Consider the following 60,948-nt stretch of genomic DNA (forward strand, 5'->3'; position numbering starts at 1 on the left):
AATGAGGAACAGCACCTCATTTTCCATCTTGGACCCTTGCAGCCTAATGGCATGAACATTCAATTCTCCCACTTTAAGTAATCCCCACCCCCTTCCCCACAACCTCCCCCCCACCCCCACCATTCTTCTTCTCTTCTTCCCTTTCCAAGCCTCTCTTTCTTTTCCTACCCTTTATTTTCCTTTCTCTCCTTACCTTTGACCCATCCCCCAGTGGATCTGATCTCCCCTCCTCCCCCGCACCTGCCTCTTACCTATCTCTTACCTGCATCTACCCATCACCACCTTGCGCCCCATCACCACCTCCCCTCTTTGTCCACCTATCACTGCTCTGCTTTTCCTTCCTATATACTGGGCTTCCCCTTTTCCTATCTTCAGTCCTGAAGAAGGGTCCTAAAACGTTGACCGCCTGCTTTTCTCCACGGATGCTGCCTGGCCTGCTGAGTTCCTCCAGCATCATCATGCTTTTCATCTAGTTTCCAGCATCTACAGTCCTTTGTTTCCGTCCTCTACTGCCACCTCGAGGCCAGACGCAGGTTGGAGGACCAACACCTCATATTCCTCCGTGGTAGTCTCCAACCTGATGGCATCAACATCGATTTCTCTAACTTCTGGTAACCTCTACCCTTTTCCTCCCCACCCCCTTTGTTTTCTCTCATTCCTGCGGCCCCCTCACCCCTTCTCTTTCCCCTCCCTCACCCTCATGACCTGCCCATCACCTCCCTCTGGTGGCTCCCCACCTCCTTCCTTTTATTCCATGGTCCTCTCCTACTGGATTCCTCCTTCAGCCCTTTGTCTCTTCCACCTATCACCTCCCAGCTTCTCACATCATTCCCTTTCATCCTCCCTCCCCCACCCACCTACCTACCCCCTCTCACCTGGACTCACCTATCACCCGCCAGCCTCTGACCCTCCCCATCCTCTGACCTTTTTATTCTGGCTTCTGCTCTCTTTTTTCCAGTCCTGATGAAGGGTCTCGACCCGAATCGTCAGCTGTTTATTTTCCTCTGTGGATGCTGCCTGACCTGCTGAGTTCCTCCAGCATTTTATGTGTGTTGCTCCACATTTCCTGCACCGATGGTCAGCAGGACACTGGAAGCATCCGTAATTTCCCACTTGCACAAGAGGAGCAATAGTAGGAGAGCTTGTATAATAGTAGAAACATGGCCCCTGTAAACTGAAGACACAAGAGACAGCAGATGCTGGAATCTGGAGCAAAGGAATCTGTTGGGAGGAACTCATCGGGTCAAGCAGCACCCTTGGGAGGAAAGGAATTGTTGACGTTTCAGGTCGAAACCCTGCACGGATACAGGGTCATGACCTGAATCGTCAACTATCTCTCTGCCTCCACAGATGCTGCCTGACCGGCCCAGTTATCCAGCAGTTTTTTCTCTCCATATTTCTAGCAAATGCAGTATTTTTGTGTCTCTGGTTTGTGGTAACTTGAACATGCATGCAGGGTGTGTAACTCTCGGCTCTATATATTGGCTGCGTGTTTCACAGAGAAAGGGCAGGGTTTCACACATTGCACCGTGTGTTTGATATCCCGGGCCGAAGGCCACACAACCTATGCTTCGCATTTGATTTGCAAAGACAAGGGTTACAACGTTGCACTGCGTTTACGATGTGTAGGGGTCACTGTTCCACATTCTGGCCTGCCCACTCAACATGTTAGGGGCTGGGGCTGCAGGTTCGGGACGGCATGTTCGATATTCCGGCACCAGGATTCCGCTGGTCCGGCCTCGCGTTCGATATACAGGGGCCAGGGTTCCATACTCTGGGTCTCGCGTTCGATATACAGGGGCCAGGGTTCCATACTCTGGGTCTCGTGTTCGATATACAGGGGCCAGGGTTCCATACTCTGGGTCTCGTGTTCGATATACAGGGGCCAGGGTTCCACGTGCTTAGTCACGTGTTTGATATACCGGGGTCGGGCGGCTGCGCCTGCGCTGTTGATGAGGGTGGTAGCTGTGGCGACCAACATGGAGCCGGACACGGGGGAGCCGGTCGTGAGCGGCGAGGGGCCGGACGCGGGGGAGCCGGCCGTGAGCGGCGAGGGGCCGGACGCGGGGGAGCCGGCCGTGAGCGGCGAGGGGCCGGACGCGGGGGAGCCGGCCGTGAGCGGCGAGGGGCCGGACGCGGGGGAGCCGGCCGTGAGCGGCGAGGAGCCGGTTGGCGAGGACCAGGATACGGCCGCTGGGTCAGCCGTGCCGCGCAGGCCGGTACCCGGGGTGATCTACCTGGGGTACATCCCGCCGGGTCTGGAGCTGTGTCTCATGCGGAAAATGATGTCCGCCTTCGGGGAGGTGGGCAGAATCTTCCTGCAGCCAGCAGGTCAGTGGGAGAAGGAGCGGGTAGAGGGGGGTAGGGGTAGGGGTTGGGGGAGGTTGGTTGGTGGGTGGTAGGGTTGTTTGGAGGGAGGGTAAATGTAATGTGGGGTGAGAATTGGAGAAGGGTAGGAGGGAGTGAGGTCGGAATCAAGTATCACCGTCTTGTATGTCGTGAAATGTGTTGTTTTGCAGCAGCAGTACAGTGCAAGGACATAAAATTACTGTAAATTACAAAATAGAGTAAAAATAGGAATAATGAGGTAGTGTTCATGGATTGTTCAGAAATGTGGAGGGGAAGAAGCTGTTCCTAAATTGCTGAGTGTGGATCTTCAGGCTCCTGTACTACTTTCCTGATGGTAGTAACATGAAGAGGGCATGTCTCGGGTGATGAGGGTCATTAGTGATGCTGCCTTCTTGAAGCACTGCCTATTGAAGATCTCCTCGATGGCAGGGAGAATTGTGCCTGTGATGGAGCTGGCCAAGTCTACAACTCTGCAGCGTCTTGTAATCCTGTGCATTGGAACCTCCACACCAGGCTGTGATGCAACCAGTCAGAATGATCTCCACCGTATGCCGCCTTCATGATTGCATCAATGTGTTGAGCCCAGGATAGATTCTCCAAGATGTTGATGCCTGGGGGGGGGGGGGGGAGATAATGTCTCCTACAAGAGGCATAGATTTAAGGTGAGGAGTTAGAGGAGACCCGAGGTTAAGATCAGAAGTTAAGATCAGACAGAACGTGAGGACTATAGAGAAGCTAGAAATGAACTCAAGAAAGGAATTAGGAAAGCCAGAGGGACCATGAAAAGTCATTAGCAACTAGGATTAAGGAGAATACAAAGGCATTCTATACCTACATCAAGAATAAGAGGCTAATGAGGGAAAGAGTAGGACCATTTAAGGATAAAGAAGGCAATCTATGTTTGGATGCAGAGGATGTGGGTGAGGTTCTGAATGAGTACTTCTCTTCAGTATTTAGCCAGGAAAGGGACATGCAGGATGCAGAAATTGGAACTGAGGGTGTAAACACGTTAGAGCATTTAGAGGTCAATGAGGAGGTAGTGTTAGGTCTCCTAAAGAGTATTAAGGTGGATAAGTCCCTGGGGCCTGATGGGATATACCCCAGGTTACTCTGGGAGAGGAAATTGCTGGGGCCTTGACCAGTGTCTTTGTGTCCTCTTTGACCAGGGATGAGGTCCTGATGACTGGCGAGTGGCTAACGTTGTTCCTTTATTTAAGAAAGGAACAAGGGAAGATATGGGGAACTATAGACCGGTGAGTCTCATGTCAGTTTCAGGGAAATTGCTGGAGAAAATTCTTAGAGGTAGGATATATGAGCATCTGGCATCTAATGGGTTGATTAGGGAAAGCCAGCATGGCTTTGTGCAGGGCAAGTCATGTCTTACTAACCTGGTTGAGTTTTTTGACAGGGTGATGAGAGAGATTGATGAAGGTAGAGCTGTGGATGTCATCTATATGTACTTCAGTAAGGCATTTGACAAGGTCCCACATAATAGGTTAATCAAGGACATTTGGGTGCATGGGGTCAGTGGAGAATTGACTGTGTGGATCCAGAACTGGCTTGTCTGTAGAAGACCAAGGGTGGTGGTTGAAGCGACTTATTTGGGCTCGATGCCTGTGAGTAGTGGTGTTCCATAGGGATTTGTGCTGGGACCTTTGCTGTTTGTGATGTACATAAATGACCTGGATGAGTATGTTGATCGATAGGTTAGTAAGTATGCGGATGATACCAAGATTGGTGGAGTTGTGAGTAGTGTAGAAGACTGGTGACGGATACAGCGTGATATAAATCAGTTGCAGATGTGGGCAGAGAAATGGCAGATGGAGTTTAACCTGGATAAATGTGAGGTGTTGCAACTTGGTCGGACTAATGTCAAAAGGCAGTATGCTCTTCAGGGCAAGACCCTTAACATTGTTGAAAAGCAGAGAGACCTTGGCGTGCAAGTCTCTGACTCATTGAAAGTGGCTACACAGGTAGACAGGGTGGTTAAGAAGGCTTATGGAATGCTTGCATTTATTAATTGGGATATTGAGTATAGGAGTCAAGAAGTTGTGATGCATCTCTATAGAACTCTGGTTAGGTCGCATTTAGAGTATTGTGTGCAAGTCTGGTCACCTCACTATAGGAAGGATGTCAAGGCTTTAGAGGGTGCAGAGGAGGTTTACCAGGATGCTGCCTGGATTAGAGGTATGTGCTATCAGGAAAGGCTGGACAAACTTGGGCTCGTTTCTCTGGAGCAGTGGAGGCTGGGGGTGCTCCTACTGCTCCTACTCCTATCTTCCTGTGTTCTTGTGCCTTGCTGGCTTTTGTCAGCAACGTGCTTAACAAGTTTGTGGACTATTCAAGTGCTTTGAAACCATTACTCCTATCCTTCTCTCCGGAGATCCCCAACAGACTCTGACCTTTTAAACTCTCGTTGTACATCAATGCTAAACAGATGTCATTGACCCTGCAATTACTTAATTCCATTCCAATGCTAGGATAATTTCTGTCATCAATATTAATGACCCAGCTCCTTTATTTTCCCCGCTGGTATCATTTCTAGATATCTTATAGCCAGGGACTTGAAGTTCAGTCTTTCCTACCTTGTAGGAATTCATTGCCTGCAGTTCACCAAGATTATTTGCCATACTTAGTGCACAAAACTCAAAACTTGTCTAAATGGACCTTGCTTTTGCCCCTGAGTTCATTATTGGCAGTGGTGGAGGAGAGAAACCAAGGCATTCCATACAATGGATGGAGACTGTGCTCCCATCTCAGCACACAGTGTAAAGCAAGTCTTTCTTCATCTCAGATGAAAGGAGAACCCGGAGAAAGAAAAAGACTGGCAGCCTTGGGAAAAACTTCACTGAAGGCTGGGTGGAATTTCAGAACAAGGCTGTGGCCAAACGGGTAGCCAGAAGTCTCCACAACACACCGATTGGAACTAAGAAACGCAGCCGCTTCCATGATGACTTGTGGAACATGAAGGTAAGCTTCAGGGGTGTGTAGGGAGAGGTAAAATTATTAGGGGGTGGTGGTTGGTTTCTGGAGGTATGCAAGCTGTCTGGATAAGGTAGTGAAATATCAAGATTATCCTGGGGTAGCAGTATATTGGGTAATGGAGTGTGCAAGGCCTGACTCGTTCGTTGAAAGGAACACTTGAAAACCATGGTGATGTCCCAAATACTTGAGTCTCCCTCAGTGGATTTTCTGTTCCAGCTGGGCAGGTGTTTGCCTTTGTGTCTTCTCCCATGTTACACAGAGCATGGTGAGTTAAACCGTGTGTTCAACATCTAATGTAACCTTGCATATGTTTCTCCAATGATGAATTAATGCTGGAACGAGATGAGACTATCACATTTTGTGTCTTTCAGTTATGGATTCCTTATTGCTATCCTTGTTGTTTCCTTGTTGCTATTGTCCTCACCTTTCACTCTTAGTGAACCAAGGTTCCCTAAACTTGCCAGCCTTGCCCTTCACCCTAACAGGAACCTGCTGTCCCTGAATTCTTGATATCGCACTTTTAAAAGCCACCCACTTGCCAGTCATCCCTTTACCAGCAAACGATCTCATTCAATCAACCTCTGCAAGATCTGGCCTAATGCCTCCAAAATTGTCCCTGCCCCAGTTTAGGACCTTAACCTGTGGACCCATCCTACCTTTCTCCAAAACTCTTTTAAGACTAATAGAAATATGGTCACTGGTCACAAAATGCTCTCCCACTGACACTTCAGTCACTTGCCCTACCTTGTTCCCTAAGAGGATGTCCAGTGTTGCGGTCCCTCTTAATAGGGCCCTCTATGTATTGATTATGGAAACTTTCTTGGACACATGTAACAAATTCCACGCCGTCAAAGCCCTTCGCACTATGAGTGGTCCAGTCAATAAGTTAAAATCTCCCACTAATGCTACCCTATTATCTGTGATTTCCCTACACATCTGCTCCTCTAATTCCTGCTGACTATTGGGGGGCTTATAATATAGTCCCATCAAAGTGATTGTCCCTTGTTTCTAACTTGTACCCATATAGCCTTGCTGGACAGTTCCCCAAGAATATCCTCTCAAAGCACTGTTGTTATGTCTTCACTCATCAAAAAGGCAACTCCCCCTTCCTCTCATCTGTACCTCAGTCACACCTGTAGCATCTGCATCCTGGAACATTGAGCTGCCAGTCCTGCCCTTCTCTCAGCCACGTTTCTGTTATGGCTATAACATTCCAGTTCCAAGAACAAATCCACATCCTGAGTTTGTCTGCCCTGCCTTTTGAGCCTCTTGCATTGAAATAAATGTAGTTTAAATTAGTGGCCATTGCTCTCTCCTTGCTGTTGTCCTGGTCATCCTGTCTACTAATTTGCTCTCGGTGACTGCTCTATTTGCCCCCAATTTATTTCATCTTTCTCACTACTCAGGGTCCCACCCACCCCACCAATTTGGATTAAATCTTTCCGAGTAGCACTAGCAAATATCCTTTCCAGGATGTTGGTCCCTCTCCATAAATATGGGGCATTATCTGTGAGGGGGAAGAAAAACTTGTCCTTCAGGTCACCATTAAATCCTTCCCCTCTCACCTGGAAAAAAGACTGTAACTATTTTCCTTAATCTATGCCCCTCTTGATCTTATAAACCTCTATAACGTCACCTCAGTCTGCTTCACTCCAGGGAAAACAGTGCCAGCTTTTCTAGTCTCTAAGCCCTCCACTCCTAGCAACATCCTTGTGAATATGTTCTGCACCCACTTTAGCTTAATCACATCCTTTCTGTGGCAGTGACCAAAACAATATTCCAGATATCCTCTCACCAATGTCTTGGTAATGCGCATAACTTGTCCCCCAATTTTTAATCTCCATGTTCCTTCCAGTTCAGATGAGATTGGAGATGGCAGGGAAGGAAAATAAGCTGCCCAGCTAATACAATTTGGTTTTTGAGGTGAACAGTCAATAGCTGGCTCTGTTCATTCTGAGGTTTTTCTGTTTCTGGCAGTACTTGCACCGCTTTAAATGGATCCATCTGAGCGAGCGCCTGGCCTATGAGAAGCTGGTGAAGCGGCAGAGGCTGCGGGTGGAGGTCTCCCAGGCTAAGCGCGAGACAAACTTCTTCCTCCAGAATGTGGAGAAGAGCAGGGGCCTGGAGAAGCTGCAGGAACTGAAGCGGAAGAAAGGGGAGGAGTGGCAGGAGAAGAACTGGCACTTCCATCAGCGGGCCACTGAGGCTGAGATCCAAGCCAGCAAGACTACTGCTCGTATGCAGGCTGCAGGCAAGGCCAAGGAGCTTGAGAGGGTGGCTGAGTTCCACAGAAAATCCCAGACCAATACGTCACTGTTAGCCAGGATCTTCAACCCTTGTGTGGAACAGGAGTAGGCCTTTCCAGGGTCAGAGACTGAACCAACTCAAGCTGCAAGGTCGCCTGCTGACTTGGGACACAGGAAAAGAGATTTATTGGTTCTGGTGCAATTAATTACCCATGAGCATTTTAGGCCAAAATGGAAAAGATTGGTCAGTCTAGGAGAAATGCTGTCTTGAGGATTCAGGTGCAGGGTTTTGACCCAAAACGTCGACAATTTCCTTCTTCCCACAGATGCTGCTCGACCTGCTGAGTTCCTCCAGTGGGTTGTTCGTTGCTCTTGAGGATTTATTCAGTTCGGTGATCGGTGTTTGAAACACCTGGTATTACAAATGCACATTTGTTTGTTGCAGCCCTGGACTCTGCAACAACACCAGAGATCGTTGGCTGAGGGATGAGGACAGGTCTCCTAAAGTTGTGTGAGGAGGATGGAAGAGTATTTTCCAGAAAGGGGTTATTTAGCTGACTAACTAGCAGGTGCTGTATTTTGTATCCTTTTGATTTGTGTTCAGCAGTAAACTTGATGTTCAAACCTTCCTGTTTATGTCAACTTCATTTAATTACTTGGTGATCATCCAAACTACAGACTTTCCCCTGAGTCACTGCATTTGCTGTACTATTTACAACTATAGAATGCTACTTCACAATGCTGGATCAGTGCTAATTGCTTCTCCTTGCTACTTCCTGTAGCACAGTATTGTTCCCAATCTAATATCACTCCATAGCTTTCTTTCCTTGCCCTCCTAACCTCAAACTAATTCCACAGACTTATTTTGTCCCAGAATCTTCTAATGATTCCTGACTGCATTTGGGAGGATGATATTCCGCTACAGAGGGAAGACAAGGGAATGCTCAAGGATTGAACAAAATTAATATATTTCCTGGAATAAGCACCTTGGGTTGGTGACCTATTATCAATGTATTTTCTGGAATTTAAAAGACTCGTGATTTGAAATGTAGTGAATCTAAAGGGATTGTGCACACAGGACAGTAACAAACAGCAATTGATAACATGGTTGTTAATTCTAAAAGACAGATGTATAGATTTGGGATAAATCAACCAAAAGGCAGAATGGGACTGATGGGCTATGTGACCTTAAGCTGCTGTTTAGAGCCAGAGTATATGGAGCCAGCAGCAAGCTCTTGGGAAACTAAGGAACTGAAGGGGAATGGTGAGTAATGATGGTGCTGCCTGGCAGAGTCGTACACTATGGAAATGGGCACTTCGTGAACACTGAGCAGACCAAGACACAGAACAAACACAATGCAGTAAGTAGTTCAAAGACTTAATATGACAGAAAGAACGCCAGAATGTGACACCGAGTTATCAAAAAGAATATAAAGCTGCTGGTGGCAGTATAACAGATCATTGTGTCAGAAGGTAGTTTGAACATATTAATTTTAAGTGTGGTTTTAGTTATAATGTTGACTTATTTTTGAGAAATACTGTTTGGATTGTTTCAGGACAAAGTAAGTATATTTAAAGAGCCATGGAAATAATGGCTCTTTCAAAATTCTATAGATTATGGAACAATTGCAGCAGATTGGAGGATGAAAAATGGAACTCCTATTTTCAAAAAAAGAGTGAAAATGTGGAACTACAGTGGTTCACTTAACATCAGTAGTAGAAAAAATATTAAGAGTTGTTGGATTTGACTCTTTTAATTTTTTAGCATGTATAGTGTTTAATACACCTCAAGTGGCTGCGCAAGAAATGGCCGCTTCCTAGCTTATTGGTTTGTCCATCAGGTGAATACATGTTTTCTCATTGGTTGGTTTTGCCACAGGTATCTAATTGGTTTTCTGATTGGACTATTGTTAGCTAAGGAGTACCTCTTATCTCAGGTCTAAAAGGTGTTGATTTTTGTTAATCTCTCTCTTGTTCTCTTTACCCCCCCCCCCCCCCCCACCTGCACGGCCCTAGCTCATCTTTAGTTCCTTTTGTCTCATCTCCTAGTAGTAAAGCCAGTGCCATGTACTCTGTGACTGTTTCTTTGTTTAAAACTTTTCCAATAAAACTTTGTGAAGCACCAACTTGTTTTCAACTCATTCTTGGACTCCTGAAAGAACCTGCGGATTCGAAAATAACCGGATCCAACAGAGTATTACAAAGGATATGATTACAGGTCACTTAGAAAATATCAATGGCATCAGACAAAGCCCACATGTATATCTGTATGGGGTAGAACAGATGAGGATAACCAGTGGATGTGATGTATTTGAATTTTCAGGAAGTCCTTGATTAGTAACCTACATAGTGTGCCAAATTAAAACACATCGGTTTGGGAGTAATATAGTGGCATGGATTCAAAATGAGTTCACTGATGGGAAACAAGTCTATGAATTAATGGTACTTTCTCATGTTGGCTGGTGGTGACTCATGAGGAACCTCCAACAGCCTTTGGTCAATAGAGGAAAAGGGTATTTGATGAGTTGTACAGGTTGACCAGGCAGCAGAGATCCCCATCTTCCTACATGCAGTTGAGTCATGGACTTAAGCAGGCACTCGGGGTGCCATTTACCACCAATGCTGTTTCTGCAAAATCCTCCAAATTCACTTGAAAAATGAACAAATCAACATCAAGGTCCTCTTCCCTGACCAAAATCTCCAGCATTAAGCCCCAAGTTATACTTAGTCAGCTACGTGGGTGTATTGTGGAGGGTCATGGCTGTCACATGATAACACTGCCCCTACTTGGTTGGATGACAGCACTGCCAATCAAGGTTTAGCCCTGCCCTGCCCCACCCATCAGTGCACGTCTGACCATTGGTCTTTGTGATCGATTAGTCCTTGCTGGCACTGGGCCATTGGCCTTTTTAAATTACCTGGGCTGGACCCCCCCAGCCCTCCAGCACTATAAAGAGTGCCACATGTGTTTGGCTCTCTCTCTTTTGTCTCCGAGGGATGACCCTGCTTCGCTCCAGGCTGAGCACTGTGAAATGGCGCTGGAGAAATCGTTGGTGAGGTGTGCACTGTTAATAGGGTTGGGAGCATCTTAGTTGGTATCCCTGGTAGTACAGAGCCGTGCCTGCACTGGGTGGCGGGTATCATATTGTTTTTCCTTGACTGTACCCAGTTCGTTGTGTGTGTGTGTGTATTTTACCCCCGTTGCGATTTTCCCCATGCTCGCTATCAACTGTGTGTGTTATTCCCGTTACCCTCTCCCTGCTTTCATCTTTTGTAAATAAATCATTTATCTCTAAGACTGTGAGCAGAGTCCTCACCTTTTGAGACCCCAAACCTGTTTCACAACAATTGGCGCTGTGAGCAGGGTCTCAAAGGTCTTGGCTGAACACAGACGCGGGGAGGGGTGTTCTGGAATGGGGTAAGAAAGCCAGTGCAGGCGCCGAGGACAGGATTCCCGGGTGAACTGATGAGAGCGAGGGATTTTGGAGTTTGGCCAGCATGCTGGCAGACCATGGTAAACCAGTGGACTGGGCCGAGCAGTTAGCCCCCTGTGGTGAGAAAATGGGGCACCATGTGGTCGCCCTCCTCCAGAGGTTGGGGTTCCCCAAGGCTAAGGGGAGTCAGAGGGGTGCCTTCTGGCTGTTTGCATCCCTCTTGAGATGCCAGGTCAGGATTACTGGCCAGATACAGGATATGTGTCTCCAAAAAGACAAGGAGATAGAGGTGCTCCAGCAGGGCTGCTGTGTGCTGCAGGAGGCAGTCCAGGCTGCCCAGACCAGAGCCAACGACCTCAAGGTCAAAGGTACCTCGAAGGCTGATCCAAATGCAGAAGGTGCAGGCAGCCCACCGGTCTGGCTGGCAGCTGGACCGGCTCAAAATTCGAGCCCTGGTCCGGCGCAGCGACAAGCTGGATGCATGGCTGGGGAATGGGGATATATGGATGGATAATGATGAGGAGGGGTTGCCCAAGGAGCCTGGGTCCCATCACACCCGCCCTCCCCCCTACCCCCTACCCACCGGAACCCCTGCATGCTCGATTCATCACCATGGGGTCCTAGGTCCGCCATAGGGGAGTCAGGATGAGGCCCCTGCAGGGGAAAGTGCCCGTGGTCCCTCCGAGACTACAGAGACCTGGAATTTCTCTGCCAAGGAGCTGACCCAGCTGGTGGATCGGTACTGCCAGTGACTGGGCGAGCACCTGGCCGCATGGCTGCTCCAACTGGGATGAAGAGGCCCCCAATGTGAGCCTCTCTCACCCGGAAGCGAGCGCCTTGGGGAGCCTGTCCGACCAGCAGAGTATCAGCAATGCCCTACGGGTGCAACAGGAAGGGATCGGGGATGGCGCTACCCTGTGGTATCGGGTAGTGATCACCATGAGGGTCCGGTACCCTACCCTTCTCGAGCAGGATTTATATCAGCGACTGCAATGGAGCACAGTCAGTGAGGGCAGCAGGGTCATCAGGGAGTGGGGGCTGGTGACCAGCATTTATGAGGGAGCCCACGATTACAACTTTTTAGAAAATACCAGGGTGGCCAACGCGCTGGCGGGTTACCTGGTCACCACCGCGCGCCCCAATTTGAGGCAGTGGTCCTGCCCCTCATGGGACCGGCTAATGGGAAGACCGTGCGGGATGCCATCACCCTCCTGGAAGGGCTAGACTACTTGCAGCGGGGGGGGGGGGGGGGGCGCCCACCCAGGTCCGTAGGGCGAAGATGAGGGCTGGAGACAACCCCTTGTTTTACGCGCCAACAGTTAGACCTGGACCTGCTGTGTGCAGGGGTGGACCATGTCAGCATAGATGGGATCCCGACCTCTGCCATTTACGCGCTGTGGAAAGAGCTTTGCGGGGGAAATCTGGCCGGGGGAAATCTGGCCGGGGGAAATCCCACAACCACCCTGGGATCAACCCTTTTACCTGCGAGGGAAGTCACAAACCGCATGGCCATCAGGAACCAACCTCCTCGACCCGTAACAGTGTTGATAGTGGCTTCGCGGGAGTGCGTTCTGGGAATCAATGTTTTGGAGGGACAGTCCCTCCATACTAACAGGGGCAAGTTTATGTTCGGGGTCGCACAGGCTACAGTCGTAGTTGGGGCAGCTAACAGGAACCAGTTGTTGTCCCCCCTCCCTCCAAGGTCATCTGTAGCCAACAGTACAGAGCACTGGAGGGACACCAAGATATCACTGAGGCCTACTGTGGGAGGGTGTCATTAGACCCACAGCCTCTCCCTTCAACAGTCCTGTCTGGCCCGTCCACAAAAGGAATGGGACGTGGCGCATGATGACAGACTACAGACACCTCAACAAGTCTGCCCCCCCCTCACTGCCGCCGTGCCTGATATTGTCACCTTAGTGGAGGACATAGCGGGGCGCCCGGACAAGCCTTGGTATGCAGTGGTGGATTTACAGTAGATATTCATAGCCCCATTATCTGCCATGGTTTAATCTCCCGTAAGAAAGCCACATTCTTTTGGGGACCCGAACAACAGGCTGCTTTTGAAACAGCAAAGCAAGCTGTTGAACAAGCACTGCCACTTGCTCCTCACCAGGCAGGTGTCCCTTTTGAATTGCAGGTCTCGGCCAGTGAGACAGTCGCTGAATGGAGCCTCTGGTAGAAGATCCAAGGGCACAGAGTTGCTTATGAATTTGCCAGCACCACTAATAGATCCGACTGCTGGACTTGCGTGTGAACCCCAGCACAAGCAGATGAAGCTCTGCCACTTACGCCGATCCCACTGGATGGCTTTCAGATGAACTGTTTACATAGACTTTTTGCTCCTGGCATATCTGTTTGAGGGGCCTGAATGGTAGTCCCCCACCACTCCCCTCACCACTACATAACATCTCTTCCAGCAATCCCCGATGGGGTGGGTTTTTCAGGAACTGGTATTTCCCTCTCTACAATTTGATCTCCACCTGTGTCCCAACTCTCAGGGTCTTTCCACAGCTGGTGAGCAGACCTAAGGAATGCTGGTGCAGGCTCCTGAATGAGCACGGTTGCACCCTTTCAGTCAGTCACAACAACTGCGAGTGAAACTGGTATCCGGGTGTCCCAGTGACCATTGCTGATGGTGCCGCTAAGCTGGGGGCTCCCTGGACTTTGAATGGGACCAACTGGATTTGTGGCCACCGTGCCTGCCCGTGGCTTCCCACGAGCTGGAACGGTTGCTGCTTTCCAGCATTTGTGGTGCCGTATATCCATGCCCTAGATGACATTGGGGAGCACCCGGCATACAACGGCCACCGGGACAAGAGAACCATCACGGAGATGGAGAGGTTTTGGATGATAGCCTTTCCCACGTATGGCACGGCCTGATTGTCCCGTGAGGTCATCCAGATGGTCAGTGTGCTCGAGACGCTGGCCAACGAAACGGCAGTGGCACTGCAACACACCAAAGACGCCCTGACGCAGACGGTGGCAGAGCTGACGGCTGTCAGGATGGTCAGCCTGCAGAATCGAATGGCCCTGGATTACCTACTCGCTGCAGATGGTGGTACCTGTGCAGTGATTGTGAAGGAGTGTTGCACATTTATCCCTGATGAGTCAAAGAACATCACCCACTTGGCTGCTCACATTCAGGACTTGGTGGCTAAAATTCAAAAATCGAGGGACCAGCTCCTCCAGCACGACACCTCATGGGGAAACTGGTGGCCATTTGGGTCTCTGGGGGGATGGTGGGCAACTGTCATTCACTGGGCAACTGCTCTCACTCTCATTGTTATTGCTGACTGTATATTATGCTGTGCTTGCCAGGTTATCAAAAGCGCATCTGCCTTTCATTAGTACTGTATGCTGACATATAGTTTTAGGCTTAGAAATAGTTATTACCGTGATTGGTGAGTGGTGTGACCTCCAAGGGGTGGATTGTATTGTGGAGGGTCGTGGCTGTCACATGACAGCACTGCCCCTACCTGGTCGGAACACACACCAATGTCAATCAAGGTTTGGTCCCGCCCTACCCATCAGTGCACACCTGACCATCAGCCTTTGTGATCGATTAGTCCTTGCTGGCACTGGGCCATTGGCCTTTTTAAATTACTTGGGCTAGACCCCCCCAGCCCTCCAGCACTATAAAGAGTGCCACGTGTCTCTCTCTCTCTTTTGTCACCGAGGGACCACCCTGCTTTGCTCCAGGCCGAGCACTGTGAAATGGCGCTGGAGAAATCGTTGGTGAGATGTGCACTGTTAATAGGTTTGGGACCATCTTAGTTAGTGTCCCCGGTAGCATAGGGTCGTGCCTGCACTGAGTCAAGGGGTGGCGGGTATCACACTGTTTTTCCTTGATTGTCTGTACCCAGTTTGTTTTATGTGTGTGTGTGTGTGTGTGTGTGTGTGTGTGTGTGTGTGTGTGTGTATTTTACCCCCGTTGTGATTTTCCCTATGCTCGTTCTAAACTGTGCGCATATGTGTGTTATTCCTGTTATCCTTTCCCCGCGTTCGTCTTTTGTAAATAAATCATTTATCTCTAAGACTGTGTTCAGAGTCCTCGCCTTCTGAGACCCCGAACCTGTTTCACAACAGTGGGGCAGGCCGTATTGTTTGCCACAAACTCCTGAAGCAGATACTTCATTCAAAGCTCCCTCATGGTAGTGAGAGGAAAAGATTCAAGATGGGCTGAAAGCCTCTGGAAGAAATGCAACAGTCCTCAATGACTCTGGGTCCCTGGAATATTTCAGGTCAATGAGTGCTGAAAGTAGAGAAGGAGCATTTGGGTGCCACCTCACCAAACACCTCTTGCCCCCATTCTCATCTATATCCCCCTTCTCTGCTCTCACCCCTTCTCCAACTGGACAGAGCAAGAACAAGAGTTCTGCTGGTGACACAAGAGACTGCAGATGCTGGTGTCCCTTCAGCAGTTTGTTTTTTGCTCCAGAACTCTCCTGGTACTCATTTTCCACCTCGCCAGCCTCCGCATTCAATGGATCATCCTTTGCAATTTCTGCCAGCTCCAACAAGATTCCATCACCAGACACACATTCACCTCCTGTCCCCTCTCAACGTTTCAAAAGGATGACTCCCTTCACGACTCCCCGAGCTGCTCTTCCATCCCTGCCTACTACTTTCCCTCAGGTAGCACTTGCTCATGCAACAATAGAAGGTTCAGTACCTGTACTTTTAGCTCTTCCCCTTCCACCATCTGGTGGCCCAAACGGTCTTTACATGTGAGGCAGTAACTCACTTATCCCAGCAAGCCAGACTATACAATGTTATCCAGACTTCATAACATCAGCAATACATTACACAGGTGAAAGAGCTTAACGATCTCTCAATGGCTACATTATTTCATCCTATCACAGTCATTCCCATTCCTCCATCCGTTGCGCTCCTCCACTATGTACACTAACATGTTCATAGAGTCATACAGCATGAAAGCAGACCATTCAGCCCACCATATACACACTGACCCATGCGCACCCACCCGTATTACTCCCATCTTCCGGCACTTTGCCCATAGCCTTCTATGCTTAGGTGATTCAAGTGCTCATCTAGAGACTTAAGTGCTGTCAATGGTCCCAGGCAGTGTGCTTCAATTATTTGCCACTCTGGCTAAAAGAGGTGCCCCTCAGATCTCCTCTAAATCTCTCATCCTTTACATTAAATCTATGTCCTCTAGTTTTATCTACCTCTGATATAGAGTCATGGAGCTGTACATCACGGAAACGAGCTCATCAGCCCAACTCATCCTTGCCGATCATTTTGCCCAACTACAGTAATCCCATTTGGCTGCATTAGGCCGACACCCCTCTACTTCTTTCCTAATTGAGTATTGTCCAAATGCCTTTTAAACATTGTAACTGTATCTGCCTCTACCACCTCCTTTGGCAGCTCGCTCCATATAACCACCACCCTATGTTCGAGAAACTTTCCGCTCAGACCTCCCTCAAGTTTCTCCTCTCTCACCTTAAACCTGTGCCCTGGAAAATAGACTCTGACTATCTACCCTTTCTATGCCACTCATTGTCTTATAAACCTCTATAAAGTCACCTTTTGGTCTACTTATCAGTGAGAACAAACCCAGCCTATCCTGGCAAATCTCTTCTGCATTCTTTCTAATGCTACCACATCCTCTCTGTACTGTGGCAACCAGAACACTACACAATACTCCAGGTGAGGTCCAACCAATGTTTTGTATGGCTGCAACAGGACATCCCCACTCTTATACTCAATGCTTTGGCCATGAAGGCAAACTTGCCAGAAGCCTTCTTCAGAACACTATCCATCTGTGTCACCATTTTCAGGGAACAATGAACTTGCGCCCCAAGGTGTCTCTGTACATTCATGCTCCTTGTCCCTGCTGTTTATTGCACATATCCTGCTGGTATTTGAAGTCACAAAACGCATTAACTCACACTTACCTGGATTAAGTTCTATTTGCCACCACTCTGCCCAACTTTCCAGTTGATCTATGTCCCTTTGCACTCTTAGACAATCTTCTTCATTATCTACGACTCCACCAATTTTCATGTCATCTGCAAACATTAATCAGACCACCTACAGTCTCATCTAGAGACACAAGAAATTCTGCAGATGCTGGAATCTAGAGCAATACACAAAAAGTGCTGGAGGAACTCAGCAGGTCAGGCAGCATCTATGGAGGGAAATAAACAGTCAACGTTTCAGGCCGAGACCCTTCATCAGGACTGGAAAGGAAGAGGGCAGAAGCCAGAATAAGAAGGTGGGGGGAGAGAGAGGAGCACATGCAGGCAGGTGATTGGTGAGTTCAGGTGATAGGCGAGTCCAGGTGAGAGGGGGACGGTAGTGGGGAGGGGGAGAAGATGTAATAAGCTGAGGTAGTGACAGGTAGAAGAGGCAAAGGGCTGAAGAAGAAGGAATCCGGTAGGAGAGGGCAGTGACCATGGAATAAAGGATGGAGGAGGGGAGGAGAGGAGATGGGCAGGTCATCAAGGTGGTGGAAGGGAGCCACAGGAATAAGGGAAGACAAAGGACTGTTGGGGGGGGGGAAGAAAAATAAGGGGTGGGGGTTACCAGAAGTTAGAGAAACTGATGTTGAGGCCATCAGGTTGGAGACTCCCAAGGTGGAACATGAGGTGTTGTTCCTCCAACCTGCATCTGGCTTCAACGTGGCAGTAGTCTGTGTAGGAGTGGGATGTGGAATTGAAGTACGTAGCCACCAGGAGATCCTGGCTGTTGTGACGGACAGAGCGAAGGTGCACGACAAAGTGGACACCCAATCTGCGTCGGGTCTCACCGATGTACAGGAGGCTGCACTGGATGCATTAAATGACACCCTCAGATTCACAGGTGAAGCGCTGCCTCACCTGGAAGGATTGTCTGGGACCATGAATGGTGGTGAGGGAGGAGGTGTAGGGACAGGTGTAACACGGTGCAGTTGCAGGCATAAGTGCCGGGGGGGGGGGGGGGGGGGGTTATCAGTGGGGAGGGACGAGTGGAAAAGGGAGTTGTGGAGAGAGCAGTCCCTGCGGAAAGCAGATAGGTGGGGTGAGGGGGAGGTGTGCCTGGTGGTAGGATCCTGTTACATTCTCATCTAAATCATTTATATATGACAAATAACAAAAGTCCCGGCAACCGATCCCTGCAGTACGTCACTGGTTACAGACTTCCAGTCAGAAAAACAACTCTCCACCTGTACCCTCTGCCTCCTATCACCAAGCTAAGTTTGGATCCAGTTTGCCAACATATCTTGGATCCATTGTGCCTTAACCTTCTGAACCAGCCTAATGTGCAGGAGCTTAACAAAGGCCTTGCTAAAGTCCATGTATTATCATGCCCACTGCCCGGCCTTCATCAATCTTCTTGATGAACTCAAGTCAGATTTGTTAGACAGGATTTCCCCTGCACAAAACCATGCTGACTCACCCTAATCAGTCCTTGCCTTTCCAAATGAAAATAAATACTGTCCCTTAGAATTTTTTTTACAATAATATTCCTATTACTGATGTAAGGCTCACCAGCCTGTAATTTCCTGACATCCCCACATTATCTACTAATGCCACCACCCTAAAGGATCTTTGGACATACACCAAACTTCCTCTATTCCTTAGTGTTACCTAGTCCATGGTGTATGTCCTACCCTTACTGGCACTCCCAAAATACATCACCTCATGTTTTTCTCCCATTAAACTCCATTTGCCATTTCTCAGCCCATTTCACCAAAACATTGATATCACCCTCAGATCATGAGTAGAACTAAGCCATCCTTAATCCCTAGGGACTGCCTATGAAAGATAAAGAGAAGACCACAGGGATCAGTGATAGAGCCCCAGATATTCAGAATATACTTCTATGATTTGGATGAGGGAATCAAATATGATATTTCTAAGTTTGCAAAACTGAGTTGTGAGGAGGATACAAAGAGATTTTAAGGTGATTTAGATGAGTTGAGTGAGTGAGCAAATGCATGGCATCTGCAGTTCAATGTGTTTAAATGTGAAGTTATCTACTACAGTAGGAAACACAGAAAGGCAGCATATTATTTAAATGGAGATAGGCTGGGAAATATTGATGCACAGAGGGATTTATGTGTTCTTGTATGCCAATTGCTGAAAGCAAACATGCAGTTAAGAAGGAAGATAAACTTTAAACTTTGTTTATACAGCAAGGTAACAGACCCTTCTGGCCCAATGAGCCCGCACTGCCCAATTACACCCATGTTAACGTACTAACCCGGACGTCTTTGGAATGTGGGAGGAAACCCACGCAGTTACGGGGAGAAATTACCAACTCCTTACAGACAGTGGCAGGAATCGAACCCCGATCTCTGGTTCTGTAATAGCATTATGCTACCGTGTTGGCTTTCAGTGCAAGAAATTTTGCCTACAGGAGAAGGGATATCTTGCTACAATTATATAAAGCCTTGGTGATACCACACCTGGAGACTGAGTGCAGTTTTGGCCTCCTTAAAGGATGTAGAGGGAGTGCAGCGAAGGGTCACCAGGCCAGTCACTGTTGTAAGAGGAGATATTGAGTTGACTTGACCTGTACTTACTGGAGTTTAGAAGAATCATAGTTTTGAAACATATAAAATTGTGAAGGGGTGGACACACTGGATGCAGGGAAGATATCTCCCCTGGCTGATGTGTCTAGAATGAGTGGGTATTATCTCAGGATATGGGGTAAGACATTTAGAACAGAGATGAGGAGAAATTTCCCTTCTCAGGCTCTGAACTTGTGGAATTCTCTACACAGAAGTCAGTGAAGGCCAAGTTGCTGAATATATTTAAGATTTTTAGACAAAGAAGGCATCAAAAAGTATCGGGAGATAGTGGGAAATATGGTATTGAGATGGAGGATGGAAGATCAACGAAGATCATATTGAGTGATGAAGTTGACTCATGAGGCCAAAAGGACTCCTGCTCTTATTTTGTCATTGAGTTTGGAAACATGCCATTCAGCCCAGCGAGTCCATGCCAACCATTAAGCACCCATTTACACTATTCCCATTATATTTTTCCCATTCCCATCAACTCCCCCCTCAACTCTACACACCAGGAGCAATTCGTAGTGGCCAGTTAACCTGCACATCTTTACGATGTGTGAGGAAGTGCAAGCACCCAGGGGAAACCCATGTGGTCATAGGGAGGAGATGCAAACTCCACACAGACAGCACCCGACGTCAAGACTGGTAGTGGATCACTGGAGCTGTGAGGTAGCCACTCATAACATTTCTATATTTCTCTATTTATTTGAGGTTTCCATGAGACAGATTTTGAACTCATCTGCTGGAATAGGTTGTCAAAGGCCGTGTGATAGGATACTAAATAAATATAACCCTAGTAAGATAGAACAGGGCAGAAATGGGCTGAAAGGCCAGACTTAGTTTCCTTCCATTAGATAGCATAGCACTGACCTCCATGAAGGAGAATGGAGCAGGCAAAGCTATCACAGTAGCTGGAATTTGGGGCAAGAAATAGAAGGAGGAACTTTCTCTCTTTATCAATCTGGCATTGGGTAATAAAGAAGTAAAAACAGAAGTAAAGAAACTGTTATAGGTGGTTGGTCACGGAAGAGAGCTCTATCAAACATTCAGGCCTAACAATGAGACAAACTAGAAAATGGTGGAAGTACCCAGCAGGACAGGTCGCATTTGCGGAAACAGTCAAGTCAGTGGCCACTCATCAGCACAGAGAAGGTGAGAATATGTTTCACATTGCAGAGAAGGAGGAAGGTTGGAGGTAACAAAGGGAATGTCTAGGGTGGAGACTAAGATTGTCGAGGTGACACAAATGCTGTTGACGCCATTTAAGAGAGGGTGACGAAGGCTTGTTAATCACAGCTGATCTGTCTGGATGAGTGCAAATGAAGGGAGATGAATGAAGGTAGTATAGAGAAAATAAAACATTGCTAGAACTGTGAGATATAGAACACACCAGCTGGTGGAAATCTGAAATAAAAGAGAATGCTAGGAATATTCAGCAGATCAGGCAGCATCTGTGGAGAGGGAAAACTGAATTAATGTTACAGGTGGGTGACCTTTCATCAGAGTTGAGGAGTTGTTCCTCAAGTTTTCATTGGACTTTGTTGGAACAGTGCAAAGATCCCTTTGGTCAAAGACAGAGGGATCAGAGTGAGAGTGAGCTGGAGAATTAAAGTGACAGGCAACTGGAAGTGGATTGAACAGAACTATTGTTGCATGTGGTGCAAAATTCAAAATCTTAAACTTATTGTTACAAAGATGGAAGCTATTTAGCCCATTGGGTTCTTACCACATCTGGGAGAGCAATCCTAGAAGCCCCATTAACTCTCCGTGTCTCCCTGTAGCACTGCAACTTATTTCCTCTCACACCAGACCATCCATTCCCCTTCTAGTCATCTTGGCATTAACCTATTTTAAGGGTAATTTACAGTAGCCAATCAGCACGTCTTTGGAATGTGGAAGAAGACTAAAGCACCTGGAGAAAGCCCATGCAGTCACAGAAGGAAAATGCAAACGCTGCACATACAGCATTCCAGGTCAGGATTGAACCTGAGTCCCTGGAGCTCTGAGGCTGCAGCAGTTGCTCCTGTACCACCATGCCACGTGTTTCTAATTTGAGTTATTGAATTACATTAAAACTAACCAGGGAATTAAGAGAAAATCAGAATCAATGGGCAGCACCTTCTAGATTCTCCATGTGTTCCTGCTCTGCCTTTTAAGGGACTAAGATGTCATCCAGATAAGCTCTGATACCTGGCTGACCTTGGACCATCCGGGAAACCTTTTATTTATTCATGTTTTGGGATGTGATTGTCACTATCAAGGTCAATATTTATTGCTCATCTTTGGGAAGGTGGTGGCAGGTTGCCATCTTGAACAACTGCAGTTCTTCTGGTGAAGATGCTCCAGCAGTGGGGAGTTCCAGGCTTTAGGTGCAGTAACGATGAAAGAGCAAAAACATATTTCCAAGTCAGAAAGATGTGCACCTTGGACAGGAACCTGTAGTTGATGGTGTTCCCTTGCGGCTGCTGCCCTTGTCCTTCTTGGTGGGCTTTGGGAGGTTTTGTTGGAGTAACTCGGGAGAATAACTGAGGTGCATTTTGTAGATGGTACATACTTCAGCCACTGTGTGCTAGGGGTGGAGCGCATCTGTGTTTAAGGTGGATGCTGGCAATCACGTGGGCTCTTTGTTTTGGATGATGTTGAGCTTCTTTAAAACTATTGGTGAGTAGGGAGTATTCCACAATACTCCCGACTTGTTCATTTGCAACCATGTGCCCAGCCACTGGTCTTCTCTTGTATTTATGTGGCTGGTCCAGTTGTTTCTGGTGAATGGTGACACCCAAGATAATGATGATGGGGGACTTGATGATTGTAATAGCTTTCTTTTTGAAGATGGTTATTGCCTGAATGTTACTTGCCACTTATCAGCCCATGCCTCAATATTATCAAGGTCATACTGCATGCAGGAATGGGCTGCTTCCTTTGCTAAAGAATTGTCAGTGGAATTGACCATAGTGAAATCATTAATGAACATCCATCCCACTTCAGACTTTATGATGGAAAGAGATCATAGCTGAAGCAGTTGAATGTGGTAGGGCCTAGAACACAAGCCTGCAGTAATTCCTGGGGTTGAGATGATTGACCTCTGATAACCTCTTCCTCTGTGTGATCCATAAGCAACTACTAGATTTCCCTTTGATGTCCATTGACCAGTTTTACCAGGACAGCTTGAAGTCAAAGGCTGCCTTTGCATGAAAGGTGGTTCTGACAAGGTGTTTGACCTGAAATATTAACTCAGTTTCCCTTTCCTGAGACGCTGCCTGACTTGCTGAGTGTTTCCAGCATTTTCTGTTTTTAATTGAGATTTTCAGCCTCTTTAGTTGTTTGTTTATATTTTCACTCACACATCACCTCTGGATCAGTGCTTTGGTCTAGGTTTGGACCGAGACCATTATCAGGTCTGGAGACGAGTGTTCCTGGCAAAATTCAGTTTGTTGGTGCTGTCAATTACAGCTTCCATCACTTTGCTGATGATTGACAGTAGATTGATTGGATGGTACTTATCTGAATTGGATTTGTCCTTTTTTATTAACAGAACATTCCTGGGCAATTTCCCACATTGTCTAGTAGATGCCAGTGTTGTAACCGCACTGGAACAACTAGGCCAAAGATGTAGATAGTTCTGGAGCACAGGCCTTCAATATTACTGCTAGCATACTGTCTGGTCTCGTAGCTATTGCTGTATCCAGATGGAGATGGTTGAGAGCTTGAAGTTCCTTGGTGTAAATATCACCAACAAATTGTCCTGGTCCAGCCATGTGGACACTACAGCAAAGAGAGCACACCAATGTCTCTACTTCCTCAGAAGGCTAAGGAAATTTAGCATGCCCCTGATGACTCTTACCAATTTTTACAGATGCACCATAGAAAGCATTCTATCTGGATGATAAACGGTCCTTCCAAGTGAGGCAGTCCTTCACTTGTGAATCCATCAATGTCATTTATTGCATCCAGTTCTCCCGTTGCAGCCTCCTCGACATTGGTGAGACCCGATGCAGATTGGAGGACTGCTTCATCGAGCACCTTCGCTATGTTCGCCGTACCAGCCGGGATCTTCCAGTGCCAGCCATTTTAATTTTCCTTCCCATTCCCAAACCAACATGTCTGTCCATGGCTCCTCTACTGCCAAGTTGAGGCTAGATGCAGATTACAGGAACAGCACCTCATATTCCACTTTGGTAATCTCCAACCTGACAGCTTGAAGATCAGTTTCTCTAACTTTGGTAACCACTCCCCTCTGTCCCCTCACTGGATTTCCTTATCCCACCGGCCTCCATCACCCCATCTCTTTCCCCTTTTGATCTGCCCGTCACCCACACATTCCTCTCACTGGTTTCCCTCCTTGCCTCCTTCCCTTTATTCCACAGTCCTCTGTCCTCTCCTATCAGATTCCATCTTCTTCCACCAATCACCTCCCAGCTTCTGACATCATTCCCACTCTTCCCCCTCCCTCGCCTGCCCATCACCCCCCTCACCTGGATCCACCCATCACCCGCCAGCTCTCACTCCGTCCATTCCCCCCAGCTTTTATACTGGCCATCTCCCCTCTTTCTTTCCAGTCCTGATGAAGGGTATTGACCTGAAATGTCAACTGTCCATTTCCCTCCATAGATGCTGCCTGACCCATTGAGTTCCTCCAGCTTTTTGTGTGTTGCTGTCTGGATGCATCACAGCTTGGTATAGCAACTGCTCTGCCCAAGGCTGCAAGAAATTGTGAATGAGTTGTGAATGCAGTCCAGTCCATCATGCAAACCAGTGTTCCCTCCTGATGTGGTGGGACTGCAGAACTTTGAGTTGATCTGTTTGTTGTGAGAATGATTACCTTTGACTATTACATGCTATCTTTACAGTTTGGCATGTTGTCCTGTGCTGCAGCTTCATTGGGCTGGTGTGTCATCACTTTTAGGTATGCCTGATGCTGCTCCACAATATGCTTGTCTACTCCTCATTGATTAATTATCTGACTTAACAGTACTAGTAGGTGAGGGCTATACAAGGCCATGAGTTTACAGATTGAGGTGGCATACATTTCTGCATGGCACCTCATGGATGTCCAGTTTTCAGCTGCCAGATCTGAGTTAATCACATCTAACGTCTTTGTGGTGTCACACAGTATGATGGAGTGTGTCCTCAGTGTGAAGATAGGACTTTGTCTCCATAAGGAATTTGCAGTGGTCACTTTTAACAATGCTCTCATGGACAGACACATCTGCAAAAGGTAGAGAAACAAAGGACTGCAGATGCTGGAATCTGGATAAAAAACACAATGATGCTGGAAGAACTCAGCAGGCCAGTCCTGACCCGAAACATTGACCACCTGCTTTTCTCCACAGACGCTGCCTGGCCTGCTGAGTTCCTCCAGCATCATTGTGTTTTTCTGCAAAAGGTAGATTGGAGAGAACGAGGTTGAGTAGGTTTATTCAATATTTTCTGCAGACCCAAAATGGCAGCTATGTCTTTGAGGACTCTGTGACCTTGGTCTGTGGTGGTACATTGAAGCCTCCATTCAGAGTATATTCAGTGCCCTTGACACTTTCAGTTCTTTTTCCAAGTGTAGTTCACCATGGAGGAGCACCAGCTCATTAGCTGAAGGAGGAGGTAGGTATTGGTATACTATTGTCACTTAAGATAAGATTTCTTTATTAGACACATGTACATCGAAACACACAGTGAAATGCATCTTTTTGCATGGAGTGTTCTGGGGGCAGCTCGTAAGTGTCGCCACGCTTTCGGCGCCAACATAGCATGCCCACAACTTCCTAACCTGTACGTCTTTGGAATGTGGGAGGATACCGGAGCACCTGGAGGAAACCCATGCAGACATGGGGAGAACGTACAGACTCCTCACAGACAGTGGCTGGATTTGAACCTGGGTCGCTGGTGCTGTAAAGCGTTACGCTAACCGTTACACTACCATGCCTGCAACTTGTACCGAGGTATAGTGAAAAACTTGTCTTGCATACTGATTGTACAGTTCAATTCATTACACAGTGCAGTTACATTGAGTTAGTACAGAGTGCATTGAGGTAGTACAGGTAAAACAATATCACTACAGAGTAAAGTGTCACAGCTACAGAGGAAGTGCAGTGCAGGTAGACAATAAGGTGCAAGGTCACAACAAGGTGGATTGTGAGGTCAGAGTCCATCTCATCGTATAATGGAACCATTCTTGTCACAGTGGGATAGAAGCTGTCCTTAAGCCTGGTGGGATGTGCCTTCAGGCTCCTGTATCTTCTGCCTGATGGGAGAGGAGAGAAGAGAGAACGACCCAGGTGGGTGGGGTCTTTGATTATGCTGGCTGCTTCACCAGGGCAGCGAGAGGTATAGACAGTCCAAGGAGGGGCGGCTGGTTTCTGTGATGCGCTGGGCTGTGTCCACAACTCTCTGCAGTTTCTTGCCGTCCTGGGCAGAGCAGTTGCTGTACCAAGCCGTGATGCATCCAGATAGGATGCTTTCTATGGTGCATTGATAAAAGTTGGTGAATGTCAAAGGGGACATAACGAATTTCTTTAGCTTCCTGAGGAAGTAGAGGCGCTGGTGAGTAGGTGGTAATCAGGAGGATTCTTTGCCTGTGTTTGACCTGAGGCCATGAGACTTTATGAGGTTTGGAACTGATGTTGAGCACTCGATGGCCTACTCCCATCTGCCTTTGTACTACAGAGCCTTCACATCTGGTGGGTCTGTCCTGCCAGTGGAACAAGACGTACCCTGGGATTGTGATGGAATGGTCTGGTACATGGCCTGTCAAGTGGTTCTGTAAGTGCAACTATGTCAGGCTGTGACTCTGCAAGAGTTTGCAGCGTGCTCTGAAAACGATTACCATTCTGTTTTGGAAAAAAATGTCATAATTTCTTCATTCTCACGGGGTCTAAATCCTGGAACTCTCCATCCAGTAGCACATTTGGGACCTCACTTTATGGGCGATTGTGGGTAGGTAACACACGTTTACTTTGCACTTGCAGCAACTGCCGGGGTTGACAAGTGCGCGCTGCCGCTTTAAGAGCGGTTCACATGAGCGTCCCTGTCCCTTTAAGCGGGTCACGTGAATGCCGGCTGGATCGCGAGGAGAGAGCGGTTGGAGATGGTGAGCGGAGCCGGCGGAGTGAGGCGAGGCCGGGTCGGGCCGGGCGGGAAGGAGGCAGAGAGCGGGTGGGAGCGGGGGGGATGGTGAGCTCGGCCGGCGGGAGGCCTCGGTGGCTGGGCTGAGGCCGCTGCCGCTGCTGCTGCTGCTGCTGTTCCCTGGTCGAGTGCTGGGATCCGCAGCCGGGCGGGGGCTGGGCTGGGCCGGGCCGGGCCCGGAGAGCGGCCGAGGACTGAGCCGCGGTTCCTGCTCCGCGTTTGGCCCAGCGGTCCCGGGTTAATGCCGCGGGACCCGGCCCGGCCACCATCCCGGGCTAATTGCAGCGTCCCCCAGCCCCGCCCTGGTTCCGGGCTAATCCCACATGTGAGGCACTTGGTTGTGTAAATAAAACAGACGCTGCTGTAAAGCAAAATGTATTCGTGGTGATGAAAAATCTACTCGAGGTATGTGTTCGAACGCCAAATTAAAGCTTTGAAGCTGTATTATATCCCCTGTACCGACAACAAGCTCCATCCCACTAATTATGTTGGGAGGTCTCAGATATTCAGCAAAGGTTGTCTGAAGTAGGCACTTCTATCAATTTGTGAGTGCAGGGTTTTTATCTGAAGTTTGTGATGTCAGTTGGGTTTTTGAGCAAACTTCTAAAGGCCATTTCCAGCCAGATTTTAGAAGAAATGCAGGAGTAATTTTTAAATGTTTTAACGTGAAAAACAAACTGTTGGAGCAACTCAGCGGGTCAGAAAGCATCTGTAGAGGGAAATGGGCAGTCATTAATTTTGCAATGTCACATGAAAAACATATAATGCTTGGATTTTTCAAGCCAAATTGTCACTACTTTTGTTCCCTCACTAGAAAATCAGCTTTACAGTTGACATATGGTCTTATCTTTAGAAAGATTGATGATATTGAATATCTTTTAGGACAGTACCTCCTTGTGACTTATCTTTGGGTTATGTTATTGATGAAGCAAGTACTGGGTATTGCCAACTGCAAAAGTTAAAGAAGGCACAAGAGACTGCAGGTGCTGGAACCTGGAGCAAAAAGACAGGGCTTTGTCTCCATAAGGACTTTGCAGTGGTTACTTTTAGCAATGTTTTCATGGACAGATGCATCTGCAAAAGGTAGATTGGTGAGAATGTGGTTGAATAGGTTTATGGGAGCAAAAAAAAACAAACTATTGGAGGAACTCAGTAGGTCAGAAAGCATCTGTAGAGGGAAATGGACAGTCGATGTTTCAGGTCGAGGTCCTTCATCTGGACTGCTAGGACTGCCTGAGTAGGTTTATTCCTTGTGTTGGTTCACTTACTATTTTCTGCAGACCCAAAATGGCAGTCATGTCCTTCAGGACTCTGAGCTTGGCCTGTGGTGGTGCTCCACCCGGAGTACATTCAGTGCCCTTACTACTTTCAGTTCTTCCAAGTGTAGCTCAACATAGAGGAGCACTGAGAGAGGAGGCAAGTAGTAATCAGAAAGTGTTTTTTCTTGTGTTTGACCTGATGCCATGAGACTTAATGTGGTTTGGAATCAATGCTGAGGACTCGATGGGCTACTCCCATTTGCCTTTGTACTACTGTGCTTCCATGTGCAGTGGGATATTTCGGATAACCCGCACTCCCTGTGTTTCTTTCTCTCTCCTGATCCTCCCAGGTTCTGTCAACCCCCTTCTTTCCAAACCCAGCCTCACATTACCCTCTCTCATCTGGTTCCGTCTGCCATCACCCACACACTATCCCCTCCATCTGTCTGTCATCCCTCCCTTACCTGGTTCCACATCACCTTCCTTACTAGTTTCCAGAATCTGCAGCCCTTTGCTGTCTCTTGTAACTTTCCAGCCTCTGACTCTATCTCTATCCTTCCCTTCATGGGCTTCATCTACCCGTTATCCCCTCCTAGGTTCCACCTATTGCTTGCTAGCTGCTGCCTCACCCCTCCCCCAAACCTCTTTATACTAGCAATCTATACTCTCAATCCTGATGCAGGGTCTCGATCCAAAGAGTCAACTCTCCCTCTGCCTCCAGGGAAGCTGCCTGACCTGATTTCCTCCAGCAGTTTGTTTTTTGCTACAAAATACAAAGGATGTGATATTGACAACTCCTGACTGCTTATATAGAGGGTGACGTTCTGAATTTTGATGAATCAGGGAATTTGGTGCAGCGAGAAGAGATGCTGTTCTTGTACTTCTGCTTATTGAGTTAATCTAATAAATGGAGGCACTTCAGACCTATTTAATACACATCCTGTGCTATGTGGGAACAAGATACACCCTGGACAAATACAGGAAGTGTCAAAAGCTGGAAGAGCTTGTGTTTCAAGTTTTGGAACTTGAGCAACAGCAGATATCACTGTCCATTGTGTGAGTGTGTTTCATGGTCACCCCACGACTGAAGAGAATGCAGGCAGAGAGGGAATAGGTGACTGTCAGATGAAGAATAAAGTTCAAGAGACCCATCTTGCTTGTTAACTGGTATTCTCTACTGAATTCAGATAGAGAATGCTGCATTGGGGCATGCAGCCAAGGAAGGTTGAGGGAGTAGTTATTGGGGATTGTACAGTTAGGGAAGCAGATAGGTAGCTCTGTGACTACAGAGGTGACTCTAGGATGGTGTATTGCCCATCTGGTGGCAGAGTAAAGGAGGACATTCAGAAGCTGCAGAACATTTTGGAGAGGAAGGGCCAGAGGTTATGTAGGTACCAATAACACATGTACAGAAAGGAATGCAGTCATGCAGACAGAGTAAGGAATTAGGAAGGAGTTAAAGAAGCAGGACCTCAAAGATGGTGATCTCTGAATTGCTCCTTATGCACCTGTGTTGAAATAGATTAATGTCAATGAATGCATGGGTGGAGAGAGAGTGCAGAAGGGAGGGCATTGGGATTGGTTCTGGGGAAGGTCAGACCTGTACGGATCAGGTGGGTTGCACCCCAACAGGTCAGGGACCAATATCCTTGTAAATGTTTTCCCGGTCATGTTGGATGGAGTTGAAACTAGATTGGCAGAGAGGGGATGGGAAGCTAAGCACACATTCAGAAGGAAGGAAAGCAGAAGTAGAAGATGGAAGGAAATTGGTGAGCAAATTTCTAATTTTTTTTCTACTTATCAAAATAGGCAAAGGTCTCTGGCTGTGCTGAGTAGTATGTACCATGCAAGGAATTTAGTGAATGGGTGCTTGATGGTTGGTGCGGACGAAGTGGGCCGAAGGGCTTGTTTCCTTGCTGTATCTCTCTGTGACTCTGAGAAAAGGCAGTTGACTTGAGGTCACAGACATGTGGAAGAATGATATTTTAATGATTACTGAAATTTGGGTTAAAGAAGGGCAGAATGTCAGCTTAATGTTCCTGGATACAGGGTTTTCTGATGAGATGGCTGGCACAGTAGGTAGTGACCAAGGTTCAATCCTGACCTCCAGTGCTGTATGTGTGAAGTTTATTTTCTCATTAGGACCTTGTGGGTTTCCCCTGGGTGCTGTAATATCTTCCCACATTGTAAGGATGTGCTGGATGTTGGATTAATTGGCTACTGTAAATTTTCCCTAATGGGTGGTAGGAGAATTGGAATGGTGGGGAGAGCAGTCTCTATGGGCCTGTGAGAGAATAGGTTAAAGGGAAACGGGAATGGGATTGCTCAGATTCCATGGGCTGCATTGGCTCCTTTGTCATTAGAAAATATGAAATGGCAATGAAGAGGGGGACTGGGATGGCAATATTAGTTTAAAAAAATGATCACAGCTATGAGAGGGAATGATACGTCTGTGTGGAATTTATTTTCTCAAATGTTGAATCATCAGATGAAGGGTTAAACAAAAGGGTGGTTGCAATGTTGGGAGTTTACTAAGGCCTTCATGCAGTCTAGACAAGAGCAGATTTTTGGCAAATTTTGGCAAAGTGCAAATACATGAGGGCAGTAAGAGAGGGAATTTCAGTTACCCCAACATGAATGCAGTCTCTAAAGGAAAACAGGATTCCTAAATTGCATTCAGAAGAGCTGCTTTAGCCAATATTAGCAAGCTTAACAAGAACAGTGGGTAGAGAGCATTTCTGGATTTGAGTTTATGGAATGCAGCTGGGTAGGTGGGAGGATTTTCAATGGGAGAGCAATTTTGTGGTCATTTTTGTAATACTGTTAGATTTAGCATGGTTATGGCAAATGACAAAATTAAAATAGGAATAGAAGTTCCAAATTGGGCTAAAGTCAGCTTCACTACACTGAGAAGTGACTTGGCAAAGTGGACTAGAAACAGTGTCTCTGAGCGATGGGAAGTATTGCAGAAAGAGTTTCAAGGGGTTCAGGGTAAGTTGGGTGGGACTGTGAAATCTGGAGATTCCTGAATGTTGGGTTGCTACCAGCTTAAAGCAAGGGGAAAAAAACGGAAGCTTGTTGCAGCAGAAACCTGGAAGAATTTGAAAGTGGAGGTGGGAAATTATGAAAATGGGGCTTTAAAAAAAAGTATTGGTGAGTAAACTAAAGATCATAATGTCTGTAACGAGTAAGAAAATAACCAAGGAGAAGGGCCTATTATGTGACCTCGCCCCACACAAGGCCATGCTGACTTTCCCTAATAAATCCATACTTTTCCAAATGCGAGTAAATCCTGTCCCTAGAATCTTTTTCCAATAACTTTCCTACCACTGATGCAAGGCCTATAATATCCTGGTTTGTTCCTGTTGCCCTTCCTGAACAAAGGAACAACATTGGCTGTTCTGGTACCTTGCCCATGCATGGCTAAAGAGGATACAAGTATCTCTGTTAAGGCTCCAATAATCTCCCCCTTGGTATCCTGGGATAGATCCGATTGGACTTCGGGGACTTGCGCACTTTAATGTTTTTTTGAAGACACCCAACACCACCACCTTAATATCAGTGTGCCCTAGAATATCAGCATACTGCTCCCTAATCTCACCACCATCTGTGTCCTTTGGTGAATACAGATGTGGGGTATTCATTAAGGACCTCACCCATTGGCTCCACACATAAATTTGCTCCTTTGTGCTAGAGTAGACCTACCTTTTACCCTAGCTATCAACTTGCTCCTAATATATGTATAAGATGTCTTGTTATTCTTAATCCTACTTGGCAAGGACATTTCATGGCCCCCTATCGCCCTCCTAATTTCTTATTTAAGTTCTTTCCTACTTTCTCTATATTCCTCAAGGGCTTGTCCATTGTCAGCTTCCTAAACCTTGCATGTACTTTATATTTTTGACTAAACTTACAGCATCTCTTGTCATCCAATGTTCCTGAATCTTGCCATCCTTATCCTTCATCCTCTCAGTGATATGCTGGTACAGAACACTAAACAGCTGGACTTCAAAAGACCCCCACATGTCAGATATGGGTTTACCCTCAAATAGCCTACTTTCTCCAGTTCCTGCCTGATATTGTTGTCATTGGCCTTCCCCTAATTCAGCACTTTCACTTGAGCACCAGTCTTCTCTTATCCAGAACTACTTAAAACTTGTGGAATTATGATTATTGTTCTCTAAATGCTTCTCCTGCTGAAACTTGAATCACTTGGTTTGGCTAATTTCCCAGTATAAGGTCTAGTACGGCTCCTTCCCTAGTTAGACTATACATATTATTTCAAGAAACCCTGCTGGATGTACCTAACAAACCCCTAAGCACCTGGCACTAAGGGAGTCCTGGGCAATATCGGGTAAGTTAAAAAATCATCTACTATAATAATCCTATTGTATTTGCATCTTTCTATGACCTTCTTGCATATCTGTTCTTCTAGGTCCTGTTGGCTGTTGGGAGGCCTCATCATAGTCATTGCACCTTCCTTATTCCTACCCATATGGCCTTGCTGGATGAGCCCTCCAAGATGTCCTCTCTTATTGCAGCCTTGACACTTATTAGTAATGCAACTCCCCCAACTCCTGGAAGATGTTTAGAACTGTTCCTCTGCCAACAACAAGATAAAGTTGATGATTCCATTGTTCACTCTTTAGTAGATGGTGTTCATGGTTTTCTCTTCTTATCTTCTAGAGTTTCCTGGGAGGTTTGTTTACTCCGGTGTGTGACATTGATATCGTTCTCAATGATGCCGACACCAGAAAAACAGCAGAGATCAAAAGTGAAGATGGCAAAGTGGAGAAACATTATCTTTTTTACGATGGAGAGTCTGTTACAGGGAAGGTACGAATTAATAATCAATCTCCTTGCTCCCCAGTTTTTTCTTCCACCAACTCTTTACTCTTGGAAACTTAAGACAAGTGATTTGAATACACAAGCTCTTCAAGTGGAGGTTAGTAGGTGATAATCATTTGTAAGTACAGACTTGCTATTGGAAAGTATGGGAAGAACCTTCTTGTGCTTTGGTATATGGGTGATGCTGTATGTATCGTCCATCTCAACATGTTGAGATGCTTTTGGTGGGCTTTCTCCCGAAGTGTGACACACGGTTTCTTGCAGTAGTGTTCATAGATGAAGCTGAAGTGTAGTGAAAAACAAGGGTGCATAGAAATTGGAATTTTCTAGGGAGGTAGGAAGATGAAATTAGCCATAGACATAGTATGGAGTCAATTAGTGGACTTAACTAGTTAACTTTACACTTGAAAGAGCTGACTGCACTGGGTTGATTTTTAAAAATTGGTTTATCAGCAAGAGTGCATAGGGACCTAGTGGAATTCCCAAATGTATATTTTGCTTCCTCTTTGTAGTGAAGAAGAAATAAACCATAACATTAAAGATGTTATTGAAGATCGGAGATTAATGATGGGCAGAACTTGCAGGACCTTGTCAAATGCCTCACTAAAGTCCATGTAGATAATGTCTACTGCCCTGCCTTCATCAATCTTCTTAATTAACTCCTCAAAAAAACAAATTAGTGAGGCTGACCATCCCTAATCAGGCTGTGCCTTTTCAAATGTACTCAAATCCTAACCCTTAGGATTTTCTCCAATGAAAATAGTTCCAGCCTTTCTCAACTTGTAACTGTGGTGTCTCATCCCAGGAATCATCTTCATAAATCCCTTCTAGACCCTCACTAATACCTTTAAACCCTTCTTACGATCAACTGACCAGAATTGAACTCGTTGCTCTATTTGAGGCTGAAACAGGTTGTATATAGGTTCAGCATGATTTCCATGCTTTTACTCTCTATGCTGCTTTGACTAAGCCCAGAATTGTTGATGCCTTATTAGCTACTTTCTAAACCTACCTTGCTACTTTTAATAATTTGTGAACACAAAGCCCTCAGGTCCCTTTGCTCCTGCTTCACTTTTTGAACAATATCCATTATTCTATATTTCTTCATTTTTGCTACCAAATGGATCACCTCACATTTCTCTGCATTAAGCTTCATCTGCCATGCATCTGTCCTTTCCACCAGCCTATGCTGTTGCAGTCTGTAACTTTCATCCTCACAGTTCACAATATTGCCAAGCTTTAGGTTTAGGGAAAAGTTAATGTGTCCTGCAGATATGAGGAAAGACGTGCAGTGATGATGAAATGTGAGTTGGTATGTGAATTATTTTTAACCCTGTAATGGGAACGGGATCTTACCCAGATTAACAATCCTTCATTGTCATTAGGTGAGAATCCTGGAATTTCTTGTTTAACAACATTGGAACTGCCATAATTGCAGCATTGTGTGGAAATGGGGGTAAGGGATACAATTATCACCATCCTGTGTGTGGAACTCTCCCTGAGTTGATTAGGTGTGCCTTTTATTATTACACAAATATTGTTGCTTTTGAATTGGAGGGTGCTTTGATATATTTTAGAATTGTAATATGATGTGTGATTGGTGTTTCAGTTTTACAGAGAAGGCCTGCCTTCCCTGCAAGTGTGATGCTTATCCATGTAACCTCAACAAGGCATACAACTTCATTTGTGCAATTCTTAAAATAAGGAACTTGTATTTTTGTAGCACTTTTCACAACCTTGGGACATCCTTAGTTGCTTTACAGCTCATGAAGTACTTTTGAAATATCATTACTGTCATAATGTAGGAAACAACCATTTTCCAGTCAGTAAACTCTATAGTGTGTTGGTTGATGAATAAACATTGAGGCACTGGTTGTTAAATAGTGTAGTAGGATCTTTTGCGTCACCTGGGAGATCAGTCAATGCCCTGGTATCACCTCTCTACTGAACAGGGAGAGCTGGTGTGGATTCTTGTGTTTGAAACTCTGTGGATTGATTTGAACCCAGTCTGCTGATCAATTTCACCCATTCACCTCCCTCACTTTTTGCCCTGCTGACTAGGAATTTAACAGGATCTTAATGCAACAAGTTGAATGCACCAGCACCTAGTGGATAAGATAGACCAAAGAGTAATAGTAAATGGAAGTCAGGTTTATTCACCCATAGCAGTTGTTTTTTTTTACATACAGCAATGAACCAGACAGTACTGAATATTTTTTTAAGCAAAATACATTCTCACTCTGCATTCTTTTCTCTCCAACCTCCTATTGCAACTATGCCTTTTGTTATTGCAGTCAGACTCATCCTGAAGGAAGGCAATTAAGCTAAGTGGTTTATTAAAACATTTTGGCTTAATTGTGACTTTTTGGATTCAACTCAATGGGACCCCTATCATGGAAAGGGGTTCTCCAAAGCCAATGGAATGCTTTCATTTCTTGTTGGCATACAGATTGATTATAGTGCCTAGGTTGTTTGGAAACAGCGAAGTGGTTCTCAGAAACGGAGTTAACCAGTGCCTCGACCATTAATCTTGTGTCAGTATCAGCATAGTGATCATAAGCTGTTTTGTACTGCTCCAACTGGCAAATCAGAATATAGAAGTATACCTGATTGTGATACAGGATCTTCAAAGCACAAGGCTTTGTGTTGCTTAACCTCCTGCCTTACAACAATGACAGTATTACAAGGGTAATTCATTGGCTGCAAAGTTATTATTTTTTCATTTAACTGGCCAGAGGTCTGGTGGTTAAAACGTGCCCAGGGTTGCATGAAATGTAATGCTGCTGAATTCTTCAGAAGAGTGAAGAGAAAGCCTGAAAGCATGGAAAAGGGAGTAAAGGAGTGAAAGGACCTGGTGACAAAAGAATTGAGATTTGTCTTGATGACAAATTTAGAATGATAATGAAAAATTCCTTTTGGCAGGTAAACCTTACCTTTAAGCAGCCGGGGAAACGTTTGGAGCACAAAGGAATTCGAATCGAGTTTGTTGGACAGATTGGTAAGTTGCCGACCTTTCCCTATACTCATTATGGTATGAGGCAATATGGGGGTCCTAGTACCTGAAATGCACCTGGTTGATGTGCAGGTACAGCAAGTAATTAGGAAGGCTAATGGAAGGTTGGCCTTTATTGCAAGGGGCGTGGGATATAAAAATGGAAATTTTCTACAGTGAGACTGCAGCTGAAGTACAACGTGCAACTTTGGGCTCCATGTTTGAGGATAGATATACTTGCATTGGAGGCTGTGCAAAGATTCACTAGTTTGATTCCTTGGATGAAGTATGAAGGGAGGTTGGGTCCACATTCATGGGAGCATAAAAGAATGGGTGATCATTCTTTTGAAAAATATATAGAAGGGGGACTGGGAGGAATCTTCCTTTTAGTAGTGGTATCTGGAACTAGACTGCATAGTTTCAGATTAACATGTTGGCCCTTTAAGGTAGATCACTAAAAGTAAAATATTTGAAAGATTGGGCAATTGAGGACCATGGGGATCTGGCGTTGAGGAGTTGAGGCCTGGGGTAGATCAGCTATAATCGTATTTAATGCTAATTTCTTGTGTTCTCTGGGTAGCAATTCTCTGGAGTTCTCAACCCCAGAAATCTGTGTAAGTGCAGTCTTTGAGTGTATTGGAGGGATGGGAAGGTGGTGTTGAAGTAAAGGTTGAGCCTGCTATGCCGTTCAGATCTGGACTGATACAAAAGGCTAATTGGCCTGCGATCAGGAGCCAATTTGTATGAATGCATGGCATCAAGCAACAGTGATATCATTAAGCAGGCTTAGCAGTTTATGAATTGAGGAATCTTCACAAAGAGCAAACCAGGAAGTATGAAGCACAATTTTAAATCTTTACCTTGTTTTTACTGTGTAAATTGTAGATTGGAGCATGCACATAGGACCAAGGAGGCAGCTGAAATGTCAGACAATAAAAAAGTTTTTAAAAAAGCATGGGTATTTGAAATCGCGTAAAATTGCTATTCATAGGAAGATATTTTTGAGTGAAGAACTTAGTGAACAATAATTAAGGCCAAGAACACTATTTAAAAAATTTGGTTAAATCTCATTTGACAAGATATAATCATTCATTTTCTTTTAACAGAAATTAGTTCATAAATAAAAAGGTTGATAATTTGTTGATTTTTGTACCAGAGTAATTTCCATATTTCACATGGTAGATAAGCAGGGAATCGCAGACTTCTGGATTTACCTGCTGAAATGTTTTTGCTCACTCTTTCAGTTTCATGGTATTGACATAATGACAGTTTTGCATTATTGCAACAGGGCATAAGTAGGAATTCAGCAGGAGCACGGTGTCTGTAAATGTCTCATTATCCAGGATGGCTGTTCCCAGATTGTACACCTGTAACTTTTTTTTATATGCCAGAAGGTTCTATCCAGACTGAAGCAAGAGAAATCCAGACTACCTTCAACTGCACTCCATACAGTATAGACTTGTGAATTTAAAATCTCAGTACACCCACTTAACCAGTATAGATTCATGAGAAATGTATTACTGCTTTTCCTAAACCAAAACACACAGTCATGTAACATATACCTCCTGAATTATAAAAGTTATGATCTATGAGATGGTGAACCTTCTGAGATTCTCTATCCTGGGTAGTGATGGTAGTCAAGTTCTATTAATTCAAAACAGATCAGTAAAGTTCTGGGAATTGAGAAATATGGGAATAGTCCTTGAAAATAGCACGGGTCGAAGATCAGCCATGATGTTGGTGAATGGTGGAGAAGACTTGGACAGTGCATGTTTAGCTGAAGGAGGTCTTACAGAACTAATTTGGCTTCCCATTCACTTTAGATACTGTAAATGGAGATTGAGGAAATATTTGAAATTTGACATATAGACAACCATAGTAGTGCACTTTTACAGTTAACGGTCTGACTCCCTCTGTACTGATTTTGTGCCACTCTTTTTACTTTTGTGGTTAATTTTAAGGGAAGAAGCAGAGGGCTTAAGTCCTAATGCTTATAAGCTACATTGTTCCGTTTGTAATAAGTTATGGCTGTTCTGTTCTATTTGGGTATTTGTAGGCCAATCATTGATCTGGATACGTCCCTCAACTCACTCATTCAGTTGTAAATAGGCAAGAAGCAAGATGGATTTCTCTTAACCCAGGAATCCGATCCAGGCTTGTTTAGGTATCCAGATGAAAAACACTGATGCTGGAGGAACTCAGCAGGCCAGGCAACATCTGTGGAGAAAAGCAGGCAGTCACTATTTCCAGTTAGGACCCTTCCTCAGGACTGAAGATAGGAAAAGGGGAAGCCCAATGTATAGGAGGGAAAAACAGAATAGTGATAGGTGGACAAAAGAGGGGAGGTGGGGTGGGCACAGGGTGGTGATAGGTAGATGCAGGTAAGAGATAGTGATAGGCAGGTGCGGGGGAGGAGGGGAGAGCAGACCGACTAGGGGGTGGGTCAAAGGTGAGAGAGAGAAACAAAAAGGAAGCTAGGAAAGGGAAGAAGAGAAGAAGCATGGGGGGGGGGGGGGGAGGGGGAGGTTGGGGAAGGGGTTGCAGTTGCAGGGAGGGAATTACCTAAAATGAGTGGTGCCATCCCTGAAAGTAGTTTACGTCAAGGCCTGTTTTCTGGCTTGTGTCTCTGCTTCACTAATAACTTCTGTAAGGAATTTCAAACCACCCTCCATGCCATAATATAACTAAAATAGCTGATCAACACAGAGGTATATGGAAGTGTGTTTGTATATTTTTAAAAAAGTCTCCTTGCAAACCATGAATTCCCAAGAGGCTCTAATGTATTTGAAGTTTTATCAGCTATAAATCTATTTAATGACATTTGCCATAATATTTCTTGCACAGTACTGAAATGAGAGCTACTATTCCCACACCTTGAAAGCTGATTATCTTTTGTTGGTCAGTATTCAACAACTTTGCATGATCATTAATGTTCCCTTTTCATCGGATGTTGATTCAGCATTCTGAACACCCCCTTGTGGGGAAACTCTGAAACTTTCCAGTAACCAGATGAACTGAATTAAACCAGTTGCGGTTTCATCAACACTCTGTCATTGGTTGGAACCTTGGATATGTTAAGTCATCTCTGTGACTTGGTTCAGGGAGTGGGAAATCATTTCACATTCTTTTATCAGTGACCCTGGCTAGAAGTGAAAAATGAGCTAGTTTTTCCACTTCTTGCCAACAGGTTGGAAATGGGTGTCACTGGGGGTGAAGGAAAGATTGACTATAAGAATGCCAGCCTGCAGTCTGTATGATCTAGAAATGTGTGTCAGTGCTGAGAATTGTCTGCTATCTATTTGGTATTTTCTATTAACAATGCCTCAATTTATCTTCCCTATTCTGAATCTGAAAAATATAGATAGAGGGCTGTGTCATGACTGATAGTGATGATGAATTTTATTAAGACATGAAGCCACAAGGTGATGCTGAATTTTGTTAAGATGTGAAGTTAGGCCTAAGGGTCAGAAGGTTATCTCCAGCACTTGTTAATTAGACTAAATGCTTTCAGTATATGATTCGCATTTTAAATCTGTGCACTAATACCGGCTTTGACGGAATTCCAGGTATACTTTACCCCATTCTGATTTTGGCCATTTAGCCCTGCAGATCAGAATCTTTGGTTTACTAGATCATGTTGAGATAACATTCCTGGGCCTGATCAGCTTCCAGACCTTAAATAAGTAATCAGTCCTTTCCTGAGCTGAATAAATTAGACTTTGGTGAGTCTGCAAGTACTAACATTGGTTTTACTGCAGAATGATATCTCCAAGAGAGGAATCACTGGATAGTGATAAGAACCTGGATCACAGGCTATAGAAACGGCATCTGTACTTTGAAATCAAGAAAAGATTGAGACTGGGAAGAATTAAACATAATAAAAAAAACTTAAGTTACTGGAGATGGTCAGGCAGTACATGTGGCGAGGTAAAGATTCAGATCCAGGACTTTTCATTAGAACTGGGGAAAATAATGCTTTAGGGTGCTGTGAAAGGAAGGAACATTTGTGTTGTGCAGTGCAACAGTTGTTCTCTGTGGGAGGCACTCCTAGAAATCTGACAGATCAAAATTCATGAAATTTTGCACATCATTAGGATTAATTGCCACAATTATCCATAACCTTATGTCAGAGCTCTTGTTCTTAATTACTTTCAAGCCAGAAGATCAGCCTTGGTTCAACGAGGAGTATGAAAGAACATGTTGTGAACCTTGGCAAGTGTACCTAAAATGAGATGACAACCTGGTGTAACATAGGAACGTGTGTGTGCTAAATAGCAAAAAGTGACATGTATCTGACAGAACCAAGTTATTTCACAATCAGCACAGCAGATAAATGTGCTGCAGCCAGTTGTGGGTGGTGGCTAATGGGAGGTTTCAAAAATATCCCCATCGTCAATGATACTCAAATCCAGTACGTGAATGCCAAAAAAGAAGGTTGTAATGTACACAAAAGAGCTGAGCTCCAGAGAGAAGGTGAAAATTAAAGCCCTTGATATCGAGGTAAATTTTGATATAATCAAATGTGGCATTAAGGAGCTCTGGTAAAAGTGAAATCAAGGGGAAAACTGCTGGCTGGAGTCCTACCTTGAACAAAGGAAGATTGTTAGAGGTTAGAGCAACACACACAAAATGCTGAAGGAACTCAGCGGGTCAGGCAGCATCTATGGAAGGAAATGAACAGTTGACATTTTGGGCCGAGACCCTTCATCAGGACTGTTGGAGATTACTAGACCTGGTTGCTGGAGGTCAGGACCTTTGCAACAGTTTCTGAGAGTGGTATAAGAGGCTGAGGAAACTATCAGTAGCTTATTTCTGTGAAGTATAGAGGAGCTTAGAATGAGTTGTGACTGGTGAAAGTGCTTAAGCAGGCGATTAAGGAGACCAAAAAGGGCCATGAAATGTCCTTGGCGAGCAGGGTCAAGGATCATCTCAAGGCATTTTATACATATTAAGAAAAAGAGGATAACTAAGGAGAGGGTAGGTCCACTTAAGGATAAAGGAGGGAATTTGTGCCTGGAGTTAGAGCAAGTGGCTGAGGTACTAAATGAGTACTTTGCATCAGTATTTACTGAGAAGGAATTGGAGGATAGTGAAAACAGAGTGGGGCATACTAATGTACTGGGACATTTTGAGATTGAGGAGGAGGTAGTGCTGGGTCTTCTGAAAAGCATTAAAGTGGATGTCCCCAGGGACTGATGAACTGTATCCCAGAATGTTGAAAGAAGCAAATGAGGAGATTCCTGGGGCTTTGACAAGGATCTTTGTGTCCTCACTAGCAAGGTGAGGTCCTGGAAGATTAGGGAGTAACAAATGTTGTACCTTTGTTCAAGAAGGGAAATAGGGATAATCCAGGTAATTATAGGCTAGTGAGCCTCACGTCAGTGGTCGGGAAGCTATTGGAGAGGATACTGAGGAATAGGATTTATGCACATTTGGCAAGTCAAGGCCTGCTTAGGGACAGTCAGCATGGCTTTGTGCAGGGCAGGTCATGCCTACAAACTGAGTTTTTTTGAGAAGGTGACAAAGGAGCTTGATGAGGGTAAGGCAGTGGATGTTATCTACGTGGACTTTAGTAAGCATTTGACAAGGTCCCTCATGGCAAGTTGATTCAGAAGATAAAGATACATGGGATCCATGGTGAATTTTGCATTAGGAACTGACTTGCCCATGGAAGATAGAGTGGGGTGGAAGGCTGTTATTCTGGCTGGAGGTCTGTGATCAGTGGTGTTCCACAAAGATCAGTGCTGGGACCTCTGTTGTCTGTGATTATATATCTACATTTGCATCCAAATCATTGATGGGTGGATTAGCAAGTTCGTGGGTGACACCAAGACCGGTGGACTGCAAAGAATACGGCGGGATATATATCAGTTGCAGATTTAGGCAGAGAAGTGGCAGATGGAGCAATAAATCTGGGCAAGTGGGAGGTGTTACACTTTGGGAGTTCAAATGAAAGGAGAAAGTATACAGTTAGTGATCGGCCCCTTAATAGCATTGAAGTACAGAGGGATCTTGGGGTTCAGGTCCATAGTTCACTAAAAGTGGCTACACAAGTGGATGATGTGGTAAAGAAGGCATATGGAATCTTGCCTTCATTGGTAGGGGTGTTGAGTATAAAAGTAAGGAAGTCATGCTGCAGCTATGTAAAACTTTAGGCCAGGGGGAGAAGTTTAAAGGCGACATGAGGGGCAAGTTTTTTATGCAGAGTGTGGTATGTTTCTGGAATGGGTTACCAGAATAGTAGTGGAATCAGTCAGTTTGGTGGAGTTTAAGAGGCTTTTAGATTGACACACGAATATGAAGGGAATGGAGAGAGATGGATGAAAAACAGGAAGAGGACGTTTAATATAAATCGGCATTGTGATCGGCACAACATCGTGGGCCGAATGGCCTGTCTGGTGTTCTACTGTTATGTTAAAATACTGATAGCTGGGTCAGATGGCAATTAGATCTGGAAGTTTAAAATGGTATGTCCAGATTTTGAATCCAGGTTTTTTTTTATGTGGTCTGATGAAATTTAGGAATCTGTCAACTACCATACTGGCAGTAGCTTGGCTTATCATTGGCACTGGCTGTGTTTTGTTCACCTCCAGTCACAACAGTGGAGGAGGAGATTGCTCCCTTGGGTGATCCAGTATCATTTGATGGCTACTAATGGTCCCTGTGGCATGTCTGAGCCTGGTGGCAGTTTGATGGAATTGGTGTGGAGCTAATTATTGTTCCTGTCTCAGTTGTCCTTCAATTAGGCACTCTCTTTGAATGTTTTTGGGTTACTGGTTTTCAAATGGTCCCTAAAGGGACTTCCTCAATTTAAGTTGAGGACGTAGTCATGTAGCATGGAAATGGGTCGTTTGGCCCAAGGCTCGATGCTACCTGTCAAGTATCCATTTAAACTAAACCTATTTTCTAATGTTTGGCCCAGAGCCTTCTATGTCACGGTGTTTCAAGTGCTCATCCAAATACCACAGTAAAATGATGATCTGCTATCCAACAATTTGGAAATCATGTCGGTTTCAGCATGTTAGGGATAAATATGTCCCGGTGAGGCAGAGAAGGAATGGCAGGGTGAAGGAACTGTGGGTGATGAGAGAGGTGGAACGACTAGTTAGGGAGAAGCAGGTAGCGTACGTGAGGTATAAGCAGCAAGGTTCAGACAGGGCCCGTGAGGAATATAGGGTAGCGAGGAAGGAACTTAAAGGGCTGAGGAGAGCTAGAAGGGGACATGAAAAGGCGTTGGCTAGTCGGGTTAAGAAAAATCCCAAGGCCTTTTTCAAGTACATGAAGGGTAGGAGGATGGCTAGGGTAAAGGTAGGTCCGATTAAAGACAAAGGTGGGAGAATGTGCCTGGAGGCGGCGGAAGGGGGAGAAGTTCTCAATGAGTACTTCTCTTCGGTATTCACCAGGGAGAGGGGTCTTGATGATGCGGAAGGGAGTGCTGGTAGGGGTAATGTTCTCGAGGTTGTAGATATCGAGAGAGGATGTGTTGAAGTTGTTAAATAATATGAGGAGAGGCTTAAGGTGCTAGGGCTTTATTCATTGGAAAGGAGGAGGATGAGAGGAGACATGATAGAGGTATATAAAATATTGGGAGGTTCAGGGGAGATGTCAGGGGGAGATTTTTCACCCAGAGAGTGGTTGGTGCATGGAATGCACTGCCTGGGGTGGTGGTGGAGGCAGATACATTGGACAGGTTCAAGAGCTTGTTGGATAGGCATATGGGGGAATGTGAGATAGAGGGATATGCGGGAGGAAAGGGTTAGGTAGTGTGAGGGTGGTTTGATGGACGGCACAACATGGTGGGCCGAAGGGCCTGTTTTGTGCTGTATGGTTCTATCTGATATGCCAGGGCCCTGAAAAATTTATCATTGTACTTTTTTAATTCACTTTCTTTAATATGTTAAAATGTGTTGGAGTATTAATGGGAATATCATCCAATAGTCTGGAAAGCTTGCTAGTCTGGCATGAGCAATGTCCTGAGTGTGCTCGATTAATTAAGTTTTACTGTACATGTGCGAGTACCTGTCTCTACCACCCCTCAGGCAGTGTGTTTCAGATTTCAACCACTGTGTGTGTGTGTGTGAGCATAGGGGGGATAATCTTCCTCAAATCCCTTCTTAAACCCTTTATCCCTTGCCTTAAACCCATGCCATCTGGTTATAGATACCACAGTTAAAGGGGAAAGTTTCTCACTATCTACTGTATATGTGCTCCTAATTTTGTATAACTCAAACAGAATCCCTCTCAACCTCCTCTATTCCAAAGAAAACAAACCCAGTCTATCTAGTGTCTCCTTGTAACTGAAATGCTCCATTCCAGGCAACGTTCTCATGAATCTCTTCTGCACCCTTTCCAGTGCAACCATCTCCCTCCTATAGTGTGGTGACCTGTACACTCCACTCCACCTGTGCCTAACTAATATTCTATATATTGCAAAAACAACCCTTGACCATACCTTCTACCTCTATCAAGTCATGTTTGGATCCAAATTGCCCTAGATCCTATGGGCTCTTGCCTTTTGGACCAGTCTCCCGTATGTGGAACCTTGGGAAAAGGTTTACTGAAGTTCATATAAAACTAATCAACCACATGACCCTCATTGACACTTGCTCATTTCCTCAAAATGTAATCAAATTAATTATACATCCCCATCACTCCAAATGCAGATTAATCCTATCCTTCAGAATTTTTCCCAATAATTTCCTGATCACTGTTAGACTAACTGGCCTATAGTTATCTGGCTCATCCCTTCGGCCTTCCTTAAATAAAGGAACCATATTTGCTGTCCTTCACCTTTAACTCTGCTAAGCCATCTTGTATGTCTTTTCGATGATAATTTGTTCTAAATTTCACTATCCTCTTCCCTGAATTCTCCAAGTACAATATCCTCGGTGAATACAAATGAGAAGTATTCATTTAAATCTCGCCTATATCCTATCACTCCACACATCGATTGCCCTTTTGGTCCCTAATCAACACCTTTCCCTGGTTATCCTCTTGTCCTTTATGTATTTAAAATATTTTGGGATTTTCCTCAATCTTGCTCACCAGTGATATTGCAGTGCCCCCTCTTTGGTCTCCTAATTATTATAAGTACTCCCCTATACATAGAATCATACTGCATGGCAACAGGCCTTTGTCCCACTGCGTCGGTGCCGATCTGATTTTCTTGCTGTCACGTTAGGAACAATGTGATAACCTGTAAACCAACTAGTTTTGAGATGGGAATGTTTAAAGAAGATGTGTGAGACAAGTTTTGTTTTAGAGTGGTAGGTGCCTGTAACGTGCTGCCGAGGGAGGTGGTAGAAGCAGATACGATAGTAATGTTTAGAGGCATCTGGACAGACTTATGAACAGGCAGGGAATAGAGGGATATGGACCATGCAGGGAGATGGGATTAATTAGGTTGGCGTCACGGTGGGCCGAAGGACCTGTTCCTATGCTGTACTAACAAGCTTTTGGGAAAACCCACATGGTCACAGATAGAAAGTGCAGACTCCATACAGACATGACCCAAGGGTATCTGGAGCCATGAAGCAGCAGCACTATATGTTTTGTCCTCCTAAGTTGTTGCTGGTCTTGTGGATATGGAGGTTTGGGATTACACAAGTGTGTTCTATTGTTTGGACTATTGGTTTTCACAGGCCTTGTATGTGATAGTACGATGGTCTGTAGTCACTCGGGAGTTGATTTTACCTGTGCCAAGATGGTTCTCATTGCATCTTCACATGAATGTTTCCATACCATACTGGGGCACGGTACCCAGCGGTTGAGTAACAGTAAAGTCCAAGCATTTTGGTCTCTGCTTTGCACAGATCCTGCTAAATGATTTCTCCTGTGACCTAAAGAACAATGTTTGTCATTGGGCTATGAGGACCCACACCAACGGTGCCCTGTTAAGAATTGCAACAAACATTGTTGCAACAAACTCTTTTTACTTTGTGATGTAACCTTTTCACTCATAAATTCTCGTGCATTCAATTTAAACCCCTCTCTTAACCCCTGCCGTTTTGTCTCATTTCCAATTAACTGTCATAAATTTTCAACTGGGGCATATTTATGTTTAATTTGATTTTTAAAGCCAAGTGATAGTAGCTAATCAATTACAACTTGTGAGCTTTGACCCATTAGTTAATCTGTGGATTTGCTTATTGCTATGCATGAAATACATAGAAGTAGCAGTTTTGGAGAGAGTGTTTTGGCTTGAAACTGTAAAGGATGCTTTTCACAGCCTTCTTATTTCTACATTGCAGAGCTATTTAGTGATAAGAGTAACACACATGAGTTTGTGAACCTGGTGAAGGAGCTGGCCTTGCCTGGAGAATTGACACAGAGCAGGACTTATGACTTTGAGTTCATGCAGGTGGAAAAGCCTTATGAATCATATATCGGGGCCAATGTCAGACTAAGGTAACAACTTTCAGTACAGTATAACCATATTTAATGAGTAATTTGTGCACACTTCAATTTCTCTCATTCAAATCCCCAAGTTTGTCATTGGGCCTTTGGGTATTCCGTCAAGATAGTGACTCAGTAAGTGTGGCAGAATATAGCTAAATTGATCTTTTGAGATATTGGAGCGGATCCCTATTCTCTTGCTCACTTCTAGCTGCAGTCACTGGATGGCGATCAGTAGCAACACGTTTTTTTTAATGTCTCCTTACCCCACCACGACCAACTTGCCCATCTACTGATTGTCATTGTGCAAGGGTTGCACTATGACTTGTGATCAATCAACATCAGATAAGCAATGGATTGTGAAATAATCAAGAAGAAAATGCAGATGCTGGAAATCAGAACTGATGGAAGGTCATTGATCTGAAGTGTTAAGTCTGTTTCTCTCTCAGTGGGTGCTACCTTACCTCCTGAGTATCTGCAGTATTTTCTGTTTTTTTTATTTCAGATTTCCAGCATCTGCAGTTTCTTGCTGTAGGGAATGGCATCTATGTGGCTCATTGCCGCTCTGGCCAAGTGTTTCACACTTCATGAACTGGTGCTAACTGGGGCTGGTGAATGCTGGATGAGATTGTATGTCATTGGATGGAGTGAGATTGATGTGTCTTTTGCCCCTTTCAGCAAACTTGTGTATTGCAACATTAGCAATCCATTGCTGTTGATCAGAAGTGTAGATTGCAATGTACAGAAATGAATTGAGAAGATGTTCGGAAAAGGTTTTTGTCTTCTGGTAAAGCCCATTGGAATATATTTCCAATTTTTGCATCTATACCATTCAACCTAATTTTAATTATCTATTTCCTGAAGATGCAATCATTCATTCTTTTTGTGAAATGAGAGCATTCTGCATTTAATGCAAAAGGCAATTTTTGTTGTGGGCCAATGAAACAGGTCTGGTTGGAACACCTTGTGTATACTTCACAAAGCCTACTAAAATTTCCTAGGTTGTCTTGTGGTTGAGGAACAAATTTAATCTTGCCAACAACCCAAGATAGTGGTGAATATTCACATTTTTTTGACTTGTGACGTAGAAGGAGGCCATTCAGGCCATCAAGTCTATGCCAGCTCTCAGAGCATTCCCATCTGTTCCATTTCCCCACTTATTTCCCTGTAACTTATTTTCCCTCACATGCCCGTTGATTCACCTGCTAAGGGTAATTTAGCGTAGCCAATGAACCTAGCAGCACCTCTTTGGAATGTGGTTGGAAACCAGACACCCCAGGAAACCCACGTGATCAAAGGGAGAATATACAAATGCTACACCAGAATTTAGGATCCAACCCAAGTCTTTGGAGCTGTGCAGCAATAGCATTAACTGATTTACCACTGTGCTGCCCGCTATCTGAACCACCATCTTTTAGGGTGATGGTGGTACCACAATATTGTAAGACAAGGAAATTTCAGCGTAGTGATTTTTATGACCATTGTATGTTGACCCTAGTTAGTAAAGGAAGATGTGGATTCTATCCCTATTCCAGATGCTTGAATATCAAATCTAGGTAATACTGAGGGAGGGTTGCACTGTTAACAAAATTGTCTTTTAGATAGTTCGTTAAATCAAGATCTTGACCCACGACACACTTCAAAAAAAAAAGCTGAGTTTTTTTAATCTTGGGGCCATTTAATTTCTCGGCTATCATCACTAAATTAGCCAATCAAATCCATGTATCTCATTCAAAAACAAATGATGGAAGAACTCAGCCATTCAAGCAGCATCTGTGGAAAGAGAAACCAGCTAACATTGCAGGTTGAAGACTGTTCATCCTGAAACAGTAATTGGTTTCTTTCTTTTGAGGAGGTGACCAGGGAGATTGATGAGGGTAGTGCAGTAGATGTGGTCTACATGGATTTTAGTAAGGCGTTTGACAAGGTTCTGCATGGTAGGGTTCTTCAGAAGGTCAGAGGCCAAGGGATCCAGCGAGGCTTGGCCGTGTGGATTCAGAATTGGCTTGCCTGTAAAAAGCAGAGGGTTGTGGTGGAGGGACTGCATTTGGATTGGAGGGCTGTGACTAGTGGTGTCCCACAGGGATCGGTTCTGGGACCTCTACTTTTTGTGATATTTATTAATGACTTGGATGAGGGGGTGGAAGGGTGGGTTAGCAAGTTTGCAGACAACACAAAGATCGGTGGTGTCGTGGATAGTGTGGAGGGCTGTCGAAGCATACAGAGGGATAATTGATAGGATGCAGAACTGGGCTGACAAGTGGCAGATGGAGTTCAATCCGGAGAAATGTGAGGTGGTGCACTTTGGAAGGACAGACTCCAAGGTAAATTTTTTTCTAAATTTTATTTACCGTGTGGTAACAGGCCCTTCTGGCCCAACGAGTCCGCACCGCCCATTTTAAACCCAATTAACCTACCCGTTCGTCTTTGCAATGTGGGAGGAAACCGGAGCACCCGGAGGAAACCCACGCAGACACGGGAGAACATACAAGCTCCTTACAGACAGCGACGGGAATCGAACCCCGATCACTGCAGAGGGATTTGGGGGTTCGTATCCACAGATCACTGAAAGTTGCCACACAGGTGGATAGGGTAGTTAAGAAAACTTATGGAATGTTAGCTTTCATAAGTTGTGGGATCGAGTTTAAAAGCCACCAAGCAATGATGCAGCTTTACAAAACTCTGGTTAGACCACACTTAGAGTACTGTGTCCAGTTCTGGTTGCCTCATTATAGGAGGGATATGGGGGCTTTGGGGGGGGGGGGTGCGGAGGTGGTTTGCCGGGATGCTGCCTGGGTTGGAGGGTGTGGATTGTGGGGGGGTCTGGGGCTTTGCTTGTTTGGGGGATGGGGGGAGACATGATGGAGGTGTACAGGGTATTGGGAGGGGTGGATGGGGTGAATGGCCGGCGCCTCTTTCCTGGGGCACCAGTGCTCGGTGCAGGAGGGCATGGCTTTGGGGTGGTGGGGGGTTCGGGGGAGATGTCAGGGGGAGGTTTTTTGCCTGGGGAGTGGTTGGTGCATGGGGTGCGCTGCCTGGGGTGGTGGTGGAGGCTGATATGTTGGTCAAGTTTGAGGTTGTTAGATAAGCATATGGAGGAATTTAAGATAGAGGGATATGTGGGAGGAAGGGGTTAGATAGTCTTAGGAGTGGGTTGAAGGTCAGCACAACATGGTGGGCTGAATGGCCTGTATTGTGCTGTATTGTTCTATGGTTTCCACAGATTACTACTTGACTGGCTGAGTTCTTGCAGCACTTTTGTTTTTTGTTTCAGATTCCAGCATCTGCAGTTTTATTTGTTTCCTTGCTTTTTGCAGGATCTTGTTGTGTGCATATTGGCTGCTATATTTCTATTAAGATAGTGATTACATTTCAAAAATATGTTATTTGCTGTTTGAGATATTTGAGATAACTGTTTCATTTCTCTTTCTGCCTAAATTGATTGACTGGTTTTCTTTGCTGAAGCACTGTTTAAAAACCCCTGAAGATTTGGAAAGTATATATATTAACGAGAGACTTGGTCCTAATGCTATCCTCTACTTAAAATCCAGTAATGTGCAGAGAAGACTTGCATGTTAAGAGAGGGCACCTGGGTGAATTGCAAGATCACTGTCACCTCACCCCTCCCATGTTGTTCACTTATTAGGAGCTGGAAATCCCTACAATTGTCCGGCTGGTCCTGAGGCCAGCTGTGGTGCTTTAACTGCCAACTTACTGAGAGCAACCAAACTGCACAGATCAGAAGGCCTGGCACCTGACTGAATCTATGCTAAGCCTTTATTCTTGAGAACTGGAAACATTTTTCAATGTTTAAAACTACCAAGTATCTAATATTGGAGTATATTTGATAACCCATCTCAGATTAAATCAATAAAGTGCAATGCAGTTGTGTGGGATTCTAGGATTGTTTCCAATTGTTAAATGCATTGGTATGACTTTTTCATTGTTCATGACCAGGGTGCTGATCTATGGTATCTGGGAAGTTCCAACCTATTTGTTAAGATTCTATGATTTTTCACTTTATTTTAAACAACATTTCTGGTATTCCACTTTTCAATGAAACCTGCAAACCAGTGATTTTTATCTAATTTCTCCTTAGATATTTCTTGAAAGTGACAATAGTCCGGAGTCTGAGTGACCTGGTAAAGGAATATGACCTGATTGTACACCAGCTTGCCACCTACCCAGATGTCAACAACTCCATCAAAATGGAAGTAGGCATCGAAGACTGCTTACACATAGAATTTGAATACAACAAATCAAAGTGAGTCATTTCCATTCTTCTTCTTCTTCTTTACAGCCATTTGATTTGATTTTTTTTAAACTTCCTGCTCTGAGTAGCATGATTTGAGTTGCTTTCTGTAGTGGTCTTTGCATGGCAAATGGGAAATGCACAGGCTACAGCTTTTCCTGTCCCTAACAAATGAATAATGTCAATTGACCTTGTGATATGCCTGTAGATGGGTAAACTTTGTCATTTATTGCCTTAATTGGATGATGTTCAACCTTGGATTTGGAAGCATAATAACCTTTTTGGAATAAAAGTGTGTGTGAAGTGGAAACTTATTCAGTCGATCGAGCTTGCCCTGTGGAAGACCAGAGATTTTTTTTCTATGATACACAGGCTTCATCTATTGCTGATGGACATGAACCTCATCCTATTAAAAGCAACTGAAGAAATACAATGTATATTCTTTGAAGCTTAGAAGAATGAAGGTGATCTTGTTGAAACATATAAGATCTTATGGGGTATATCAGGATAAATATTAAGATATTTTGACTGCCACAGACTATGGTCTACTTCAAAAGACAGATTTAAGAACTGTATTATCACTTTCACTGAGTCCGTAACACAAGAGATTTGAAATGCACAATGAGATCTCAGAAGAAATAAAATACAGCAGATTGGGAGATACTGGCACTTCAAAAACTAAAATATTTTAATTATAACAGTGCAAAAAATGTTTGTGTGCTGTATATTGTCTATCTCAGCCTTAAGATATACTGCTTTGATTCTTTCTTTAGATACCACTTGAAGGATGTGATTGTTGGTAAGATCTACTTCTTGTTGGTGAGAATCAAAATCCAGCACATGGAGCTTCAGATGATCAAAAAAGAGATAACTGGTATTGGTAAGAATGGCTGTGGGAATCTGGGGAAACTGCTGATGGATACCATGTGTCATTACTCACTCATTGAGACTGGGATGCATCAGTTGTCTGATATGTTACTTTTTTTTGCAAAGGGCCCAGTACAACCACTGAGACAGAAACTATTGCCAAGTATGAGATAATGGATGGAGCTCCTGTTAAAGGTGAGGTATATAACTATAGCTTTTTTTTGTATCTCAGCAACTTAAAATAATTAACCACGTCAGTTGGTAGCTGCAGAAGTGGGACTGTTCAGTATTAGTGGAAATAGGTTTAAAGGCTAAGTCTCTTTAAAGATCAGTGAAGCAGGCAAGGCGAAACTCATTAAACTTGTCTCTCCTAAGTTCTGCATTCATTGTCCCCTTTCTTGTCTGTGTGAAATGGCTTGAGATGTTCTTTGCCGAACTCTTTGTATAAATATATTTGGGACAACTACAGTTATGGTTTTCATTAACTACTTTCACGAAACAACTAGCTTTTTAATAATCTGCGGTGCTGAATGGTGGATGTGTTGGGAATTGTTAGAGAACTGATTTTTTTTTCCCAAGGGAGTATTGAGTTGTGGAGGGGATGTCATTGGTGCTGTAGAGATTTCTGATCTCATTTGCTATCCTGTAAACCTACTATTTATCCATAACTGTACTTCGTCCTAGTGATGGCAGAGGAATTTTGTGAAATGTGGAGTGTTAGTTGAAGGCTCTGTTGTCTGAAGAAATCATTGAGCTGTATACCAGCAAGGCAAAGTAAAAGTTTCAACTGGTACGAAGATATGGGGCTGTTGCTGAGATAATGGCCAGGTGTGCTGCCTTGAGTGTTTTTTTCCTGTTAAAGTATATCAGTAGAGAAATAAAAAAAAACTTGTGAAACTGTCAACATGAAATGTACCCTGACGCTTGCCAAGGCCATGGATTGATCAGAATGGCATGTTTATTACCTTTATTAAGCTGAATGCCACATTGGAATTGGTTATCATTGGTGACAGGAGGCAGAGGGTAGTGATGCACAGTTGTTTTTCTGACTGTAAATCTAATAAGTGGTGTATTGCAGAGGTCAGTGCTGGGACCTTTTTAAAGATATACAGATGACTTGGATGAGAATGTAGGTAGTCAGATTGGTTAGTTTGCTGATGACAAGAAAATTGGGGGAGTCGTAGATAGTGAAGAAGGTTGTTTAAGGGTACAGGGGGACATGGATCAGCTGAAAAGTTGGGTGGAATGGTGGCAGATGGAACTTAATCCAGACAAGTGTGAGGTGACACACTTTGGGAAGTCAGTTCTGGTGGGACATAGTGTCGTGGACCTTCAGAGCATTGTTGTATAGAGAGACCTTGTGGTGCAAGTCCATAGCTCCCTAAAAGTGGTGACACAGGTGGATAGGGTGGTGAAAAAAGACATTTGATATGCTTACCTTCATATGCTAGAACATTGAGTATAAAGGCTGGGACATTGTTACAGTTCTGAAAAACAATGCACTAAGAGTATTGTCTACATATAGTGGTGTGCAAAAGTTTGGGCACCCCGGTCAAAATTTCTGTTACTGTGAATAGCTAAGTGAGTAAAAATGACCTGATTTTCAAAAGGCATAAGGTTAAAGATGACACATTTCTTTAATATTTTAAGCAAGATTACTTTTTTATTTCCATCTTTTACAGTTTCAAAATAACAAAAGAAAAGGGCCCAAAGCAAAAGTTTGGGCACCCTGCATGGTCAGTACTTAGTAACACCCCCTTTGGCAAGTATCGCAGCTTGTAAACACTCTCTGTAGCCAGCTAAGAGTCTTTCACTTATTGTTTGAGGGACTTTTGCCCATTGTTCCTTGCAAAAGACTTCTAGTTCTGTGGGATTCTTGGGCTGTCTTGCATGCACTGCTCTTTTGAGGTCTATCCACAGATTTTCAATGATGTTTAGGTTGTGGGACTGTGAGGGCCATGGAAAAACTTTCAGCTTGTGCCTCTTGAGATAGTCCATTGTGGATTTTAAGGTGTGTTTAGGATCGTTATCCTGTTGTAGAAGCCATCCTCTTTTCATCTTCAGCTTTTTTACAGACAGTGTGATGCTTGCTTCCAGAATTTGCTGGTATTTAATTGAATTCATTCTTCCCTCTGTCAGTGAAATGTTCCCCATGCCACTGGCTGCAACACAAGCCCAAAGCATGATCGATCCACGCCTGTGCTTAACAGTTGGAGAGGTGTTGTTTTCATGAAATTCTGCACACTCTTTTCTCCAAACACACCTTTGCTCACTGCGGCCAAAAAGTTCTATTTTAACTTCATCAGTCCACAGGACTTGTTTCCAAAATGCATCAGGCTTGTTTAGATATTCCTTTGCAAACTTCTGATGCTGAATTTTGTGGTGAGGACACAGGAAAGTTTGGAGAAAAAAGGGTGCAGAATTTCATGAAAAGAACACCTCTCCAACTGTTAAGCACAGGGGTGGATCGATCATGCTTTGGGCTTGTGTTGCAGCCAGTGGCATGGGGAACATTTCACTGGTAGAGGGAAGAATGAATTCAATTAAATACCAGCAAATTCTGGAAGCAAACATCACACCGTCTGTAAAAAAAAAAAGCTGAAGATGAAAAGAGGATGGCTTCTACAACAGGATAACAATCCTAAACACACCTTAAAATCCACAATGGACTATCTCAAGAGGCACAAGCTGAAGGTTTTGCCATGGCCCTCACAGTCCCACGACCTAAAAATTATAGAAAATCTGTGAATAAACCTCAAAAGAGCAGTGCATGCAAGATGGCCCAAGAATCTCTCAGAACTAGAAGTATTTTGCAAGGAAGAATGGGCAAAAATCCCCCAAACAAGAACTGAAAGACTCTTAGATGGCTACAGAAATCACTTACAAGCTGTGATACTTGCCAAAAGGGGGTGTTACTAAGTACTGACCATGCAGGGCGCCCAAACTTTTGCTTCGGGCCCTTTTCCTTTTGTTATTTTGAAACAGTAAAAGATGGAAATAAAAAAAAAGTAATCTTGCTTAAAATATTAAAGAAATGTGTCATCTTTAACTTTATGCCTTTTGGAAATCAGGTCATCTTTTACTCGCTTGGCTATTCACAGTAACAAATTTTGACCGGGGTGCCCAAACTTTTGCATGCCACTGTATGTAGTCTCCACATTACAGGAAGGATATTGTAGCATAAGAGACTCACCAGGACATTGCCTGGAATAGAGGACTGTAGTTATAAGGGGAAATTGTATAGGCTGGGTTTATTCTCACTGGAATGTAGGAGGTTGAGGAGTGACCTTAGAGGTTTATAAAATTATGGGAAGTATAGATAGGATTATTGGTCAAAATCTATTTTTCAATGGCAAGGGAGTTTAGAACTGGAAGGCACATGTTTAAGCTAAGAGGTGAGAAATTTCAGAGAAATCTGAAGGGCAAGTTGTTCACACACAGGTGGTGCTTATATGGAATGAGCTGCCAGAGGTGGTGGTGGAGGCAGATATGGTCTTAATGTTTGAAAGGTGTTCAGACAGGTACTTGAATTGGAGAGGCTTAGAGGGATAGAGGCCTATTGTGGGCAAATGGTACTAGTGTAGATAGCCATTGCAATCAGCATGTTTCTGTGATTCTGTTTAAGCATTAGGAATTCCCTATCTGCTGGGAGCAATTATGTGCCTTTCAGGATGGCACCTGGTTTGTTTAAAATTAAGCAGCAGGAGGAATCTGCATCAATGTACTTCACATTTGTGTCACAGTGGTCCATAAGCAGTAATGAAAAGAAAAAAAAACTGCTGGAGGAACTCGGCAGGTCAGGCAGCATCTGTGGAGGTTTCAGGTGTTGACCTTTCCTGATGCGGAGTCTCAACCTGAAATGTTGACCACCTGTTTTCCTCCACAGATGCTGCCTGACCTACCGAGCTCAGGCAATTTGCTTTCTGCTCCAGATTACAGCACCTGCAGTCAGTTGTGTCAGTAGTAATGGAAAAACTCGCAAACATTTAGGGCATTTGATCATTCCAGTAGAGTTGTGACTCCCTAGAAAAAGCAGATTTATTTCTCATGCTGAAGAGTGACTGACACATTTGAGGCCATAAACTTGACCTCCAGAAAATTAAGAATGCTCATGATATTTCAATCAGCCTTAAACAGATCTCTTCTGATTATCCTTGCACTTGCTTGCAGATGTGATAGCACAGATCAAGTTAGAGGAGTAGAGATGTTGAAATGATACGAGACATTCAAAAACCTTTTATAATGTATAGAGTGAGGTACTACTTTGAGGTATAATCAGTATTTATAGTCTTGCATCACGGCCCACTAATTCCATGCCAACCTTTTTTGCCCATTGAGGGTGAGGGATCCAGATGTTAATAGTTGGCTAGTGGGAAGCAACAATGATTCATGAAGAGGAAAGAGATCTAAGGGTATTAACTGCTGCATTGCTCTCGATAATTAAACTGTGAGGTGGAATACGTTCTGAATGGGATGCTGGGTTGTAATCCAAATCACAGGAACTATGTGGAACCTTTGTCCTGGTCAGGTTGTACTAGATGTGATTTTTGATCTCTCATCAAACTTGGATCATGATAGACTCGCTGCAGATTTAATAAATCTTCAATGTGATTTCCAAGCACTCTGGATCCCTGCTTTGCTGCATCCTGCTACGTACTGACTATTCAGCAATGGAAACGAGACTCCTTTTATTAGCTGCATTTTAGAATGATTTGAAAGATGCTGTCAATCAACAGCTAGTGAACCTATGAGCTTGTTATTGTCATGGCATTGTCTTACAATCAGAATCCATCAATGGAATTATCTATGAATTAGAAAATATCTTAACCATCCCTGTCAGGGCTTGTTTGGACAATTGATCATTCAAGAGTTTGCATAATATTGTTTTATCTAAAATCGTAATCCAAGAAGCATGCCTTTGGGAGAGATAGGTAGAGCATAAGTATTGCTTAAAGCTATCATGTTCACTTTTGTTTATGAAGGTGAATCCATTCCAATCAGGCTCTTCTTGGCCGGATATGATCTGACACCGACAATGAGGGATGTCAACAAGAAATTCTCTGTACGTTACTTCTTAAATTTAGTCCTGGTTGATGAAGAAGACAGGCGGTACTTCAAACAGCAGGTATGTCGCAGGATATGGAGATGGGATTGTGTGTGGGGCAGGAAAGAGAGGGTGAAGGTATGGCAAAGGACGAGTGAGTTCCCTCCTTTGAGTCAAGTACAATGCAACTGCAGTGTGGATTGAATCTCCATTTGATGCTATTTGTGTGCACGCTGAAAATAAATTGGTCAAATATCTCAATCAGAATTAGGTTCGTGAAATAGGCTGTCGTGCTGTCGTGAAATTTGTTGTGGTAGCACAATGCAAAGACATGAAGTTGCTAGAAATTACAAAATCAGTAAATAGTTCAAAGGAAAGGAATAATGAAGTAGTGTTCATGGACTGTTCAGAAATCTGATGGCAGAGTGGAAGAAGCTGTTCCTAAATCATTGAGTATGGATCTTCCATATGTATGTTCACATCCTTCCATGTTGGGATTTTTCTGGATCCATGGAATTTTAAACATTCTGTTAACTTTATTCTATAATATTTAAAATCTTGTTTTTATTCTTATTCAAAAATGCATTTCTTTTATTAGCATTAAATAATCCATTTGATCAAATGTGCTAGTACTACATGCGCTATGCATATGTGTCGTACGCCTTCTACAATCCTTGCCATAGTACTACCAGCAAACTAATTGCTATATTTCATTAACTACTGTTGAGCTTAAGTTCAGATTTATATACAAACATTTCCCTGACTCACTACTGCCATACAGTCCCCTCTATTTTGAGAATCTTTCCCTACATCTTTCACTTCCTGCCTTAAGTAGCCACATTCTCTTAAAATCACTTTTGGGAATTGAGCCATTCTCAGTCTGACCTGAATTATACTGTTTCTTTTCACGTACTTGATAATTCTAGCTTGTATTTACATACCTCTGTAGTTCAACAACTAACATGTTCAACTGGCATATGGAAGGGAGTTGCATTTCCCATCTTCAATCTCTGGCTCAGTTTACCTTTCCATTGAATTTTGTGGAATTATTGTTGGAACCACTGCTTCTTATCCAATATCCTTTGGGATCATTAGATTACGTAAATAGTCTGACCCTTGAGATTTATCTTTGTGCCCATTGGAATTGGTTTATTATTGTCACATGTACCAAAGTACAGTGAAAAACTTGTCTTGCATACTGTTCATACAGATCAACTCATTACACAGTACATCGAGGTAGTGACAATGACAGAGTGCATAATAAAGTGTAACAGCTACAGAGAGTGCAGTGCAGGTAGACAATAAGGTCAAGAGTCCACTTTATCATACTAGGGAACTGTTCAATAGTCTTATAACGGGGGGATAGAAGCTGTCCTTGAGCTTGGTGGTACATGCTTTCAGGCTTTTGTATCTTCTGCCTGATGGGAGAGGGGAGAAGAGAGAATGTCTGGGGTGGGTGGGGTCTTTGATTATGTTGGCTGCTTTACTGAGGCAACGAGAAGTACAGTCCATAGAGGGGAAGCTGATTCCAGTGATGATGTGAGCTGTGTCCACAACTGTTTCTCTGCAGTTGCCATAACAAGCTGTGATGCATCCAGGTAGGATGCTTTCGATGGTGCATCGATTAAAAAAAATTGGTGAGGGTTGACAGGGACATGCCAAATTTCTTTAGCCTCCTGAGGAAGTAGAGGTGCTGGTGAGCTTTCTCGGCTGTGGCGTCTATGTGGTTCACTCCGAGGAACCTGAAGCTCTCAACCCTCTCGACCTCAGCACCGTTGACGTAGACAGGAGCATGTGCACTGCCCACCTTCCTGAAGTCAACGACCAGCTCTTTTGTTCTGTTCCTTTGTATGTGAATAGTGCCCTCCACTGGTTATCACACCCATGCTATCACTGTACACCTGAAAATTGAGGCTGTGAGTTTACATTGTGTGAAAAATGATGGTGGAGTGACTTGCGTTTGGAGAAAGGGCATTGCAGGTTGTGAGAGGTATTGGAAGTAGTGGTCTAAGTTTCTCAGAATGTGTGTAAAGGCTTCATAATGGATTACTGAGTATGAAGAAGAGATGGTCTTTACTGTAAATTGGCAAAGAGCTTGGGTGGAGAGTGATTATGCAACTCGGGGGGGAAATGGGGATCTTGTGTTGGGTAGGATGGTCGAAGGAACTAAATAGTAAATTAAATCTGAGTGACTTAGTGGGTGTGATTTCAGCTTTTCAACTATGGTGGGGACCACAGTAAAAAGTGTTCCTTCCTAGCATCCATTTATTGTCATTTGGTAGTCAGAAGCAGATAGAGAGTAAAAGAGGGGAGTTATCAGAGTTTATTGCCTTCAGGATGACCTTGGAACAATTTTTAAAAAAAATTAAGATTTGCAAAAAGTTTCTGGAGTTTATAAATAGCATGGGACAGAAGCTCCATGAGTTTAACATGAGTGTGGCTTTCAGCAGAATGCTGGGACAAAGGCTCCTTGGTGAGCATCTGATCAGTGGTTAAAGTGTATTCTAAGTAAAATAGGATTGGAGATAAGTGATTAAAATATTGGGGGGAAAAAAAAGGAAAATAACTAATTCAATAAATTAGTTCATACATATTAATAATGGTAGGACAGATAATGTTAAGGCTATACATTGTGGACTTCCTTGATCCCTGTCACCTGTGCCCTCTAGTTCCCTACCTTGTGAAAAAGACTCAGACCATCCACCTTATGGGCCTCATGATTTTGTAAACCTCTATAAGGTCACCCCTCAGCCTCCTATGCTCCAGGGTAAACAGTTCCAGCCTATCCAGTCTCTCCTTGAAATTCAAGCTGTCGAATCCTGGCAACATCCCTGTGTATCTATTCTGCACCCTCTAGCTTGATCACATCCTTGGTATTGGTTTATTATTGTCACTTGTACTGAGGTACAAATCCTTGATGAGAAATGGGGTGAAATGTTACTTGGGACAGGCGAAAAATAGAGTTGAAGTTAAGATCACACCAGCTATGATCTTATTTATGGTGGAGCAAGCCACTCAGCACCTTCATCCTGCTCCAGCTGATTTTAGCTAATGGAGATGCAGTTATAATTGCCAGTAATGTCCTAGATCAAAAAGAATGCAAAGTGTGTGTCCTCCAAAACTGGCTTTTGGAAGTGAACGTATGAAATTTTCTGAAGGAATAGCTCTTTGCTGTGTCCCATGATCAAAATGAATAATAGCCTGCCAATTTACTTGTGTTTGCATCAGATTATTGTGTAAATTATCAACTGGTTCTAATGAAAATATAAAACTGAACCCATTAAACTAAAGTTTTTGTTTTGGCAGGAGATTGTACTATGGAGGAAAGCTCCTGAGAAGTTACGGAAAAGAACCAATTTCCATCAACGTTTGGAATCTCCAGAGCCACAGGCTTCCGCTCAGCAGCCTGAAATATGAGCAAAGAGTGAGCAGGGCAACAATCTTTAAGATTTGCCAAAATCCACAGATATGATCATTGTTCAAACCTCTTTCTCCGTGACACTAAACTTCCAGAAAACTAATGGTCTTTCAAACACTGGAACATGTAAAGCTATCATTTTATACCACATAATTTCAATTTGTTTGAACATGCACTAAAAATCTATACAGAGCAGGATGTTTGTTTGGTTCTGTATGGCTGATCTATTTATGCTGCTTGGGCCTGGGATTTACTGTTCATGATGTACAGATGATTATTATGTCCAGGGCAGTTAACAGTTATGATTTTAAGCACACAAGTTCATGTTGTGGGGAGAAATTTGAAGAGTTTTTTTGTGTACAATTCTAATTCAGCGGTTGAAATTTGGTGATTGGTCCTATTTCTGTTGGTGTTTTTGCATGCTGTAATCTGTGGCATGTTCCACTGGTTCAGATAGCAAAGATTCTCTACTTTAGTCACAGGTCCTAGGCCCCTTATTTGCTAGCAGATAAGCACTGTCCAAGTCCTGACCTGTAACCTGGACTGAGGTGCAGTTATTGTCACTGCAGGTAGCTGAGTAAAATTTCCAATTTCCCATTGTTAATGTCGATTGTACGTTTAATGCCAAATGCCAGAGTTTCCTGCATGTCCATGTCTGATATCAATAAATGGAAAATTGGAAATATTTTAATACATCTGTAGTATCTATACCTGAAAAATGTATCCCTTCTATATTCAATAAAACTTCTGCCAGTGTATCTAACTACACTTGAATTCATTTCAGACATTTTGGAAATCTCTCCAGAAGTGAAACCCATGCCAGGGCAAGGGTTAGAGTTGGTGAATAACAAATAGAATTTGTGATGAAGATTGAAGAGACATTCAATCATTAGGATACTGAGTCATTGCTGCTGTTGGGGATCCAGGGTATCTGTAGGCACCATTGCTCAGGCTAAGTGCAGATGATGACTGTCAATGGGATATTTGGCATCGCTGCCTAAACCTTCCACCAACATTCATGATTTCCAGCAGGCATCACTGGAGAAACATAAGGAGTATGAAGTGATGGTTATTTTTCCCCTTGTATATTAAAAGCTGTCTTGTGCAGAGTACTGAAACAAATACATCAGTCCCAAATAACAATCTTGAATTCCAGAACTTGGGGCCTTGACAGCTGCCAGTGGTTGACTCACTAAAATCATGGATATTCAAC

The 60,948-nt window shown here is 44.3% G+C and overlaps 2 protein-coding genes across 4 annotated transcripts; both read left to right on the forward strand.

The window, feature by feature from the left end:
* The first annotated feature begins 1,936 nt into the window (after window positions 1-1,936).
* On the forward strand, window positions 1,937-9,699 carry abt1 (activator of basal transcription 1). 2 transcript variants are annotated; one of them, XM_052027411.1, is made up of 4 exons: window positions 1,974-2,005; window positions 2,078-2,331; window positions 5,144-5,319; window positions 7,312-9,699. In XM_052027411.1, exons 1-4 carry the CDS (start codon window positions 1,980-1,982, stop codon window positions 7,687-7,689), a joined length of 834 nt encoding a protein of 277 aa, XP_051883371.1. In that variant the 5' UTR covers window positions 1,974-1,979; the 3' UTR covers window positions 7,690-9,699. The 2 variants fall into 2 exon arrangements, with proteins under 2 accessions (XP_051883370.1, XP_051883371.1); XM_052027410.1 differs by having other exon boundaries at window positions 1,937-2,331.
* Window positions 9,700-26,492: 16,793 nt separating this feature from the next.
* Window positions 26,493-60,498, forward strand: vps26a (VPS26, retromer complex component A). Of its 2 annotated transcripts, none has more exons than XM_052027716.1 (9): window positions 26,493-26,625; window positions 32,606-32,755; window positions 35,690-35,765; window positions 46,010-46,166; window positions 50,254-50,418; window positions 51,180-51,286; window positions 51,400-51,468; window positions 56,256-56,398; window positions 59,624-60,498. In XM_052027716.1, the coding sequence occupies exons 1-9, from the start codon at window positions 26,623-26,625 to the stop codon at window positions 59,732-59,734; spliced, it is 981 nt and encodes a 326-aa protein (XP_051883676.1). In that variant the 5' UTR covers window positions 26,493-26,622; the 3' UTR covers window positions 59,735-60,498. The 2 variants fall into 2 exon arrangements, with proteins under 2 accessions (XP_051883676.1, XP_051883675.1); XM_052027715.1 differs by lacking the exon at window positions 26,493-26,625 and adding an exon at window positions 26,709-27,065.
* Window positions 60,499-60,948: the final 450 nt, after the last annotated feature.

The sequence above is a fragment of the Pristis pectinata genome, chromosome 12 (genome assembly GCF_009764475.1).
Source record: "Pristis pectinata isolate sPriPec2 chromosome 12, sPriPec2.1.pri, whole genome shotgun sequence".
NCBI classification, from domain to species: Eukaryota; Metazoa; Chordata; class Chondrichthyes; order Rhinopristiformes; family Pristidae; genus Pristis; species Pristis pectinata.

Excerpts from the sequence above, each read along its gene's own strand:
- abt1 (XM_052027410.1), top strand. The coding sequence starts at position 1,953 with ATGAGGGTGGTAGCTGTGGCGACCAACATGGAGCCGGACACGGGGGAG. Across the intron at positions 2,332-5,143 it reads AATCTTCCTGCAGCCAGCAG|ATGAAAGGAGAACCCGGAGA; the intron begins GTCAGTGGGAGA and ends TCTTCATCTCAG. Across the intron at positions 5,320-7,311 it reads ATGACTTGTGGAACATGAAG|TACTTGCACCGCTTTAAATG; the intron begins GTAAGCTTCAGG and ends TGTTTCTGGCAG.
- vps26a (XM_052027715.1), top strand. Across the intron at positions 35,766-46,009 it reads CGAGTTTGTTGGACAGATTG|AGCTATTTAGTGATAAGAGT; the intron begins GTAAGTTGCCGA and ends TCTACATTGCAG. Across the intron at positions 46,167-50,253 it reads GGGGCCAATGTCAGACTAAG|ATATTTCTTGAAAGTGACAA; the intron begins GTAACAACTTTC and ends ATTTCTCCTTAG.